Source organism: Eleginops maclovinus, chromosome 11 (genome assembly GCF_036324505.1).
Source record: "Eleginops maclovinus isolate JMC-PN-2008 ecotype Puerto Natales chromosome 11, JC_Emac_rtc_rv5, whole genome shotgun sequence".
Classification (NCBI taxonomy): domain Eukaryota; kingdom Metazoa; phylum Chordata; class Actinopteri; order Perciformes; family Eleginopidae; genus Eleginops; species Eleginops maclovinus.
In genome coordinates, this window is record NC_086359.1 from 11,181,876 (window position 1) to 11,245,087 (window position 63,212).

General features: G+C 41.3%; 3 protein-coding genes across 4 annotated transcripts in view; 1 reads left to right on the forward strand and 2 right to left on the reverse strand.

Moving 5' to 3' along the window:
- The window catches only part of drd1b (dopamine receptor D1b), a 5,605-nt gene extending 3,437 nt beyond the window's left edge, over positions 1–2,168 (reverse strand). Inside the window, exon 1 of the mRNA XM_063894463.1 lies at positions 1–2,168. This exon is cut by the window's left edge and continues 3,437 nt beyond it. Coding sequence (XP_063750533.1) covers positions 661–2,052 — 1,392 coding nt within the window. The 5' untranslated portion in view covers positions 2,053–2,168 and the 3' untranslated portion in view covers positions 1–660.
- A 24,363-nt stretch (positions 2,169–26,531) lies between these two features.
- Positions 26,532–50,015, forward strand: rad50 (RAD50 homolog, double strand break repair protein). 2 transcript variants are annotated; one of them, XM_063895650.1, is made up of 31 exons: positions 26,532–26,679; positions 27,353–27,490; positions 27,597–27,680; positions 29,862–30,013; positions 30,138–30,323; positions 30,456–30,660; positions 31,182–31,310; positions 32,259–32,424; positions 32,704–32,762; positions 33,029–33,163; positions 33,322–33,528; positions 33,861–34,043; positions 34,203–34,360; positions 34,473–34,648; positions 34,920–35,157; positions 38,180–38,369; positions 38,474–38,600; positions 39,020–39,213; positions 39,776–39,886; positions 39,980–40,072; positions 40,282–40,395; positions 40,498–40,625; positions 40,786–40,887; positions 41,178–41,300; positions 45,953–46,038; positions 46,867–47,009; positions 47,142–47,275; positions 47,686–48,829; positions 48,933–48,977; positions 49,164–49,277; positions 49,406–50,015. In XM_063895650.1, the coding sequence occupies exons 2-28, from the start codon at positions 27,362–27,364 to the stop codon at positions 47,870–47,872; spliced, it is 3,939 nt and encodes a 1,312-aa protein (XP_063751720.1). In that variant the 5' UTR covers positions 26,532–26,679; positions 27,353–27,361; the 3' UTR covers positions 47,873–48,829; positions 48,933–48,977; positions 49,164–49,277; positions 49,406–50,015. The 2 variants fall into 2 exon arrangements, with proteins under 2 accessions (XP_063751720.1, XP_063751721.1); XM_063895651.1 differs by lacking the exons at positions 45,953–46,038; positions 46,867–47,009; positions 47,142–47,275; ... (2 more) ...; positions 49,164–49,277; positions 49,406–50,015 and adding an exon at positions 43,611–45,918.
- An 8,193-nt stretch (positions 50,016–58,208) lies between these two features.
- Positions 58,209–60,509, reverse strand: pou4f3 (POU class 4 homeobox 3). The gene is made up of 2 exons (XM_063894773.1): positions 60,390–60,509; positions 58,209–60,026 (listed from the first exon to the last, which is right to left on the reverse strand). The coding sequence occupies exons 1-2, from the start codon at positions 60,507–60,509 to the stop codon at positions 59,085–59,087; spliced, it is 1,062 nt and encodes a 353-aa protein (XP_063750843.1). The 3' UTR covers positions 58,209–59,084.
- Positions 60,510–63,212: the final 2,703 nt, after the last annotated feature.

Below are 63,212 nucleotides of genomic sequence, written 5' to 3' on the forward strand. Positions count from 1 at the left end.
ATTGTTACTTTGGTTTCTGAAGCAGTTTTAACTCAAATAAATTACCACGGCAATACAGCTGTTTTGATTTTGCAATTAAAATGTCATTGGATTATAAATGTACTGAAGAGAAATAACTGTCATAAACAACTAATCATACTGAACCAAAAGCAATTCCCAATTTCTCTTTTTCATGAACAAATACAAAGCACCTACCTACAAGACATTTTGCTAACAGTTACTACATCTTTCTCCACTGTATATACTGTGTTTAAGTCCTTCCAAGGTTGTGTCAGTACTGTACAGAATACACATGCAGATGTATACATCTTTGCAAATGTAAAAAAAAAATGTATACATGTGCACTTAGCTAGTGTTCTGCTTTAATATTCACATTATCAACATTTATCATCAAATGTGTCAATTTCATCAATAAATGCTGAGAGTATTTTGCAGATAGTTATATCTAGGATAAAGTGCCTTTACTTTAAAACATTCTGTAAGTTTTTCCATGTAGGTTTTTGTTGACAGTCTTAAGGTCCTGTATATCCCATTCACTGTTTCTCTGCCATGCATGTTCTAAAAGACATCTGTCTCTTTTGCTGTCCTCCTGGGTTAGCTTTTCTTCCCTTTGTGCGTACATACATCCCGCAGTGTACTTTGATCCATCTTAGCCTTTCCTCAACATGAAACGGTTTTATGCTGTCCATTCTGTGTTATGGGATTGATCTTTTCCAATGTGACCTCAGTATCGCTGTCTAAATTCCCAGAGATGGCTGGGGAGAGTTTCTCCAGAGCATTGTTTACCATGCCCACCTCAATCTCCCCTCCACATCCATCCTTCTTCTGTAACTCCTCATCCTGACAAAGGATGCTGTGGGGGATCACATAATTAGCTGAATGGTTGCCCTCCTTAGGGATGTGACTCTTGGGCTGATACTGACAGTTGGGGTTTGTGTTAGGGGCACCCATGTTGTTGTTAATACTGACAATTTCGATGGCATTGCTCCCCGGGCAGAGCCGGTGGCAGCCCAAGAGGATGGAGAAGGCCTTGCGGAAGTCGGCGTTGAAGGCATAGATGATGGGGTTTAGCGAGGAGTTCGCCCAGCCAAACCACACAAACACATCAAAGGTGGTGGAGCTGATGCAGAGGAAGTCCGTGGCACTGTCCGGCACGTCGGGCTCACAGAATGGCACCATGCAGTTAAGGATGAAAAAGGGCAGCCAGCAGCAAACAAACACTCCCATGATGACTGAGAGCGTCTTTAAGACTTTGGTTTCTCGTTTGAACGACATTTTGAACGAGCTTTCACTCTCTATGCTTGAACTATTCCCCATGCTGCTGTGGCGATTTTTGGCACTCTCTGCTGCCCGCTCCAGTGCAGATATTCTCCGAATTTGTTTCTGAGCGATGCGGTAGATCCGGGTGTAAGTGACTATCATAATAGCCACAGGGATGTAGAAGCTGATAAGGGAGGAGGAGATGGCGTAGGTCCTGTTAAGGCTGGAGTCGCAATTGTCAGGGGGCAGATCATCAGGGTATGTTCCATTTAGCTCTGCATAGCTGGTGGTCTGAGCTTTGTGCCAGTTAAGCTGAACAGGAATGAAGGAAATGAGGACTGACAGGGTCCACGCCACACTGATCATCAGACATGCCACTTTAGGGGTCATCTTGCGTTCATAGCGGAATGGGCTTGAGATGGCCCAGTAACGGTCTACACTGATCACACACAGGTTCAAGATGGAGGCAGTGGAGCACATGATGTCAAACGCGACCCAAACATTGCAGAATGCGCCAAACGGCCAAAACCCCACAATCTCAGTCGCCGCCTTCCATGGCATTACCAGGATAGCTACCAGAAGGTCCGAGATGGCCAGCGAGATGACAAAGAAGTTTGTGACCTTTGACCTCAGGTGTCGGAACTTGGTGACGGCAGCGCACACAAGCGTGTTGCCTAGCAGCGTGGTTAGGATGAGGAGGAAGAGGAAGCATCCCGTCAGCACACGCTTGGACGAGTGTCTCTCTGGTAGCAGCTGCTTTCCATCTTGAACCGTTGAGAAATTCAGATCCATTGTTTATGTTACACGCCTAATAGTGAGATAGGGGGTGGGTGAGGGGGGTGTCAATAGTCACCCCATCACATCCCCAGCCTGCAGCAGCTGTGCCTCTCTGGGGAGGAATTTTAGACGGACGGCGTAACTGGTGGAGAGGTCAGTTGTCTCGGCACCAGCTCTCCCACAGACTGGGTCATCCATAGGCTCCTTGTTTCAAACACCATCCTTGCAAGAGAACTGCTATAAATATTTCAAAAAGATCTCTTTGAAAATTTGTCTCCCAAAAATACCTGGTTGATAAATTCCTGCAGCAGCAGCACAGGCAGCAGACATTCTAGTTTTAAGGAGGAGAGAAATTATTCCAGCTGTTGTTTGCAGTTATTTTTCCAAATCAGCACTGTGGTCATGAAATAGTATAAAGCAGCAGTAAAAAAAAAAAAGAAAAAAAGGGAAAAGTGAAGTCCTTGTTCGTTTTTCTCCAGTCTGTGGATACCTCAACTGTCAAGTGAAAGTTTCACAGCATATGGTTGCTGAGCTGTTGAGTAAACAGAGGCTTGGCCAATCATTAGCCTTATATACCAACTCATCAATAACTTCTATTGATGGTTTTTGCGCTTCGTTTATCTGATTTGTTCAATGATTCTCTTGGCCTGTCCGTGTGATTATATTGGTGCCTGTATCGACGCTGATTCACCCCAGCTACTAGGTGTTTTGTTTTATTTATTTATATCTTTGAATGCAGCTCCCTGTGAGTAAATGGATGGCACAGTCCCCAGACCACATGTTCACCTGAGTGGGTGAGTCATACAATAGGCTGAAATCAATCTATTCAAAAGTCTTAACTGTCCAATTTCATATCAAAGAGATAGAAATTAAAGCATAAATCATTTGCAGGAAAGCATCTCAGCTGTTTCCATGCTGACACGTCGCTCTAATCCAGTCTTTCCCTTTTGGTTTAGTTCGCGTGCCCATTTGTTTGGGCACAGCACAACGAATGCTCAGCTTTCAAAAACATTCAAGAGTTATATTGGTCACTAACCTAAAGTGTCTCTGGTAGTGCATTCCCTGGGTTGACGCCTTAAAAACAGTATTTATATCCTTTTTTGAATTTATATTTAGGAAGCGTGCGCTCCTCTCTGTGGATGTGGGCAGTTCAGCTTCTGAAGCACCGTCTTGGGTCAGCAATAAAAATAAACTAATCCAAAATCATCTTGAAGAAAAAAAATTGGTTCCCGCTAAATCCACCGTTTTTCACCATACGTCCAACTTGTATCTTGATACCAAGTGAAGGAGAAGTAGCTCACCGTCTCAGCGCACTCCTCCATGGGGAAGTCAGTCACGCTCCCCTGTTGCGATGGTCCTCAGGTGTTTTTTTGTTTTGTTTTTTTAAGTTTTTAAGTATTTTCAGAGCCATCCACTGCTGTGCAACATTCAGTTACCCCTGTGATGTGTTTGCGGTCTGACTGGCCGGCGGAGAGTGATGGGAATGACTCCGATCTCTCCCAAGACACGTTTTATCGCGCGCTCCTCTCTCTCCGCTCAGCTGCTGCTGTGCGCCACGGTCGGTGCCACAACTGCTCCATCCATCCAGGCAGGCTGTGGATTGTTAAGCCACCGAAAATCACACCGTACAGCACTCCTTTTGTTTGATGGAGAGTTTAGCCATATGGTTTGTGATAACGAAAACCTGCACAACCTACCGTAATTTCTACAGCTTTATTGAATATAGCCTATACATATGGAAATATGTGTTTTCTTTTCTTAAATAATGCAAATGTCTTTCTGAAATCTGATTGGTGTCAAATGTTGGTGGCTGTCTGAATCACTAACAGAAGCAACATCAGAAACGCAGAGTTTTATTTGCAAAGTAACAACAATGATCGTATTCCCCAAAGCTTTCTACATTTTATTTTACACCTGAACACTGAAAAAAACTGTAGCAATATCAATGCTTTGAATTCCCCAATAAAGAGGAGCCAAACATGAAGGTGACTTGCTGTCCTGTGATGAACTTGTAGCCAGCAGGCATGCACACAGAGGCACAATGAGGCCATCTACTGGATGCAAGATTGTGGGAGATTATGAGTGGGAGCCGAGGGAGTGTGCATTAATGTCACCTCAATAAACATGACTGAACAACTCTGAATTAGATCTGAGTCCCAGGAGCCACTGCAGCACAGCAGGACGACTCATGTATATAGCGAGACAGTGTTGAAAGGTGTGTGCGTGTGTGTGCGTGTGTGTGCGTGTGTGTGCGTGTGTGTGTGTGTGTGTGTGTGTGTGTGTGTGTGTGTGTGTGTGAGAGATAGCAAATGCTAGCACGCATTTAGCTGCCTGGGAGGCCTGGCCGGTTTGAATATTAACTATTAAACAAGATGAAATTCTCAATGGACTGTGTGTGTCTATGTTCGTGACTGTGCATGTGTGTCTCTCTTTATACATGTGCATCTCTGACTGAGCATGTCTGTACTTGCGGATGTGTACACATGTATTTGTTTTTGTACATAATTGTGAGTGTGAGTGTGTGTGTGTGTGTGTGTGTGTGTGTGTGTGTGTGTGTGTGTGTGTGTGTGTGTGTGTGTGTGTGTGTGTGTGTGTGTGTGTGTGTGTGTGTGTGTGAGTAATGCATGTAGACATGCCAAGTGTAAGAGGCCTGGCAGACACAACGCCCACATTTCCCATTTCCCTGTAGCACAGAGTAAGGGTGTGCGTGCAGTAGACAAAGTTGAAACCAAGACCACATCACACACAAAAAAAACACACACAGACTTGCTCACTCACTCACTAACTCACGCACACACAACCAGCCATGCAGTGTAATTTATGTCTGCTCCAGAAAGCAAACAAAATAGAATGGAATGGGATAGAATAGAAAAGTCTTTTTGGGATTACTTTTTGCCACGTTCATATATGGGTCAGATGTTTCATTTGTTCTTCAATCTTTCTAAACATGACTTTATAGTCACTTTGACATTTGGTTTCTCTTCTTTTCTATGCGGGAGCCTACATTAAAAAAAAACGAAAAATCAAAACAATATAGCGTTCTCCTTAGTCAATTGACTTTGTGCATCAAAATTCAAATCAGCATATGTCTCTAAGCATAAATGAGGTTTACTTGATGCATTTGAAATGAGCAGCAATAGTCCTCTGACACATGCTTGTTTAATTTGAATTAATTCAGCAAGTTTCCTAATGAACTTGAGTAACAAAACTTTGTGTAACTTTTCATGACGCCCAGAGAGTGTGGCAGCTCGCCTCCTGAGAGGAAGCTAAGAGACTCTACTTGCAATTCTGCTGACCCCTCAGTTATTCCATCTGGCAATGAATCAGCAGAGAGAACTTGGAAGCTCTTCAGGTTTCTCGCCATGCCTGGATGTTACCCGCTGATCTCTGTGGGATAAATGGTGCCATGCTTAAATGTCCAAGAATTAAGCCTAAACACTGCGTAATCTTAAATATTACCACAAGCAGGGATAAGAGCCAATATGGAAATGCCAAAGATGTTAGACTTTTGGAAAGCTGTGATCTACCGATAAGCAAATACATTTATATTCATGCTTTCATAGAGGATAACTGCTGTCATAAGGTGTGTGTCAGCCAAGATGCATTATTCAGCAGTGCATAGTTTAATGTACATAGAAATTTGTATTCATAAAGCGTATTCTTTCAAACAAGTTAGTTTCCTGTAACACCATATCTAAAGGACATTTGTGAGTGTGTCTGCCAAATGTTTGGTGGCTTCCTTCATTTGAAATTCACATCTGGTGCAGATCATTTAGAGTAGCTTATGTTTGAACCAATTAAAATTATAGCCTTTTTATGACATTTACCAGAGGCAGCTTTCATTACTCATTAGCTAGATCCTTTTTAGTTTCATTTACAATAAGTGGGGCAATTACGTAAAAACAACAGTGAATACTAAGCTTCCAGGCGTTGATACTGATCTGCCTATACATTCTATACAAGATCAGCCTAAGTGTGTGAAAAGGCTGTGGCCCTTAAAGATTTTATAATCTTAAAATGGTCTCAATGCAGGTGCGTTAAATTGTATTATTTGAGTCTTGAAAAGGAATGCTTTAATTGTTATTCCTGCTTCTTGAATGATATTTATTTAGCTTTGGCTCTTTAACAAATGTACATTTCCCCTCTGTGGGACGAATAAAGGCATTCTGATTGTGATTCTGATTACTATTTATTAACGTTTTGGCCCCTTTGAACATCTACAGTATGTTAAATAGACAACACTCTGCCCACTCTGTCTGCACCGGTGACTCTCAATAATTGGCAGCAACAGAATCTAATCTGCTACATTGAATTTCACATTTAAAATGAAAAATAATTAGCATTGTTGATTTCTATAACCAAAGACAAGAAAGTAATTCAACCAAAAATACAGTCAGAAGCATTCCGGCACAGACAAAGTAGTTTTAAAAAAACAAAACCTGTTTACACCTCCGTCATGATTGCTGTCAGCATAGATTGTCTTTAAGAGCTACAGTGGGTTTTCTATGTGGTAGACAAAATCTAATTTACATTGAACAGTGTTAATACAACATCAGTGGAAATGTATTAGACTTTTACCAAGGTGATAGCTGCAAGATGAGACAGTTTCTCAAGCCTAGCTGTCAACAGCATTAGGTCATTCTCTGTGAAATGGCCAAATGAAAATAGCATCGGGAAACAAAAACTGTCAGATATTACAGAGTCATGCTTTTCTAATATTTTACTGACATGTTGCAGAGCGTGTGTGTGTGTGTCTCTGTGTGTGTGTGTGTGTGTGTGTGTGTGTGTGTGTGTGTGTGTGTGTGTGTGTGCACATGAGAGGGAGAGAGAGACAATCAGGAGGGAAATGGAATCCATTGGATACTTATTCACAGCACACGCATTAACACACACACACACACACACACACTAATGCAATTCTCTCTCTTTCCTTTTCCAAATCCTCTTTATAAGTGTCAATCATCAGGTCTCAGGTTGTTGTTGTTTTGGGACACACAACATGAAGGGAAAACTGTGAGCTAATCCTTCAACTGGTTTACCATCTGACACACACACACACACACACACACACACACACACACACACACACACACACACACACACACACACACACACACACACACACACACACACACACACACACACACACACACACACACACACACACACACACACACACACACACACACACACACACACACACACACACACACACACAAGATAAAGATAAATTACATTCAACACAATTGTCCTCATTATGGTAATCCTAGGCAAGGCAATCAAAACCTATATGTGTATGCACCATGACTTGTATTTCCGTTCTTTGCAGTGTGTGGAAGATTTTTATGTGATTGCTACTTCTGAAATGACCTCTAAGGGATCCCATCGAGAACATTCTTGATTGCTTGAATTCTCTCTGAAAGGAAAAAGGCTATTTGTTTCCAATACGTAAGATACTGAGGAGAAGATAGTGCAAAAGTATTGATGACAGGCAGAATAAAAAGGACTTTCCTTCATTATTCGTTGTATTAGGATTGCATAGTCATCTCAAATCCTCAGGAGTTGACAATACTACTTAATTAAATAAACTCAGACTTTACATTTAGGTGTTTGATTTTCTTTAAAAGCAAAGCAATTTATTACGTGGTTCCCTTCCTATGTGAGTTTAATCTCTGCAGTTACCAGTTATGCACGTACTCACAGACTCCCGGCAAGCACTCATGGTCTTATCTCCCTCCCTTTTCTCTTCCTTTTGTTTCCGAGGATAATACATTCAGAGCAGTTGATCATATTTGGACCATCTGTCGGGAATCTAATTTGATAAAGTAGGTTTATAAAGAAATGAAGGCACCAGTCACGCAAAAGGTCAATCTCTGAATATAATGCAAGCTCACACGCGCACACAAAACCACCCCCCCACAGTTTTACAGGAAAAATCTGTTCAAAAATAAAGAGCATCATCACAATGTAATAGGGAATTTTATTAGTAAATATTCCAATTTTGAAGACTGTGTGATGAGCATGTTAACTTATCTCAGTCTTTTAACACACCAAGAGATTTCAAACATATAGTTGTAGCATTGCAGGAGGATTGTTCATTGCAGTGAGATTTGGTGGCATTTTTCTTTAACATTACTTTTTCCCGGTTTATAGTAAAAGAGACGTCAGCATTAACAGAACTAGGGATTTTTATTCCGTGCTTGTGCATAACACTCAGAAACAACCTGATCGAATTGCAGTAAAATAAGATTATAACCCTGTTTTCTGACTCCGGTTCAACCTCGTCACATTTGATTGTGTTTCTTTTTTTTGGGATAGGACAGTGGAGAGTGACAGGAAAGTGGGAGAGAGAGTCGGGGTGGGATCCGGAAAGGACTCGAACCCGGGTCGCCGGCGTACGGTGCAGGTGCCCCAGCCAGTTGCGCCACTAGTATTTTTGAAAAATTGTTCATTTCCCCAACCCATTTAGGCTAATTGTTTTTCTAGAAGATACCCTCCCTTGATGGCACTACTTTGTTCCGATATTACAGTAGATGTTCGTGTCCCCGGCCTAAAGACATTGAATCTGATTATGGAAACCTAACAGATTTCCTGTACTTCCACATGATTCTCTACACATTTGTTTTTAATTGATCAAATTGTAACCCGGTTGGAACATATTTTGAACCAAAATGTGCCAGTAACTTTATTTTAGTAACATGTTTTGTATTTGACAGTAATGACACTTAGTCAGTCTCAGTGAAATCCTAAGACTTATGCTGGTGGATTTAACCAGAGAATCAGACATCTAAGGACAAGCTTCTTTTAAATCTTAATCTTGCTGTGGCTCGGTTGGGCACCACAGCGTGTTTTGAAATAGTTTTACATTTTCTTTCCCTCTTCATAAATGTTAATTGCCAAAGGGGATTCATTAACTTCTGTGTGCCACATATACAGTATCTGCCTCTCTTGCCCTTGGTCTCATATCCAACTCAACACACCACACGGTACGATTGCTTCCCACTAGACATACCACAAAGTACTGCACCCTTTTTTTATCAAGAGAGCTTTTCAGCTCAGCTTTAGAGCACAGCTTTACATCCAAGGCACTACAGCTTACATCCTGCTGCGAATAAACACAAAAAGTTGAACCTCACTTAAATCCAAGGTAGGGATGTTTTGGCGGTGGGTGTGTGTGTGTGTGTGTGTGTGTGTGTGTGTGTGTGTGTGTGTGTGTGTGTGTGTGTGTGTGTGCGTGTGTGTGTTACTGTTAAAAGCAACAGTCATGAGGGAGCGAAGCATGAAACAAGGCAAAACACAGATCTCACAGTGTGGCGTTTGACTGTAAAAAACTCAAACATATAAAACTATGCCTCTCAGTGATTGATTAGCAGCGAAACGTGACTTGTGCTATTTGGAGCTAGAAGTGAACCAGAGACAGAATAATTACGAGTCCAAGCTGGTAGCTGGAGGTGCAAATGAGCTTTGCAATTATCTGTGAGGCACTCCTTTGCAGGACCAAAGCATACATCTGCATAATTTCATTACACATGCAGACAGACACACTCGGACAGATACAGATTCAGGGAGACTGCGGTGCACCTTAATACGTTTTACAGCTTTCCATTCATGTGGATTATACATGTTAAAATAGTGCAGCAGCAAAGCTTTGATCTAATATTTGGCTTCAATATGGTGGAACAAGCTCCCCATTGATATCAGTAATGCGGAAAGTCTACACTCATTCCGCAGTAGACTAAAAACCCTTCTGCTTCAACGGCACATTGGCTATTCAATTAGAACACACACAACAAAAAATTGCGATTTGGCTTAAAATGGTTGGGCTTATTTTAAGCTAAATTGTAAGAATCTGGCTGTTCTGAATTTCTATACTCGTCGCTGCATTAGTTGTAAGTTGATTTGAATTAAAAACCTCATCCAAATGTGTATGCAATGTAATGTGAAAGGTAATGACTGCCCACCACTACTCTTTAACCAGAACTATAATTGTACAGAGTTAAATAACATAATTTATATTTTATTAAGAATAGTTAAATGTAATCATGTATCAGTTTTATTTTTAGCAGCTGTTGAAACATGACATTATTTAAATGAGATGTCATGTGCATTCATCCATAGCAGTCTCAATGGAAGTATTGTTTCTTTTCGGGTCTTAACAGACCGAAGGGAAAGGAGTGAACCTGGCTCAGCTCTGAAGAAAGCTCTGTATCAAAACATCACTCAGAAAAACATCAATACAGTTGTTTTCATCCACTGCTGTAAAAACCAGGCTTTCATCACTGCTGTTGTCACTCTGATACTGGCCGTGACGGCATGACCTGATGTATTTTCTTTAATAAAGCTTCTGAGGGAAATGTCAACACCTGCACACTCAGTATGATTGACAAGTATAGCAAGTAAATATATTGGTAAATCATTTTCGGATGGATTGACATCACATCTTGATGAATCATGTTAGATGTTGTCTCGCTTATCTAATAATCATTGTAATTACTTGGAAAAATTCACTTTAAATAGAAATACTAGCTTAAAGTCGGAAACATGAGAAAAAAAAGACAGTGTTTTTCAGAAAGTTAATGAATATTCATGTTTAAAAGTAGTGCGAGGACACATGTTAATGCACTTTTAACTTGAATAGGTTATATTATACTGTGAAATGTTTTTGACCTTAGGGTCAGTTAATACTTTTTAGTTTTATAAGTTTTGCTTTTCCGAGAACCAGCACCTTATCGTGGTGGAGAGGTTTGTGTGCCCCGATGAACCTGGGGGCTGTGTTGTCTGGAACCTTGTGTTCCTGGTAGGGTCTCCCATGGCAAATTGGTCTCAGGTAAGGGGCCAGACTAAGATTGGTTCAAAAAGACTCCATGAATAACACAATTGGAAGCGAGGATACCCGGCCCGGAGGAAGCCCGGGGTCCCCTTCTGGAGCCAGGCCCAGAAGGAGGACTCGTCCGTGAGCGTCTGGTGGCCGGGCTTGCCATGGAGCCCGGCCGGGCACAGCCCGAAAAAGCAACGTGGACAACACCTCCGCTTCTCCGTCCCGCGGGCCCACCACCTACGGGAAACAACGATGGGGTCGGGTGCGCTGCCAGAAGGGTGGCAGTGAAAGCAGAGGGTCTCGACGGACCAGACTCAGGCGACAGAAGCTGGCTTTGGGGACGTGGAATGTCACCTCTCTGGGGGGGAAGGAGCCGGAGATTGGGCGGGAGGTGGAGCGTTACCAGTTGGATCTGGTGGGGCTCACCTCTACGCACAGCGTCGGCTCTGGAACCTTACTTCTGGATAAGGGTTGGACTCTATTCTTCTCCGGAGTTGCCCAAGGTGTGAGGCGCCGAGCGGGTGTGGGGATACTCACAAGCCCCCGGTTGAGTGCCGCTTTGTTGGAGTTTACCCCAGTGGATGAGAGGGTGGCCTCCCTACGCCTGCGGGTCATGGGGGAGAAAACTCTGACTGTTGTGTGTGCTTATGAATATTCATGTTTAAAAGTAGTGCGAGGACACATGTTAATGCACTTTTAACTTGAATAGGTTATATTATACTGTGAAATGTTTTTGACCTTAGGGTCAGTTAATACTTTTTAGTTTTATAAGTTTTGCTTTTCCGAGAACCAGCACCTTATCGTGGTGGAGAGGTTTGTGTGCCCCGATGAACCTGGGGGCTGTGTTGTCTGGAACCTTGTGTTCCTGGTAGGGTCTCCCATGGCAAATTGGTCTCAGGTAAGGGGCCAGACTAAGATTGGTTCAAAAAGACTCCATGAATAACACAATTGGAAGCGAGGATACCCGGCCCGGAGGAAGCCCGGGGTCCCCTTCTGGAGCCAGGCCCAGAAGGAGGACTCGTCCGCGAGCGTCTGGTGGCCGGGCTTGCCATGGAGCCCGGCCGGGCACAGCCCGAAAAAGCAACGTGGACAACACCTCCGCTTCTCCGTCCCGCGGGCCCACCACCTACGGGAAACAACGATGGGGTCGGGTGCGCTGCCAGAAGGGTGGCAGTGAAAGCAGAGGGTCTCGACGGACCAGACTCAGGCGACAGAAGCTGGCTTTGGGGACGTGGAATGTCACCTCTCTGGGGGGGAAGGAGCCGGAGATTGGGCGGGAGGTGGAGCGTTACCAGTTGGATCTGGTGGGGCTCACCTCTACGCACAGCGTCGGCTCTGGAACCTTACTTCTGGATAAGGGTTGGACTCTATTCTTCTCCGGAGTTGCCCAAGGTGTGAGGCGCCGAGCGGGTGTGGGGATACTCACAAGCCCCCGGTTGAGTGCCGCTTTGTTGGAGTTTACCCCAGTGGATGAGAGGGTGGCCTCCCTACGCCTGCGGGTCATGGGGGGGAAAACTCTGACTGTTGTGTGTGCTTATGCACCAAACAGCAGTTCAGAGTATTCCGCCTACTTGGAGACCCTGAAAGAAGTCCTGTATGGGGCTCCTGAAGGGGACTCCTTAGTCTTGCTGGGAGACTTCAATGCACACGTGGGCAATGATGGAGACACTTGGAGGGGCGTGATTGGGAGGAACGGCCCCCCTGATCTGAACCGGAGTGGTGGTTTGCTACTGGACTTCTGTGCTAGTCATGGATTGGCCATAACAAACACCATGTTCGAACATAAGGATGCTCATAAGTGTACGTGGTACCAGAGCACCCTAGGCAGAAGGTCCATGATCGATTTTGTTATCGTATCATCGGACCTGAGGCCGCATGTTTTGGACACTCGGGTGAAGCGAGGGGCGGAGTTGTCAACTGATCACCATCTGGTGGTGAGTTGGGTCGAGTGGCGGGGGAAGCCTCTGGACAGACCTGGTAAGCCCAAACGTGTAGTGCGGGTGAACTGGGAACGTCTGGAGGAGTCCCATGTCCAGGAGGCCTTCAACTCACACCTCCGGCGGAGCTTTTCAGGCATCCCTGTGGAGGCTGGGGACATTGAACCAGAGTGGGCAGTGTTCAAAGCCTCTATTGCCGAAGCTGCGGCAGGGAGCTGTGGTCTCAAGGTCTTAGGTGCCTCAAGGGGCGGTAACCCTCAAACCTCGTGGTGGACACCGGTGGTCAGGGAAGCCGTCCGACTGAAGAAGGAGGCCTTCCGGGATATGTTATCCCTGGGTACTCCTGACGCAGTTGCAAGGTATCGACAGGCCCGAAGGGCAGCAGCCTCAGCCGTGGCCGAGGCAAAGCAGCGGGTGTGGGAGAAGTTCGGAGAAGCCATGGAGAAGGACTTTCGGTCGGCACCAAAGTTGTTCTGGAAAACCGTCCGACACCTCAGGAGGGGGAAGCAGGGAACCATCCAAGCTGTGTACAGTAAGGATGGGGCGCTGTTGACCTCAACTGATAGGGTGTTAGGGCGGTGGAAGGAACACTTTGAGGAACTCCTGAATCCGACAACTCCGAACTCTATGTTAGAGGCGGAGCTGGAGTATGAAGGGGGATCAACTCCAATCTCACGGGAGGAAGTCACTGAGGTAGTTAAACAGCTCCACAGTGGCAAAGCCCCGGGGTGGATGAGATCCGCCCAGAAATGCTGAAGGCTCTGGGTGTTGAGGGACTGTCATGGTTGACACGTCTCATCAACATTGCGTGGAAGTCGGAAACATTACTGAAGGAGTGGCAGACCGGGGTGGTGGTTCCTCTCTTTAAAAAGGGGGATCAGAGGGTGTGTGCCAATTACAGAGGCATCACATTACTCAGCCTCCTCGGGAAAGTTTACTCTAAGGTGCTGGAAAGGAGGGTTCGGCCGATTGTCGAACCTCAGATTGAAGAGGAACAATGCGGTTTTCGTCCTGGTCGTGGAACGACGGACCAGCTTTTCACTCTCGCAAGGATCCTGGAGGGGGCCTGGGAGTACGCTCATCCGGTCTACATGTGCTTTGTGGATTTGGAGAAGGCGTATGACCGGGTTCCCAGGGAGATACTGTGGGACGTGCTGCGGGAGTATGGAGTGAGGGGGTCTCTACTCAGAGCCATCCAATCTCTGTACTCTCAAAGCGAGAGCTGTGTCCGGGTCCTCGGCAGCACGTCGGACCGATTTCCGGTGAGGGTTGGCCTCCGCCAGGGTTGCGCTTTGTCACCAATCCTGTTTGTGATATTCATGGACAGGATTTCGAGGCGTAGTCATGGGGGAGGGGGTTTGCAGTTCAGTGGGCTAAGGATTGCATCACTTGTTTTTGCAGATGATGTGGTCATAATGGCTTCATCGGTCTGTAACCTTCAGCACTCACTGGATCGGTTCGCAGCCGAGTGGGAAGCGGCTGGGATGCGGATCAGCACCTCCAAATCTGAGGCCATGGTTCTCAGCAGGAAACCGATGGACTGTCCACTACAGGTAGGGAATGAAGCCTTACCCCAAGTGAAGGAGTTCAAGTATCTTGGGGTCTTGTTCTCGAGTGAGGGAACAATGGAGCGTGAGATGGGCCGGAGAATCGGAGCAGCGGGAGCGGTACTGCAGTCGCTTTACCGCACCGTTGTGACGAAAAGAGAGCTGAGCCAGAAGGCAAAGCTCTCTGTCTACCGGGCCATCTTCGTTCCTACCCTCACCTATGGTCATGAAGGATGGGTCATGACCGAAAGAACGAGATCGCGGATACAAGCGGCCGAAATGGGATTTCTCCGCAGGGTGGCTGGCATCTCCCTTAGGGATAAGGTGAGAAGGTCAGTCATCCGGGAGGGACTCGGAGTAGAACCGCTGCTCCTTCGCGTTGAAAGGAGCCAGTTGAGGTGGTTCGGGCACCTAGTGAGGTTGCAACCTGGGCGCCTCCCTAGGGAGGTGTTCCAGGCACGTCCAGCTGGGAAGAGACCGAGGGGTAGATCTAGGACCAGGTGGAGGGATTATATCTCTTCGCTGGCCTGGGAGCGCCTTTGAATCCCCCAGTCAGAGCTGGTTGATGTGGCCAGGGAAAGGAAAGTTTAGGGCTCTCTGCTGGAGCTGTTACCTCTGCGACCCTGACGGAAAAGCGGGAGAAGATGGATGGATGGATGGATGGATGGAAGTTTTGCTTAAATTTGTACTTATTTATTATCAGTCAAAATATACACCAACCCACATTGAATAAGTATTGTTTCATAACCCTGATAATATTTAATGCTAATTGCTCATTTCAAAATGTATACAATTTTGGCTGTATGCTCAAGAAAAAAATACATTTAAAAAATCTTAAATACAACTAATGTGTACATGCTCTTAATCTGGTGTGAACTACGGTTTATGCAGCATCAGCCTCCCTGATAAATAAACAATAAAAATAAGTGTATGCATCGTGAACAGACCAATTTGTCAAGACATACTTCTAGAGGTAAAACTCCTTTCCTCCATCATTAAAAGGTATCTTAAATGGGATACAAAGTTATGTTCTCTCCAGATTTCTTTGATTTAACGTATCCCTTTGCTTGTTCCCAAATCATTCTGGAAATGGTCATGACATATTTATAAACTGACCTATTGACCACTATTCCCCAGAGGTTCAATCATGATCCTCCTTTTCCTTTAATGGCTCTACACACCTCCTCCTTAAAAATCAATCTCACCAGCTGTACGAGTGCTGCACCTTGTGTAGTTGTCTGTCTACACTGTCAGCCTCAAATCCTGATGGTTTTTAGATAAGAACCACCTATTTCACCCATCATTCATTGATGTTAGTTATGTGTTGTAGTAAATTCAACGCATCATTTTTTTTTAGAGACCCATACAAAGATTGCCCATTTTATAGCTTTCAGATCTATCTTCAGGTTTTATTTGATTCCACCAGAATTCGATTATACCCAAACTATATGAGCAACGCATGGCTTTCAGTGGCCTTCTTACACCATAAGGGCGTAAAGCTGTGTACAGAATAAATCAAGCATTTTTGTGTTAGGCTGTCATTCAAAATATACAATGTTAGGTGTAACACCGAGTTCACTTTTTGCTGAATCTGAAATCAATCCAAAGATTTTAACCCAAAGTGACTGATGCTTCCTCTATAACTTCAGTTTTATGTTTTTCTTTTGTCCCAGAGTACATTAATGCTTGAGTGATGTTTTTGATGATGTTTACAAAGGTTCTCAAAATAAATGTTAAGATTTAGAGTGTTTTTGTTTTCTCTGTGAATTCTTCTCAATTCTTCACAGTCAGAGAGATTTGCCTTTACCTATCCTTTGGCTCTATTATACTTTTATAACAATTGACCAAGACGCTGTCTATTGTCCTGTGGCTTAGAGTTTTAATGATTTTTCTTGAGTTTGACAAGCTAAGAGTCTCAGTGAAAGGCAGCTCTGCTAAAAAATGTAATTGCTAAGGATTACTCTCTCACACACTTTACCGCCTGACTAATCCCCCCCTTGCCCATTAAACATGTTTTCTTTTTTACTTTCATTCAGACCTTCCATTTTCCTTCTTTATTTGTCCTTTTTTATGTTTTTTCTTATAATTATTTTTATGTTTAGGTGGGATCCCTCTTGGGTATATTCGTCCAACTTCTCTGTTTTTCTATGTTTTCCTAATAATAATATTAGTTAAACTAAAGCACTTGGTCTATGCTAATTGGTTTTATAAAACAATAATTTCTAGAGAGACTTAACACATGTTCAGAGATATAGTGAAACAACAGATGGGTGCCTTCGATCTGCAGTCACCTTTTGTGTTCATAATAATTGCTTCCTTTCTGCGTGCTGTCTTGGATGAACTCACTTGGCAACTTTATCTCTGCAGATTTCACGCACCAGCTCATTTTCCATCATGCAAGTTCCATCAAAGTGGGGCATCGAGCTTGCAACTGAGATGAGATGGCAGAAACAAATAATACAGAGCGGGATTCCAACAATCGGCCCTGAAGCATATTCTCAACACATCCATATTTCTCTTCGAATAAACCCATGACTGCGAGAGTTGAAATTCAGAAGAATATGAAAAGAAATCTGGACAGTGTAATCTCAGCTGTCATTCGGTTTCATGTTCAAAAGGACAAAAACTGTCAGCCACATCCACAACTGTCAGAGTTAGCTAGTATGTAGGCAATAGTTTACATTAAGACTCAAAGAACCTTCTAAGGTTAAAAGGTTTAAATATACACAGCTACAGTGTAGTTCAACCTCAGTGATTAAAGTTATTTCATCACTGATCTTTTGCTTCTTGTATATATTGAATGGTTTAGTGCAGTGAAACAGTACAAGGTATATCAACAGAGTTTATGTTTTGGTCAAAGATTTTTAAAACCTCAATCAGGACACTACTGTAGCAATAGAGCGTTGGATATGATGGATCACACACACACACACACACACACACACACACACACACACACACACACACACACACACACACACACACACACACACACACACACACACACACACACACACACACACACACACACACACACACACACACACACACACACACACACACACACACACACACACACACACACACACACACACACACACACACACACACACACACACACACACACACACACACACACACACACACACACACACACACACACACACACACACACACACACACACACACACACACAGCATACCCAGTGGATTAAATGAAGTCACTGACAGTCTTTTGTTTATTTCTCACATTTTTGGCGGGCTTGTTTTTCTCTTCTCCCCATCCACCCTCTTCCTTTTGTCTTTTCTCTTCCTCTTCTCCTTTCATGTCTTCTTAGTTTTCTCTAGTCAATCACACCCAGCTTTCTCTCGTCTCGGTTAATAGTAATAGATAATAGTGATAATAATAATACAAACCATTAATCAAATATGAACTAGTACAAACCTAATTTGATAATAAAACAAAATATATAAACAGTTTACATTTCATGGCTCCTACACATTGAATACATGAAATCCAGCAGATGCCTGAAGAACTGTAAAAGAAAGAAGAAAGTAAAACTGTCTTCAGAGCAGACTCATTGAAAGCAGATTACATTTCTTTGTCATCTTCCTTTTCCTGTCTCCCTCCCTACAACCTTTGCCGTGGTGTGGTTGCTCACTGTTGTGCCGTCGATGCGGTGTATCTCATGACACCACTACACCTCAGAAGAGGGAGGTTAATTTATCTCCCATTACCAGGTCCGGCACATGCTCCCCCCCTTTTCACTTGCTGTGTGTGCTGCTGTCAGCTTGGCCTCTATCTCTGTCTGCAGTGTTCTCTCTGTGAGAGTATTTAGTGTCATTAAAGCTGAGAGGGCAGTGTGTGTGCGCCTGTGTGTAAAATGTGTCTGTCGCCCTCCTCGTTTTTCGAATTCAACAAGTAATGTGTATTATAATTATACTGACCTTTATCTTTGGAGCAGCTTGCCACACATATATTCACTATCAGGTGCTATGTGCTTCCAAAAAGCCTTGCAATAAGCCTTTCTCATGGAGCGTATCTGATCTCAGGTGTGACTTAAATCATTGAAGAAAAAGGTGCGTTCCTTTTTCACAGGAGACATGGCGACAAAACACAGGTCTAAATATTGAAATGAATGCTGGGTGAATTCTATTTCAATTTTTTGCAGTTTTGAGTGTATTGAGCATGCTGACTCACAGTTACGCTGTCTAGCTGACACACTTAAGTAACACCTGTGCTTTTGTGAAAAAGGCATTTTGTGCATGCTGGGCACTTCAGTAAAACTGGGCCATTTAAAATGCCTTTTTTACACCTGCGCTCAGACAGAATGCATATACACTTCACACTTTGTGTTTGGTGACCTTGTGCAGCTATTTAATAACGTTTAATTTCCTTCTACCTAGCAGCTACTTCTTACAGCCACCTCCATCTATTTTGTGTTAGAGATGAAGTGGGGGAAGTTATCCCCACTGCACAGTGATGCTTTTGGTCTCTCTGTTTCTGTTTTGGTTGTGACTTTTGTCTTTCCCTTTCAAAGCTGTATGTTTGTTTTGCATTTTGTTTTTGGATGGCAGGTCCATCTGTACATATGTACCATTCTCCTGAATGCATATTTTGGAGAACGCCAGGAGGGAATTTCTTCAAACATGGCAAAAACATCTCCCTGGACTGGACGTGAATTGATTAAATTATTTGAGATAAAGGCCAGATTATTCCTATTCTCCTGAACACGATATTTCAGCAATGCTGTGATTTTCTTTGCATTGGACACAAACATCCTCCTGGAGTCAAAGAAGAATCGACTAGATTAGAGATCACTATGATCTCCCATGGTTCCTTGTTCTTGTGTAGGATAAATATCACAGGAAATCAATAATTCATTTGCTAATTATGACACAGACATGTTTAATAGGAACAATGATAAGGTGATGACATTATGCAAGGACATGTTTGGAAACTAGAATGTGACTGGTTGGCTGGGGAGTACAAATGAATAGTACTAGTTTGGTACTACAATCTGGTTTACAGGTAGCTGATTGACTAATAATGTACTCTCAATCTAAACAAAAATAACACACCGATCTGTAAAGGGTGATACTCATTAAAGAGGCTTCATCAGCTTAAACTTTATCAGCTGCAGTAATGAGGCATCTTGGATGTGTGGTGAAGTGTCTTCAACTCAACAGCTAATGCCCAGTCCCTCAAATCTAACAATATATCACATAAAGATATGTGGTCTCAGCTGAAAAGTTGGGCAAGGTTTCAAGGTTTCAAGGTTTCAAGGTTTTTATTTGTCATATGCACAGCAGATACAGCGTATATGTTGGCAATGAAAATCTTATGTCGCGTGCTCCTCCAACAACTCAACATACATGGTGCAAAAGATAAATAAAATAGTGAAAAAGAGAGAAGAATATTTACAATATCAACAATACAGATTTGAGGATGTGAAATATATACATATGTGGAATACATTGAGAGTATTTAAATACTTTACACTGTTGAATTGAGGATGTATGGACAGATGCATATATTATGTATAACAGATGTATATGGCAGATATGTATAATATATAGATATGTGTACTATAAACAGATATGTATAATATATAGATATGTGTACTATAAACAGATATGTATGGCAGATGTGTATAATATATATATATATGTATGTGTGTACTATAAACAGATTCACACAGCTCAGGAGTTCAGTAGTCTTATAGCCTGTGGTATAAAACTGTCTCTGAGTCTGGTGGTCTTGGTCCGGATGCTGCGGTACCGTCTGCCAGACGGCAGCAGACAGAACAGATTGTTGCTGGGGTGATGGGGGTCCTTTAATATCCTACCGGCCTTCTTCCTACACCGCTGGGTGTAGAGGTCCTCCATGGATGGCAACTCCGTCCTGGTGATGTGCTGAGCAGTTTTCACCACCCTCTGTAGAGCCTTACGGTTGAGGGCGGTGCAACTGCCATACCAGGCGGTGATGCAGCCAGTCAGGATACTCTCGATGGTGCACCTGTAGAAGTTGCAGAGTATCCTGGAGTCCATGTTGAACTTCCGCAGCCTGCGGAGGAAGAAGAGCCGCTGTCGAGCCGTCTTGGATATGACCCTGGTGTGATGTGTCCATGTCAGGTCCTCACTGATGTTAACCCCGAGGAACCTGAAGCTGCTGACTCTCTCCACAGGAGTCCCGTCGATGGTGATGGGTGTGTGTGCTTCTCTCTGCCTCTTCCTGTAGTCCACAATCAGCTCCTTTGTTTTGCTGACGTTGAGATGGAGGTTGTTGTCCTGGCACCAAGATGTCAGGGCTCTGACCTCCTCTCTGTACGCCGTCTCGTCGCCGTCTGTGATCAGGCCGATGACGGTCGTGTCGTCAGCAAACTTGATGATGGTGTTGGAGCTGTGTGTGGCCACGCAGTCGTGCGTGAACAGGGAGTAGAGGAGAGGGCTGAGCACACAACCCTGAGGGGCTCCGGTGTTGAGGGTCAAGGTGGAGGATGTGATGTTCCCCATCCGCACTGCCTGGGATCTGCCCGTCAGGAAGCTCATAAAGGCAACTGAGTCTTTATGGTTTGTGTAAGTGTTTTTTTAAAGAAATGTAAATTATTATTTGCAAACTGAATGTTTGATTTGCACAGGTTCACATTACTCTCAATCACAAAGGCCTACATGTTTGTATTCTACGTATTAAGCTAGCCAGCTAGGTAAGCTTAGCATAAAGACCAGATGCCTGGGGAAATATTTTCCCTGGCTTGAGATATAACATGTTAATTAGTGAGCAGATTTTCATACCTTTGGATAGAGCCTGACTGTTTCCTACTGCTTCCAATTTGTTATGCTAAGGTAAGCCAACAGTCTGCAGGGTCAAGGTTTATATTTAGTATGCACACATGTGACATGGAGCATCTTATCTAACTTTTGGCAGTCAAGCAAATAAGCTTAATTCCCAAAATGTCAAACCATTTTTAGAAAGTAAAGTACTGTCACACCTGACACAAACCCACACAACAGAAATTGGCTTGTGTAGCCAAAAGCTAATGTTTCTTTCTAAATGAATTTGGAATAACATTTGAGAGGTAATGCATGGAAAGTAAACAAGAGTGACAGGAAAGCAAATAGCTTTGGCACCAGGGTCATATTCAAACCTGCTACATGACCACAGAATGGCTCAGAGAAATACCATTATAACAGAAATGTCTTAAGCACAGCTGCAGATTGTATGATAAATAATGGGTCCATGTGATGCAGGTGTGCCATTATGGAAACACTGACAATAGACAAGCAAATATTGGTAATTGTCCCCCTGAATCAAAAATACCCCTAATTAATTATATTGCTTGCAGCTGGCTTTTATTTTAATGCATGTCGCTTTTAGATTGCATTGTTATTATCTGTTATGTAGCAAACAGCCATTTACACACAGAGAAGAATACAAATAGATTGGCAGTTGGATAATACAGAGAGGACACTTCAGTGACCTCATTATCGCCATTGACATGCAGGATTTGTTCATTATTTCCATTGACCTCTTTAACCATTTCACTTGCTTATACATCCACCAAACTCTCTTTTTCTTCACCTTCCCCTGATAATTGCATGGTTCAAAATCAATAGAGTCCACTTGTTCCTAATTAGATAGTCACCAGGAGTGGAATCACACCCAAGGGCATGGAAGCAAGAGTGCAAGCTTTGCTCTCTGATAAGCCGTTGCCAAAACCACACTCGAAGGCAAGGTGAACGTCTTGCAGCTACCGAGATATACTTAAAGAGAGGTAATCTTAAGGATGGGGACAGAAGCACACACTTTTAGATGATCCTTCCTCAAAGGATGATCCTTCCCGCACATAAAAAAGTAACAGGAAATAACTGAGAGCATGGCTTTTTTCTCACCTCTGTAAACCTAGTTGAAAGTTACAAATGTTAGCCAGTGTGATCTACTGTCTTCTTTCATGAAATACACTCAGCAAGTGATTCTGGATTTTTCCTGTCATTATCTTACCTAATATTAAATACTGTCATCAGTCATGTCCTTGATTGCCTTTATGACCCAAACTGTTAGAATAAATGTGTGGCCCCGCGTGACGACAAAGAGCAGAGTCTTTACTGAAAAGAAAACTGAAAGTGGCTAAAAATACTGCCTGCTATAAACCAAGGGAGTATTTCTGGTCATGTTAGCTGATGGGAGTAAAGTGGGGTCAAAGTAAGTCTACAGAGGATCTAAGATGTATCCTCTGTAGTTGCAACAAACAAATATGTCATCCCTTTAGTATGAGATTATAAATATTATTAATAAAAGAACAATAAAGGTTGATTATTTAATCATATTTAAGTTATATTCACAGAATAAAGAGCAAGTTGTTCTTTTTCTATTTTCTGCTCCAAAATGAATGCTATAGAATTTCTTTTTGGAGGAGACAGCCACCTCCACTTCAAAGTCAAAACACATTTTGACAAACCCTGACTGTGTGAGAGATGCTGTGCAAGATTAGATAGGCTACGCACAAGGATTTTAAAATCAAACGGGGGGTAAAAAAGAAATTTCAGTCTTACAAAGCCCTGAGCATAAGTCAAATAGATGAAAATAGATGAGTAAAATCACAGAGCCACATCAAAAAACGGGTTTCTCATGAAAGAACTACAATGCAGTGTAGATCCTAAACACTAGTTTCACAGGCTTTGCACCGGCAAGGTTACAATGAAACGCATTGCTGCTTTTTTGTTTTGTTTTTGTGTAGTTAAAGTATTTCTGCCTTATTGTTCAATGATATGGATGTAAAAAGAAACAGTTGAGAAAGCAGAGCTGAGGGTTACAAGAGATGACAAGTCACTGTTCTTTGGATGCTGAGGAGATAAAGGAAATGTTGCTTTTCAGAACTCAATCTGTCTCTATTTTTGGCTTTGAACCATTTTAAGGCCACTATCCAATATGGACACTCCTTAGAGCACTCAGTGGGGAGAAACTAAGTTCAGGATTTTGCTGGATAAGAAAAGATTGTTTTAAAAAAAGAGTTGCTTGAGAAAAGAATAATCACTTTAAAAGGATTATTGTTGGTATACCTTGCAGTGACTTGTATTATTTTAATCCATAAAACAGCATTTAGAACGAGATTGCTTCATGTCAATCAGCTTGTCTTGCTCTTTGATTCAACTCTCTCTCTCTCTCTCTCTACCCTCTCGTTTTTCAATCCAGTTTCCATTTTCCATCAAAACAGTCCTTCGGGATTTAATAAAAGATTGGCGTTGCAAGTTTTATGAAAGGCGTTTATGAAAGGTAAGTCTGTCAGTCCTGTCTCTGTGTTTACCAACTGTGATTGCTGTCAGTCCAAGACATATCATTTATTTTTAAGAAGAAAAATATAGCTTTTTCTAACACCCAGCTGTTTTTCTTGTTATTCGATTTAAATAGCTTCCCATCTTACTTTCCCCCTTGCTCTTTTGAACCTCTTATCTTTTTTCTCTTCCATCCTTGCTCGCTCTCCAACCATATTTCAATGATAAGAAGGAGAGAAGCAGCTGGTTCCTGATTCATCCGTGAGATTGTCAAAAATGCTGTGTAAACCAATTTCATTAGCCATTTAGGCAGGGACGGTGACCGTAGGCATGTGGAATTAGGTTTTCACACTCAAACACATAAACATAATAACACACACATACAAATATAACTCCAATGGTCCAACACGACACAAGGTCATGGCATTTTCATGTAGGGACAGGATGAAAATAGAAAGAGGACCATGAGCTGGACAGACTGAGGCACAATGAGTCAGTGGGCTGATAACACAGAGGGCTGAAAGCAGAAGGCGCTTTCTCTGTGTGTGTGTGTGTGTGTGTGTGTGTGTGTGTGTGTGTGTGTGTGTGTGTGTGTGTGTGTGTGTGTGTGTGTGTGTGTGTGTCTTTTCAAGGAGGAGAGAACAGAAAGGAAGTCTGAGAGATGATGTTCTCAGGTTTTTAGGGGGTTAGCTGCATGTGGTGTTCACCAGTCCTGCAGATCCCTGTGGACGTCCACTAACTGTTCTTCATATACCCCAAACACAGGCTCAAAATAACTCTGTATCCCAATTAGATTTAACCTCTCAGTTTCTAAGCAGCCTTCTCACACAGCATATGTTTTTATAAATCAGTGTTGCTTGAGTACTGGATTGTATTCAAAGACCTCAGAGAAAATGTTTGTTTAAAAAGGGGATTTTCCCTTTTCTTTGTTTACTTTTTCAAGGAAATGTACAACAGTTTGTAAATTTACGTTTTACCTTTTGTTGTTATTTATAATAAAAATGATTTGAATGTCTGATCAAGTGAATAAAATGGGCATCTAACTCGATTCAAATAACTGAGATAATGCAATGGCCAACAGCGTTACACAAACTGCCACAGCAATACTCAAAGCCATATGATTATACGTTTCTGGCTCACAAAATGAGGAGAGGACTTGACAGAGGAGAGAGACTATCATGTGACCTGTGAGACTTGGCAGCAATGGCTTTTCCACAAGGGAAACACTGTCCTCTTGTGGTACCTTTTCTGAGATGCAATATTATCAGGAATATACACAAATATGTCTACTTGAAAGAAAATTAATACAGAGAAGGACTGGTCATGATCAGTTTTGAATTATGCTAATTTATCTTTTATGTAGCACATGACAAAATAAGAGGCACCACCACTATCAATTGCATGCAGTTAAATAACAAAAGTCCTAGGGCAAGAAAAGTTTAAACTGTTTTGTAAACCTGACTTTCATATTGCCAACAAATCCTGCTGACCAAAACCAACTATAAATGTGTACTTAGCAAGTAGTGTATCTGTGCTAAAGCCTTCAATTCTTTCAAACTATTTAAAACATAAATAGACAACAGTGTTGCACTAGGTGACATGTTTTATTATGATTATAATATGGGGACTGTATTTCATCTAAAATTAATCTCAGATAGCCTGTCCAGTTGACACATTTTACACTTACTAGAGCACCATGTTTGTATTAATCTACTGAACATGCAAGTTAAAACCAAAGCTACATCTGAAATGTGCGATGAAAGTGTTTCAAAGTTTTTTTTAGACACACTCCATACCTCAGGCAGGGATCAAACCTGCAATATGAAGTGCTTCAACAACAGGAGAGTGAGAAATAAGCATTTTCACCATCATCAACCTGCAGAGAAACAAAGACAAAGACTTAAGCATCAAACAATACAAAACGGTTTGCATTACAGTTCTATTTGTTTGGATTGTATGCACAACCTTAACTCGGAAAACCCCAAAAAACTAACTTTTTCATGTTAGGATAATTTAATTGTGAAAAGCCTGAGTCAAGTCTGATTTTGACGCACAGGGAGTGGGGCTGTGTTGGTGCTATGAACCTCGACACACAGTATGAGGACACAAATGCACGACCCAGAGGCAAAACGTTGGTGAAGAAAATAATCTTTACTTTAAAGAAAAAAATCAGTCTTTCAGAGGGTACAAAAAAAGGTCAAAAGAAAAACACTCACATGGAGGAGGAAAAAACTGAATTACTAGTCCAAAAGATCAACTAACTTCAATAACAACATGGCTTGGAACGCTTGGCTTCACGCATGACAAACGTGACGAATTGGCAACTGACAAGGGGAGACAGGACAATTTATACAAGAGGTAAGTGGGCACAGGTGGAAACAATCAGGGGTTGGGCAGACGCTGACGATGATGGGAGGAGACAAGGCGGGAGGTAAAGGGTCCTGAAATGAGAGACAAGGTGAGTACAAAATAAAACAGGAAGTGGAAGAACATGAAATACTAAACTAACACAAGAACATGACAACGACAAACATGACCCGCACACTTGACGGGACACAACAGTTGGTTAACTTTTCATTCAGGACGTCGAGTAAAACCCTCTATCAACTGTTTCCTAACTTGTGAAGTGACTATTTGTTCAGTTTAAATGTCTCAAGGGCCAAGAGATGTTTAACCTGTCAGCAACCGGCAGTGCACAGACAAAAACATATCAGATCATCTAAGATTTAACCTCTGTAGATTCAATACAAACAAATGTTTCATCCTTTTAGTATCAGATTATAAATATTACTAATATAATTAATTAGAATGGAGAGGTTTGCTGTTTTATCTGATGGGTCTGATTAAATATAGAGAAAGTAAATCATTTGTTTCGTTCTTCCGCTTGGAACACTAGGCGAAACGCTCCGTAACTGAAATGACGTCACCCGTGCGCGTCCCCGCGAACACGGCTTCAATCTGCAGCAAGCCTTCAATCCACCGCACAACACCGGAAGTCGTCAGAACTCGTCGCTGTTCACGTTCTCACAGCGCGAAAACTTTCATGTCTGCAACAGAACAGCACTCGGGTAAGTAAATTCACAACATACGAACAACTGTAGAAGACTGCAACTGGTAAACATCATTCTTGCTGTACTGCCCGCAGGGGCACTCTTTGGGAAAGTGAGTCGGTAATTGTCCGCAACAGCAACTTGTCATGTAGCCGAACTTGCGTTGTAAGCTAGTTTGGTGACATTTGTTAGCTAACGTTACACATTCAACACATAAACACTATGATACCGCCTGATAACATTAACCGATTAAAAATATATTATAGCAGCTTGTTAAACCTCGTATTTATAGCTCTGAATACATTCATTTGGCAATACATAGCTTTTCTAGATATGTACTATTTTATTTACGGTGTTGGTCATACTCTACTGTTTGTTAAGGGACCATATTCTCCCTAACCGACTTTTTATAACACTTCTTCACATTTAGAAATATGTTAACCTTCTATTTATGTATGTTTTAAATATATTATGGTCAACGTTGTTAAGTGTAAACTGAAACTAACAAGAAAACCAAATGCCCAGTCAGCAGATCAACAGATACCTATGTTAACTGTGCTTACGTTTTTCATCACATTTAGGTGGTATCCTGAATTAGAAGCTAGTATTCCTGTTGTGTTGCATTTAGAGCAAATTAAGTTGATCTCACATTCAAGCGATTTTGCTTGCTTGCCTTTTCTTTCTCTTTCAGAAAGCAAACATGTCAAAGATAGACAAGATGAGCATCTTAGGGGTGAGGAGTTTTGGGATAGAGGATAAGGACAAACAAGTCATTTCTTTCTTCACTCCACTGACTGTGCTTGTTGGACCCAATGGAGCAGGGAAAACGGTAGGAGAAGATGTTTTGGCGAGAGCAAAGGTTGACTGTGAAGCATGACCTCTAGAGATTGAACATGTTTTTATTCTTCTACAACTTGACCCTTTTCTTTTTCCAGACTATTATTGAGTGCCTTAAGTATGCAACAGCAGGAGACCTTCCACCTGGATCTAAAGGAGCTGCATTTGTTCATGATCCAAAGGTCAGTCGTTGCATTAAACTGCTGTAATCTCAAACAGCCCAAAAGGCTAAGTTCTCACTAATTTCTCAAACTGTTGTGTGGTCTCATTTGTTAAAGTAATGACGAACAGGATATTTAAAATAACAAATGTCACTCAATTATTTGAGTCAAACAAGCTACCCTTTCATTGAATATCCAGATATTTGATCTGATTATTCTGACTGACTATTTCAATGAAAGTCCGCACACCAATGGATCAGATGGCAGTTCCATTTATGAACAAGAAAGAACTTTACAACCAAGTGTGTTTCTCTTGGTGTGTGATAGTCTCAATCACACAAGACATGATGTAATCTGCTGCAATATACGGTTAGGTCCATAAATATTTGGACAGAGACCAAGTATTTCTAATTTTGGTTCTGTACATTACCTCAATGAATTTAAATGAGATAATTCAGATGCAGTCGAAGTGCCGAATTTCAGCTTTAATTCAGTGGGTTGAACAAAAACATTGCATAAAAATGTGAGGAACTAAAGCATTTTTTAAACACAATCCCTTCATTTCAGGGGCTCAAAAGTAATTGGACAAATTAAAATATACTGAAAATAAAATGTTCATTTCTAATACTTGGTTGAAAACCCTTTTGGGGCAATGACTGCCTGAAGTCTTGAACGCATGGGCATCACCAGACGCTGGGTTTCCTCCTTTTGAAGGCTCTGTCATGCCTTTTACTGCAGCGGTTTTCAGCTTCTGTTTGTGGGCTTCTGACGTTTAGTCTTTAACAAGTGAAATGCATGCTCAATTGGGTTGAGATCAGGTGACTGACTTGGCCTTTCAAGAATATACTCCGACAGTATGTCTCTGAACACCACAGAATTCATCCGGCTGCTTCTGTTCTGAGTCACATCATCAGTAAACACTAGTGACCCGGTGCCACTGGCAGCCATGCATGCCCAAGCCATCCAACTGCCTCCTCCGTGTTTTACAGAGGATGTGGTATGCTTTGGATCATGAGCTGTACCCCGCCTTCTCCATACTTTTTTCTTGTCATCCTTCTGGTAGAGGTTGATCTTGGTTTCATCTGTCCAAAGAATTTTCTTCCAGAACTGTGCTGGCTTTTTTAGATGTTTTTTTTAGCAAAGTCCAATCTAGCCTTTCTATTCTTGCGGCTTATGAGTGGCTTGCACCGTGCAGTGAACCCTCTGTATTTACTTTCATGAAGTCTTCTCTTTATGGTAGACTTGGACATTGATACGCCTACCTCCTGGAAAGTGTTGTTCCCTTGGTTGGCTGTTGTGAAGAGGTTTCTCTTCACCCTGGAAGTGATTCTGCGATCATCCCCCACTGTTGGCTTCTGTGGACGTGCAGGTGTTTTTGCGTTGCTGAGTTCACCAGTGCTTTCTGTCTTTCTCAGGATGTACCAAACTGTAGATTTTGCCACTCTTAATATTGTAGCAATTTCTCGGATGGGTTTTTTCTGTTTTCGCAGCTTAAGGATGGCTTGTTTTCACCTGCATGGAGAGCTCCTTTGACCACATGTTGTCTTCACAGCAAAATCTTCAAAATGCAAGCACTACACCTCAAATCAAGCCTTTTATCTGCTTAATTGATAATGACATAACGAAGGAATTGCCCACACCTGCCCATGAAATAGCCTTTGAGTCAATTGTCCAATTACTTTTGGTCCCTTTTTAAAAGAGGGTGGCTCATGTTAAGGAGCTGAAACTCCTCAACCCCTCATCCAATTTGAATATGGATACCCTCAAATGAAAGCTGAGAGTCTGCACTTTATGTCCATGTCCATTATATAACTATAATTGGAATATGTTTCGGTCAACAGGTAAAAAAACAAAACTTGTGTCAGTGTCCAAATATATATGGACCTAACTGTATGTGTTATTTTATTACCAGACTTTCAGAGCTTGGCTTTTATCCACAACATTTCTGCCTCAATTATTTTTTTATTAAAATATTGCTTTTGATTTTAAAGAAATGCAGTGCAAACTGTTTTTCAGATCTATTTAATTTGTTTTCAACATACAGAAATATAACAATATTCATAACAATATAAAATTAAAAACATGTATTACAATGTTATTTGACAAACAATCCACATTTTGGGGGGGGATTGGCTTCAGATTCAGAGTAGTCACTTCAATGGAAATCTATCTATGTCACTGTTCATGCTGTTTGAATTCCAGGACGCCCATGAGACAGATGTGCGAGCACAGATCCGTCTGTTATTCTCAGACGTCAACGGAGAGAAAGTGAGTATCCATCGCTCCATGTCCTGCACTCAGAAGGCAAAGAACTACACCTTTAAAAGCTTGGAGCAAGTCATTACCCGAATAAAGTAAGACACAGTTGTGTGTTTCTTTACTTTGTCTCCTATTGAATAAAATGAATCTATTTCTTAATTGATTTTAATGCAATATGACCTCTTACTTTACCTGTGACCTCCATCGCTATTCTTTCAGAGATGGTGAGAAGGTGAGCTTGTCATCAAAGTGTGGCGAACTGGATCGGGAGATGATTTCTTCACTGGGAGTGTCAAAGCCTGTGCTGAATAATGTCATCTTTTGTCACCAAGAAGAGTCCAACTGGCCTCTTTCCGAGGGCAAAGCACTCAAAGACAAGTTTGACTCCATCTTCGCTGCAACCAAGTAAAGACCTCATTCTTGTGTTTTTATGTGTTGTTTTTTTTACATAAAGAATCCAATTTTCTAAAATGAATTCCCAGGACTAAATATGAACCTGCACATGCCATTCAGATATTGCTTCTTGTTTTTTCAAAGGTACATCAAAGCTCTGGATACAATGCGTCTGTTGCGTCTAAAACAAACTCAGACAGTGAAGGAGTGTCAGGTGGAGCTGCGCTACCTGAAGCAGAACAAGGAGAAAGCCCAGCAGATAAGAGACACCATGGCTTCCAAAGAGGCACAGCTGATGGCCTCTAAAGACAACATCCAGAAAGTAGATGGCCAGATTGATCCCCTGGAGGTTTGTTTATGATGATGTATTTTTCTGTTGAAACAGCCAATAAATGATGGTGTAGGTCAGAGATTTTTCACACAGTTCTCCCATGCAAAATTATTTTCGTAAGCTTTCTAATGAACTTAAAGTTTTCCCAGATCTTTGACTATTGAGAGATTCCAAATTACTCAGGAAGTCTATGTAAAGTTCTGTCAGCAATGTTTCTAAATATGAAATATGATGAGGGATCCATTTTTAAATCAATAAATCACTTGCATTCATATAATGAGTTTACTGCAAAAACTTTACAACATAGTCAACTCTTAAGAGTGGGATGGATGGCCATATCTGACAAGAAAGCTAGCTTATTTGCACACAGCCTTTGTTTCAGGGAGATTCTACAACAGAACACATTGATAAAATAGAAACGGATATGTGCAGAGTTGGAACTAACCGTCAGTTTACTCTATTATTTGAGAAACTAAAATTTCGTAATTGTTAGTAGTGCTCCTGATGTTGTCGATTAACTTTTTAAAAATAACTTTCAGAATCTACTGACAGATATTGAAATGAAACTGGGGAAAGTGATGAAGCTGGACAATGAGATCCAGGCTTTAGACAGCAGGAAGAAACAGATGGAGGAGGACAACAAGGAGCTGGAGGAAACCATGGAACAGGTAACATAGAAAACACGAAATACACACACACACACGCACACACACACACACACCAAACACGTTATCGATTTTAATTACGTTAAAATGGTTGTTTGATGGAAAGCTTTAATAGTAATGAATAACCAAAATGACTTATTAGGAATGCCAGAAAACACTGGTTGCAGCTCTAAAATCCCTGTGCCCCCTCCACATATAACATTTATTGTGAAGGACACACATTCAGTCAATTATTTTGGGGAAACCTGACAAGATGCTTAAATGATAATTAGGGATGGATTCAAGCATGCATGAACAAAGATGAGATAAAAAGGAGGAACACACATTGTCTTCCTATTCGTCCCTGATCTTGAGCTTGATCATACTCCGGACTCCACTTTGTATGTATCATTACCCTTTATGGAAAACTAACAGAGAGACTGCAGATGGTGAATGAGTTTGTTGTCATGCTGTAATCACTGGCCTTTATTTATATGAATGTTTATACCACTTTTGTGTGTTTCTGCCTTACGGGAGCCAGGAACCTCTTCCTCCCATCTGCTTGTTGCTCCTCGGCTGTGTATGAGTCTGGGTTTAAAGACTTTTGTGTTGTGTTGCTACGTGCTTTTTTGTGATAGACAGTTGAATTGTCAGTGTGATAACCTGACTTTGTTCGAAGTATGAGCTGCTTGTCAAAATGATGACCTCACCTTAGCTAAGGAGCTGGAACCAGTCTTGTTTGAACACTATGCTATGTAGTAATGAAACGAATTAACTGTTTTTGCTGTATGCAGACATTGTAACATCTCGATTTGGTATATGCCGTGCCTTTTATCCAGACCATAGAGCCACAGTGCAAATATTTTTTTATCACAGGGGGATTTCTTCCTCTAAACCCTGACAGTTTGCTACGCTGTTCTCGTTGAGCATCAGAGCCGCTCTAAGCCAGTGAAGTGTGTGTGTGTGCTGCAGGTTTTCCAGGGTTCAGACGAGCAGCTGCAGGAGAATTACCAGAACCACCAGAGGACGGTGAAGGACAAGGAGCGCAGGCTGACAGATTGCCAGAAGGAGCTGGAGAGAGCTGTTCGAGAGTGTCAGAGACTCAACAGGGCGAAGGCTGACCTCCTGGTAGAACAAGGTACACACACTCATAAATAGCATTTTCCTGAAGTTTCAAGCACCCCTTACGGCCATATGTATTATTGAATAGCTAGTTCTTGATCTCTTTTTGGTGCAGCATTATTTGTTACTAAAGTGAACTGGCAGATTTAATTTTAGAAAGTTACCCAAAAACTTCAAATATGCTGTTCTTTTAAGAGGAAAAAAAGAAATCAGTGATAGATACAAGAAAGGATCGTTGGACAGGTGGATAAAGAAATATCTCCTGAAGAATAAACATGCTTTTGCCTTTGCACAGGTCGTCTACAACTAGAGTCGGATCGCCAAAATAAAAACATCAAGAACCGAGACACTCAGGTAAGAAAGAAACACCTACCTCTGAGTGCTTTTACCTGGGCACTCCAGCTCTCGTTCCCATGGAGGTGTACTGCACCCAGTTTAACATACCTTGGTCAAAAGTTACTGCCACATCAATGTTGCTTTATGTAAGGTGAACTTCATTACAATCAGCCAACTCCGAAGGCTTAATTATTGGTTTCTGTACCATTTGCACTACCCTGAATCGGTATCATTTTGATACATGTCTGATAAACATGTGTTTGTTCACCTTACCTCTTTCTTAGGTTCGCTCTTTGTCTTCCTCTCTGGAGATGGAGGGATACGACAGGCCTCCCTTCACCAGTCTTCAACTTGAAAGCTTTAATCGTCACGTCACACTGAGACTGGATCAGGAGAAAGAGACGGTCAATCAGGTTATGGTAAGAAATGTTCCGTTAGATTTCCTAAAACAAAATAAAGTCACTGCATTGCTTCTCTTCTGTACATATTTTCAATACCAGAGACACGATTAATGTCAACAAGTGTGCATGTCATTCTAGTCCTGCTTGATACCTCTCCTTTTATTCTGTTCACTCAGGCGGACCTGCAGGAAAAGGAGCAGCAGAAGCAGCAGTCCATTGATGACATGAGAGATAAGAAGACCGGTCTGGAGAGAACAGTGGAGTTGAAGAGAGACAGCCAGGCAAAAAAGCAAAACGAACTGAGGAACGTTCGGACAGAGTTGCAGAGGCTTGAGGGTTCGTCCAGCCGGCTGCAAGAACTGGAGAATGAACTGGCTAAAGTGGTGGGTACACACACACACACACACACACACACACACACACACACACACACACACACACACACACACACACACACACACACACACACACACACACACACACACACACACACACACACGCACTGTTTATGCTGAGGTTCTCTTGTGTCATTTTTTGTTATGTGGTGTCTATTTTCTAGTAACATTAGACAAGTATTAAAATGTTTTATTGTTATTCGTGCTATTATTACAGTAGTTTTCTCAAAATAAACACTAGAGTTCCCTTTTACCCTAAAGTGTCACTTGAGGATCACCGTTCTGATCACTTTGTGTGTACGTATTCTTTCCCTCTTCAGGAGCGAGAGCTGGAGAGCGTGGTTCAGAGCTCCAACGTGGAGGAGCTGAAGGCCGAGGTCGTGGAGCTCCAGAGAGAGAAGGCTGAACTCGACCGCGTACAGAGACAACTCGACCAAGAGATGGGGATGCTCAACACACACACCACCGCTCGCACGCAGATGGATATGCTGACAAAGGACAAGGTAATGTGGAACCTGACCTAATGGAAAGGCAACAGGAGTTGAACATTCTCCTCTCTCAGACTTGAGTCTTTTCCTCGCAGTTTCTCTCCTTCCTTACCTGCCACTGTATATGCTCTCTCTTTCTGATCTCCTCTCATCCTGTCTCTTTTGTTCCTCCAGACAGAGAAGGAGGAGCAGGTCCGTAAGATCAAGTCTCGTCACAGTGAGGAACTGGTGTCATTGCTGGGCCACTTTCCCAACAAGAGAGAGCTGGAGGACTGGATCTATTCCAAGTCGAAAGAAATCAACAGTACCCGGGACCGACTTGCCAAATTCAAGTTAACACGATTCTTTTACATTTAAAGCCCATACATTACCATAGAAAATTTGAGTCAACCGATTAGTCTGTGGCACTGACTAGGTATGTGTCGTGGTTTTAATTATTCTCAGTAAGGACCTGGCATCAAGTGAGCAGAATAAAAGCCACGTCGCTGCTGAGGTACGGAAGAAGGAGCAGCAGTTGGCCAGTGACGAAGAGAAGTTCTTCAACGTGTGTGGCAGTCAAGATCTGGAGCAGGACCTGGGCAAACTGCGGGAAGATCTGGATAAGATCTCCAAACAAAGAGGTTAATGCTGGAAAATTGAAATGGATAAAAATAAAAGTCAGATTCTACATAATTTGTTTCTGATTTGATGGGTTCAGTGTTACCTTTTATATGCTCATTATCTCATCAGTGATACATGCAATCAAAAGCCTTCCCCATGCACCATACAGTGAGGAAAGAAAGGTCCCACAATGGATTGGGAAATGTTGTCCCCATACACAGTACACAGCTTTTTACTCAATGTGAATATATCAAACATTTCTTCCTTCTTTCTACCCCTGTGTTTTTATAGCCATGCTAGCCGGAGCCACAGCAGTGTACACGCAGTTCATCAGCCAGCTGACAGAGGAGAGAGAGCCCTGCTGCCCTGTGTGTCAGAGGACGTTCCCTTCAGACTCTGATCTGCAGGAAGTCATCAGCGACATGCAGTCCAAGCTGCGCCTGGTGCCAGACAAGCTGAAGAACACAGAGACGGATCTGAAGAGGAAGGAGAGGAAGAGAGAGGAGATGATGGCTCTCAGACCTGTCAGGTATGCAGAGAGCCGAAGACAGAGTTTGTGTTATAGCAAAGTGTGCTGGACTTTCGGATTGTGGCATTGTTGCCTTTTCAGAACATTTAAGCCATTATTTTAGCAATTATCAAGTCGCTCCCTGCTTTATGACTGCAGGCTTTTTGTCCTTTAATTGAGTGTGACTGTCGATAAGTCTGCTACTTCTCAATGCTAATTGATTTCAGTTGCCTATAAAATATCCGAAAATACACAATTCCAATGTGGCCTAATGAAATGGATAGTTTTGTCTACACTCAAAGTTATTCCATTGTCAATGACATAAGATGACATAGATAAGATAAGTACTTTATTGATCCCAATGTGGGAAACTTTGGCATTGCAGCGGCATAAAACCACAAGGCATTTTATTCAGTCAAATTAAAAGACTAGAAATAAACAATTCAAAATGTAAACGTCTCAATAGAAATAAAAATAGCATTAACTGTATAAGGAATGGAACATTCAATTGAATATAAATATAAAATGTACAGTGTGAGTTTAAAGTCCAGTTATCCAAGAGACACTATAGAGAAGAGAGTTATCTGCCAGCAGTAAAAAAGAAACGGTAATCCTCATAACTCAATGGATTGAATAACTGCAGCCTTGAATGAATTAAGGCTCAGACGTGTCAGGTGTTTTCAGGATTGCTTTCATTCTGTTGTGTCCATAAACACGTTTTAACTCGTCTTCATAGTGAAAATGGTTCCTCATTTGAGAGTATTGCAACAGAACACCACATGAATTACTCATGATCAAAAAGTAAACAGAAATCTGTGATGTTTTCATCCCCCAATAGAAAACAAGAACAGGCCTGCTTGTCACTCTAAAAATAGATATTCAGTATGGCATGTGGAGAAAGGAGGAGGAATTCTCACCAGCCCACTGAGGAGTTGTACAACAAGATGTTATTTTACACCAAATTTGAGTTATAAAAATGGATAAATGAATGACGGACAAATATAGAACATGTATTAAATACACAGCAAAAATTGTCCTGTGATTTTTAAAGAGAGTTGAGCACATGTTCCCCACTAGGTGGAGCCAGATTCTCATACGATTGACATTTATCTCCGGTTCTCTCCACTGTCCTACCATGACCTGAGCCAAACCCTCAAGCATGAGCTCCAGGCAGCCACTCCCTTTCTTTCAGAATATAATAAGAATTTCTACATCTTACCTTTCAACAAATGCCAATGCTATTGAACAAATTGAAATGTTTCCTTCAGAACACAAAGCAAGTACAAAGATAAGATGCACCTTTATTAATCCCCGTGGGGGAAATTCAGGGGTTTAAGCAGCAACAGAATAAGAATGAAAAACAGGACAGTGTGGTTCACACAGGATAATAAAACTAAAATGATGTACAGTTAAAACAAACGGAATTAAGGACTTCAATGAACTAATAAACACTTTTTATCCGGATTGTTAAATAGATTTACTTTGATTGATACGGGTAAAAGTCATTGTGCAAAAGTGCAGGCTTGATGTGCAGTCCGGGTCAGTGAGTCACACGGTTAACCCCTTGTTGTGCAGCCTGACGGCTACAGGCACAAAGGAGTTTCCCAGGTGCTTAGTGCTGTGCCGAGGTGGGATGAGTCTGTGGCTGAACGTACTCCTCATCTTCACTAGCTCTGCATGGAGGGGGTGGGAGGGGTTATCCAGGATACTGTCCAGTTTCTTCCTCGTCCTCCCCTCAGCCACCTCCTCCAGATTGTCCAGTTTAACTCCAACTACAGAGCTAGCCTTCCTCACGAGCTCATTCAGCCTGTCAGCATCCCTTTTGTTGGTGTTTCCCCCCCAGCGCACCACGGCAAAGAAGAGCACACTGGTCCCCCACAGATTAGTAGAACGTCTGCAGCAGCCTCATGCACACGTTGAAGGACCTGAGCCTCCTCATAAAGAACTGCTTGCTCTGTCCCTTCCTGAAGAGAGCGTCAGTGTTGTCACTCCAGTCCAGTTTATTGTTCAAGTGCACTCCCAGGTTCACCACCTCCTCCCCCCCTGATGGTGATGGGGGTTAGAAACCTCTTCGTGCTCCGCCTGAAATCCACCACCAGCTCCTTAGTCTCGCTGATGTTGAGCTGGAGGTGATTGTTGTCACACCATCCTACTAAGTTCTCCACCAGGGCCCTGTTCTCCTCCTCGTTGTCATATGTGATGCAGCTGACGATGGAGGAGTCATCAGAGAACTTCTGTAGGTGGCATGAGCCAGAATTGAAGCAGAAGTCAGAGGTGTAGAGGGTGAACAGGAAAGGTGACAGCACATTTCCTTGGGGGGCTCCATTGTTGCTCCAGTGTTGCTCACCAGCACATCAGACACGCTGTCCTGCAGTGTGACATACTGAGGTCTGCTGGTGAGGTAGTCAGCAATCCAGGCCACCAAGCTGTGATCCACCGGCATCAGTGACAGCTTCTCAGCGAGCAGGTGTGGCTGGATTGTGTTGAAGGCGTTGGAGAAGTCGAAGAAAGCATGCATGTGATCTCAATTGATAGACTATAAACTATAAATACAAAACAAGTATTATCCCAAGATCCACTGGGGTTTTTAAGAGTATTCTTCTTCTGGTTGATATTTTTAAATTCTCTTTGATAATAAATGGTTTCTGTAAAGCAAGTAAGATTACGGATCATCATGTAGTAATTTAGCCTATCTAATGACCTTTATTAAAGAAGAAGGGCCGTGAAATACGTTTTATGAAACATAGTTTTCTTACTTAAATGAAAACACATCTGTTTCGATTGTATCTTGGCAAATAAATGATTGCCCAAAAAAGAGTTAGCTTAGGCCATGTCCAGCTCTGACAATGATAGGACTTGCTTGAAGTACATATTTGGCACTTTTCCTAGTTGGGTTTGATTCTCTATGTTTTTTGCAAAAACTTTTCCCTGAATAACAGCAGGGTGTGAAGGGATAATGTTGGATAATATGATTATAAAATGTAACATGCACCTTTTTATTCTCTGCTCAAAGTATATTTCTATTCTCTTGCATGCCTCCCAGGCAGTCCATTGTGCAGTTTCAGGAAAAGGATTTGCCAGAGTTGAGAAACCGCCTGCAGACTGTGAATAGAGACATCGAGCGGCTGAAGGGAGACGTGGAGGAGCAGGAGACTCTGCTTGGTATCCTCATGTCAGAGGAGGAAACCGCCAAGGCCTGCCTGCAGGACATTTCTCTGATGGACAGATACCTGGTAGCCTCCCTCTGCCTCTCTCTTTCAGAACACTCTCTAACAGCAACCATCCCCTTCCCCCTCTTGTCCTTTTTCACCTTATTTCAACACATGTTTCTGTCCAGATGGACCTTAAAGAGTTGGAGAGGAAAATCGCTCAGCAGTCAACCAAACTCCAGGGAGTAGACCTGACCAGAACCATCCAGCAAGTCAGTCAGGAGAAGCAAGAAACTCAGCACAAGCTAGACACAAGTAAGATGGCACAAACACCCACTTGGAGCCATGTGTTCTGGTTCATTTGTTCTACCCTGGTCTTATGTAGAGGAGTTGCTTTAATTGTGGTGTTTGGGGGCCAAATGTATCAGACAGCTTGCATTCATACACAAATAAAATCAGTCAATTTGAAGGCATACTGTATACTTAGACACACAAAATATTTATAATAATCATGTTTTAAATTTGTTCTCAAAGAAAAACGCACCGTATTTCTTCACTTATTTTAAGGCTACATTTCTGTACTCTTCATCCCAAAGTCAGAACAGGAATTAGGTTCAATATCTGAGAAAATAAACTCTCACTTGGAGCCATCTTTAAAGAGATAATGAATGAAAGTCATCAGTGAAAATGATGTATTCAGATGTTTTTTTAATGTCTTTTATGTAACACGGCAGCATCCAGCAAGATGGAGCTGAAACGTAAGCTGATCCAGGACCAGCAGGATCAGATTCAGATGCTGAAGAGTTCCGTGAACGAGACGAGGGCAGAGAAACTCCAGCTGAGCAGCGACATGCAGAAACAGCAGCAGCTGGAGGAGCAGTGTGTCGAGTGCACCACGGAAATACAGACCCTAACCCGGGACATCAGGGTACATTTTACTGTTTCATTCATTAAAGCTGCTTCTGGAAGACATTATGCAGAGTCACTAGGGAATTACTGGAGCTCATACAGACATTTAGAAAAATATTGTTGGTAGGTTTCTAGTAGGACTGGTTAATGTTGTCTATAACTTCTTTGATATCATATCAAAAATAAAACAGATCATTTACTTAAATAACACTGCCACTGAGGCACCAGTTAGCGAATCTTACCCAGGGCAATGATCCAAGTCCAGACAACATCTCTATTTGTGCATTTATTTCCATGATCCAAAGTACAATGAATAGATGTTTCTATTGATTCCTTTCCTTTAGCCTTTCAAAAATAAAGCAATATATAGCTCCAATGATATGGATCCTTTAGTTTCTCAATAAAAGTGAACTTAAGTGCTAAATAATCACAACGTTTACAAGTGAAATTGAATTGAAATAACGTAATTCAAATCTAAACAGAAAGTATATACTATTATCATTTTAATATAGTTATGACAAGATACTGTACAGCTGTAGTCAATCGTAACAAAAGAGAATCTCTATATGTGCCATTAACAGGAAGCCAAGGAGCAGCTGTCCCCTCTGTCCGCCTCTCTGGAGAAGCTGCAGCAGGAGAAGCTGGAGCTGGTGGAGCGCAGGAGGCAGAGGCAGGAAGAGGGTCATGAGAAGGTGGATACCCCCTTCACTTTTTTCTCTCTGTCACTGCTCCCCTTTTTCCCTACTGAAAGTCAAGCATAATTGAACACATTTCCCTTCACACAGATCAATGGCATTAAAGAAAAAGCAAAGTCAATCAGCAACTTGGAGAAAGACATCAAGAAATATGTGGAAGACGGCAAAGAGGAATACAAAGTGGTAAGTTGTGTACTTGATACATCAGTTTTTCTGATTCGTCCATGGGTTATTTAGTGATGGACATTAGATACAAACGTGGTCATCATGAATAGATATCATGTGTCCCTTTGCATTGCTTTTCCTCTGAATAGCGTTTGTTAGTTATAATAGCGTGGTTCAAATTGTTCACGAGTAGAGGACTGACCCCACTTTAATGACATTGCCTGCAGCAAAAAGACTTTGAGCTTCAAGAAACCAACACTCAGCTCCACGAGGCTGAGAAGCATAAAGAGAAGATCACCAAGGAGATGGGGAACATCCGTCAGGACATAGACACTCAAAAGGTACAACCTCCTGAGTCACAGTGGGACTGTTGTGAGTGTTATCCACCGTACAGGTCAATGCTGAGTTTCAGAGAAAGCAAAGATACATTTTTATATTCATAGGTCCAGGAGCGCTGGCTGCAGGACAACCTGACCTTGAGAAAGCGTGTGGAGGAGTTAAAGGAGGTTGTGGCCAAACGTGAGGTTCTTTTGAAAGACATAGGCAACATGCAAGTCCTGCAGCTCCGCCAGTAAGCGCACGACACGGTTATTTATCATCTGTAAGATCAACACATTTTTTTCTAAACGAAGCAAACCGCACAGTCTGTTATAGTCTTCCCAAATGTCTTTTGCCTCTGCAGTATCACACTTATTAGAAGTTCACCTTTCTCCCTCTCTGTCTTTGTCCAGAGAGCGCCGTGATGCCGATCGCAAGTTGGAAGAGTTGAAGAAGAACCGCAGTATGGCAGTGGGTCGTCAGAAAGGCTTCGAGGAGGAGATACTTCATCACAGGTGAGATATGCACGTCTATCATTTACACACAACACAGCTTAACCTCATTTAGATATGCTTTTTATTATCATTATTATTATTATCATTATAATTATTATACCAGTCTTGTATCTCAGGCTGACCTATCCTCGTTACCATTTGTGTTCACACTCAATCTTTGAGAGCTGCCATTTCATGATGTAAATGATCTGATCCCTGATTTCTCCCCATTCTGAACCCACTACTCATGAATTACTGCTTTAAAAGTTATGTGATGAAATGAACTCCCCCTTTGAACTGTTTGCTTGCAGAAAAGAGCTGCGAGAAGATCAATATAACAAAGCTGATGAGCGCTACAAAAACAAGATCATCAAAATGAGGACAACAGAGCTGGTCATTAAAGATCTGAATCTCTACTACAAGGCCCTGGACCTGTAAGTGTTCACCGAACATGACACACGTAGTACATTCCTAACACAGATTTCTCCCAGAATGCTCAAGGCCAACTGGATATAGCAGTTTTAGTAAATCGTAAATGCCTTTGAATATAAAATATACATTGCATTCTAGAAGATGTAATTGTGATATCTTCCCCACAAATATGAGATGACTGCCCCTGTGAAATCTGTTCTTTTAAAAGGTTTACTCATCAGGGGGAAATGACGTGCATGTATACAATGACTTCAAGCTAAACTGATCAGATAGAAAGATTTTCAGTGTGAAACCACAGAACCAACAGCTTTTTTTAAAAAAAAAAGTAGATTCCTATGATTTCAGATATAAGTATAAGTATGATAACCCTGCAAAAAAAAATGTATTTCAAACACAGCAATAACAAAGACACTCAGCATTTGATTATGTAAATGAACGGGGTTTGCTGTCGACATCAGCACTTCCTTTTGTCGTTCCATCTCTCGTAGTTTTCCTGTTATGAGACATAGATCAATCCCCTCCTTGTCTGGTCTTTTTGAAGTTCGCCCACCACAACGCTGTTATTCAGAATGACATGTACCAAGAAATAATAGCAAAGGCCTTCCTGTGTGGAGTTGGCATATTAACCTTGTTTTGTACACATGGTATCATCGTTTAAGCTTGCGCCCTCAAAGCTCAGATTGAAGGCCGCCATTTAAAGTTAATTCTAGCAGCTTCAGTGCAGAACGTATAGCTTTAAATAAGTAATGCTTTACCAACAAATTAATATTTCTATACCAATTGCTTATCCCACGTTGCCTTGAATTCTCGAAGAAAACCTTTGTTTCTCTTCTCCGCGGTGAACAGAGACTCTAAACACAGGGTGAATTAAAGTAAACTGGTGCCATGTTTAACAACGGCAACACCACATCAAACCATCCCTTTGAAAAACTCTCCCACATTTTGAAGAGTATAATCTAAGCCTCTTTTATTAAAATGTATTGTCGTTGGTGAGGCGCTTCAATGCCAATTCCCCTCCCTCAAACATCTTCTTCCAAACGACAAACCTATGAAAGCAGTGATGACATTTGTGGCGAAGGGATGGATGTGACATCATGCCTTTCCTTTGCAGGGGTGGACAAAGTCTGTGCAGTTAGACTCGTCAGGAGGCATTACTTATTTTTTAATCTTTTCTCATCCTTATTAACAAAACTATGGTTTTGTGTGTGTGTGTGTGTGTGTGTGTGTGTGTGTGTGTGTGTGTGTGTGTGTGTGTGTGTGTGTGTGTGTGTGTGTGTGTGTGTGTGTGTGTGTGTGTGTGTGTGTGTGTGTGTGTGTGTGTGTGTGTGTGTGTGTGTGTGTGTGTGTGTGTGTGTGTGTGTGTGTGTGTGTGTGTGTGTGTGTGTGTGTGTCATTCAGAGCTGAAACAATATAGCAATCAAGAAATGTACGCTGATAATCGACTAATAGTTTATAAGGTTGTAGCTTTTCTTCTGCTTCACATTAAACTGATCTTCTTTGGGCTTCGTACTGATGTTCAGATAAAGCACTTGTTTGTGTTTAGACATGGACATGTTTCAAGGTTAAATTCCCCTAATTCTTTTTTAAAACAATTTGGGTTGGAAGGGGAAAAAAATAGGTTTAATTGTTTTATTATTGTTATTATTATTATTATTATTATTAATTAATTAATTAATTGGAAGCAAGATGTTTGTGGTTGGACATGGAGAGGTTTGAATTCCCCTATTTAAAAAAAAACTATTTGGGTTTCATAAAAGAATAAAAAAACTAGATTAAAATATATTATTATTATTATTATTATTATTATTAATATTATTATTATTATTATTAATATTATTATTATTATTATTATTATTATTATTAATAATATTAATTTTAAAAATATTTGGATTTATAGCATTTGGGCTTTTGACCTTATTTTGGGATCACAACAGTGGATTTGAGTTACTGTATTTTATTGATTTATAAGTATGTTGGTTGGGGACTTTAAAGAATAGTCATTACAGTTTGAAAAACAGTAAATCACATTTGCATAACAACATGGTATTTGCTTACTCGTGTTACTTTGTAAACATATATATCACTTTGTATGTTTGTATTATTTTCTGTACGTTTTAATTTATTTTAACTCACTTGGGGAAGTTAGAACTATAAACTGAGTCTATAACTTCTCTCTAGTCACTAAAAATGAGTTCAGCGAGGCGCCCTATGCTTCTTTTTTTATGACTTTCCTTCCCAGAAAGCATTATTTTATATCAATCTGAAATATAATGTTTGTCAATGACACTGCAAAGCTATTTCTTTTGTTCTAGCATATATACGAGTCTGGCAGAAACACTAACTGAGGATGAAAGGCCAGTGTGAGCCTCAGTGAGGAAGCCTGCGCTCTCAGGCTCAGATACCATCTGAGGAGAGCGCGGAGCATCATTTACCAGTATGTGTGGGTTAAGACATCAGTGTGTGTGTCACAGTTTCTATCTGATTACTCAGAAAAATATTTCATGGTGAGATGCTTTGATTTGGGTGAGGAAAATGGAAATATGAAACTCACTTTGCAACTAATTGTTGTGTCAGCATAAGAGGTTGAGACCATGAAGCGATGATGTTACAGGTCCCTAAATCTCTGCTGTGAAATCTCTTTCTGTCAGAACTGAAAATGTGACTGTCTGTTTATTTATCAACATTGCCTTTTTAAAAACCTGTATCTATTTGTACCTGCTGTCTCAAGTAGTTTATGAACAGCAGCAGCAGGTGGACAACATTCAATTGTAGAATATTATGTAATGTTATATATAATTATAGCTGTCCCCCACATTTTCAACTAAATACTTTCCCTGCTGTTTATGCTTCTCTAGCCCACAGCTGTCTTGTATGTCATTTAAAACTTAAATATATGCTTTATTAGAGTAATTTCAGCGGGAACATTTTAGTTTGATTCATCAAGGGCACAGCCTTCTATGGTTTCAATATGAAACAGCATCCATGAAGCTACAAATACTATAACATGAATCTGAGCTCCTGATTACTAAGCTGCAAGTCCTTTACGTTCACATTATAAAGTAACTACAAGAAATGTGGGTGCATGTATGTGTTTGGCAGTGTCCTGTATACAGACATCGTGTTGTTTTGAACTACGTCCCTACATTAGCTCAGAAAGGAAACGTGGTTTAAAGAAAAACAGCATATGTTTTACTGAACAGACTCAGAAAGAAGCACACTTGATTCGATGAACTCAGAATTCTGATGCGTTGTATTAACTTCTGATACACTTTGGGAATGTGTTTACAGAAAGCAGCAGAGTTTTTATGCCCCACATGTCTTACATTGGAAGTGTGTTTGGACGGGTTCTTTTAACAGTAAGAATAGGCAAATGATTACATTTGATTTGATCCTTATTCAATATTCTGAAACAATATACCATGAACAGTGCGTTAAGCCTTATTCACAAGTGAAATGTTGTGGTGTTATGAACTGGTGCCGTCAACGTTTACATGTTTACCCCGCTAATTATTCAAATGTCCAAGTGTGTCCCAGCTTCCTCGAGTCATTACAGTGCGGATGTTTACAATGAGTTGCGTGGCAGTTCACTTGAGGTGTGATGAAAATGGAGGAAAGGCGTTTTGCTAAAGCAGACGGCTAGCCATTTTCCCGAAGTTGGACAGGAGTGGGGGATAGGGGATAAGCTCACAATTGTCGGAAAAGAAAGGGCTTAGAATAAGATAGCGGCAGAGCTGCCCTGATGGGGGAGTCACAGCAGCTCTTGAGGCGGCAGCTTTGTCGATGCTTTAGCTAAGTGTCGGAAATCTTTGAAATTCTTTTTCTGTAATTCAGAAATCATGTTAAAAAAAAACCTTGGATTTGTATTACCAGTGTGTCATGTCACAAGCTGTGTGTTTTATCTCTCCCCAATATACAAGAAAGTACTAGTATAATAAACTTTGATCATGATTAATCTCTGCTTATTATTATTATTGAGACTTGAAGAGACCCTTTTTTTGTCTCTTGCAAGTAAAATACACTTGCAAAAAGAAGTCATGCCCAATGACTTCCTTCTGCTGCTTACACGTCTAAAAACAAGATACACCAGGCCACATGGATTGATAACGACTGCACTACTTCCTCTCTCTTTTCTTCCTTGCTTCACGGTTTTTCAATTTATCCACCATATATGGGCTTCAGAAATAGCAGTGATATAATGTCATCACTTGCTTTCAGACCACATAGGAGTTTCAGGTGAAATTGCTAGATTATTTCTTGGTATGCCGGAAAGCAGCATCCCGTTGGCTGCCGTCAAATCTTTTACATCTACTTGTACAACAGTATTTCTCATGTATCAATATTAGTTGAATTTAGTCTTTGGAAAAATGCTGTCGCTATCATTTGGTTTACCAAACGATCGTCAAATAGTGAGCAGTCACTGGTGTTTACTGTTGGAATGGAGTCCTTTTATTATCTGCGTTGTGTGCAAAGCAGGGGTTGTCATTGTGCAGCATTTTTAGACTGTTAAAATATATTATACTGTTTGGTATTTATAAATCTCAATCACAAACCAGATTCTGTCTTGAGTTTTTGTCAAGAACACCGTCTAGTGGGGAGGGTAAAATATCTTGTCTGCTTCTGGGTTTTAGCTTTGTTTTCTTCTTGTTTGCTTCAGAACCATCATGAAATTCCACAGCATGAAGATGGATGAGATCAACAAGATCATCAGAGACCTTTGGCGCAGCACCTACAGGGGCCAAGGTGCATTTCACTTACAGTGTTCTCTTTTTATGTAGTATGTGTAGGTTAATCATTCTGTTTATCCTCTTTCTTTAAGGCTACATCCACATTTACTTCTTGCCATTTCAAAACAAAAATGATCTCCGTTTAGAGTATTATAGCGATGATACAGAAATAATCAGTCTTGACTAACAGCTTAAACAGCAACAGCACTTTATGTATTCAACACTTGCTATTGTGAATGTTTCCTTTACATTACATGTCATTTGTTAGACACTGTTATCCAAAGCGACTTGCATACACTCAACACTGTACTCGTGTTGTAGTCAAGACCAGTTTAACTGAGACCAAGTCAGGACCAAGACCAAGACCAAGGCAGGGCGAGACAGAATCAAGACCGGAACCAGACTAGTGTGAATCCAGCACTACATAATACACTTACAATAGAATGTGGAAGATACCATAGTCAGTTTGATCTGAAAGATCCACATCATTGTAAAAAGACCCACAGTACAATCAGAATCAGAAAGACTTCATTTATCCCAAACTGGGAAATCTTTTTGTTGCAGCAACCAAATACAAATAATTAGAACTAAAAAATAAGAATGAATAAAAATGAGAAATATACAAAGGTTCAAATAAAGCAATGAAATGGAATATTAAATCAGTATAATGTAAATGTTAAGTGTGAAGGTGTGCATGTTAAGTCCAGTCCTTGACCAGTGTTGACATCGATTCCGAGACAACACCAAGACCTCAAAAAAGTGGTCTCAAGACCAGTCTTGAGTACTACAACACTACTGTGAACTATCCTCAGTGTTTTCTCACCTCCTCTTGCACCCTCTCCAGACATCGAGTACGTGGAGATCCGCTCTGATGTGGACGGAAACACGTCTGCTGAAGTGCGGCGGAGGGTTTACAACTACAGAGTCGTCATGGTGAAAGGAGAAACCGCTCTGGATATGAGGGGACGCTGCAGTGCCGGTCAGAAGGTATCAAAATAAATGTTCTCTATCAGCACACGCATTACATTAAGACCAATGCAAACCTAATATGTCATGCCGTCTTTTGTTTCCAATACATTATTCAATGCTTTTCCACCCTAAATGTGGCTGTTTGTCTAGGTGTTGGCATCCCTGATCATCCGTCTAGCTCTGGCAGAGACCTTCTGTCTGAACTGCGGGATCCTGGCCCTGGACGAGCCCACCACCAACTTGGACCGAGACAACATTGAGTCACTGGCACACGCCCTCGTCGAGTCAGTACACACACACAGTGTTTTAACTTTAAGTTTAAGAGGACACTCTTTGCATGAATCAAAAGTCTTAAAGTGAGGATCCACCTAAATGTAATCACTCCCAAGGCTTCAAAAAGAAGTCTTTAGCTCATTAAGGACCTAACAAGGAGAGGAAACACTCACAGTGATGGCGCAACATGCCAGCTCTAACTATCTAATCCTACAGCTGGGATATAGCAGCTAGAAGGCTCAGTAAATAATCAGTAGACTAACATATTAAATAACAAATATCAAAATCATTCATCAAGTTGCTGATAACACTTTTTTCTTTCTAAGCTCCGCATGAACACCATTTCAAAGTTAGCTTTGGTGTGTACTGCTACTGTGTGAACTATATGAATTGACGTACTCTCCTTGCTCGCTCTCCTCAGGATCATTAAGAGTCGCTCTCGCCAGCGTAACTTCCAGCTGCTGATCATCACCCACGACGAGGACTTTGTGGAGCTGCTGGGGCGCTCCAGCTACATTGAGCACTTCTACCGAATACGCAAGAACCAGTATCAGAACTCTGAGATCACAAAGTGCAGCATCACCTCCCTCTCAACCTATCTCCACTGAGCAGACAAAAGACTCTCTTCTTCCTTGGAAATGCACAGTAAACCTTGAGCTTCTTGTTTTCATCGCAGTTGGGCAAAGTCAGAGTTGATTTAGTTGAAAAAGGGAATGAGTGATCTGCGTAATACTTAACCCACCCAAACCAAAGACTGACATATCCATAATACAATATACCGTGTTGATGATGTTCCTTTCCAAAGGCACGGTTTCATAGCATAAACTTTACTAAATACTATATTTACTGCATTCTAGTAAGAAAGTACCAGATAACGTTCTGACAAAAAGATCAAAGTTAGGATTCTAATCTAAAGCATGAACAGCTTCCGTGTATGGGATCATCATTTTTAGACGGTCTTGCCATTGTATCTGTAGTCTTTGAAAGGTTTTCTGTAGCCATCGGCTGTCCATGTCTCTGTTCTGCTTAAAATATTTTGAAAGTTCACAGTTATATTTCCACGTTTTCCTCTTTGTGCTCATTTCGTTCTGTCATTAAATCTGGCAATGGTTTGAATGACTCTTTTTAATGGTTGTTTAATTGAAAGGTATAGATTTGCTTCAGCGAGTCGGAACTCCTTTTTGGTGAAGTTTGTCACAAACCACAGCTTTATCTAAAAATCTTATCTCACACAAACTGCAGACTCATTGCAATGTTTTTTTTGTAATGAGTGGAAGAACTTTGCGAAGGCGGGCCAAAGCAAGTATAAATCTTTTGTTCTCAGCCAAGTCCTCAGAACAAGCGTCAGCTGACATTTGAGTGATCAAGTCAAAGAATACTTGAAATAACTTCTCCCAGAGGTCGACAGCCAACTAGCTATCATGAAGATGATGATGTTTCTGCTGCTGTCCGCCGCGGCACTGATGCTCAGCCCAGCTGTTGCCAAGGCAATTAATCGTGATTCTCGAGAAAACCTACAGAAAATCATCGACATTGCTAGACAATACAATGGATCTGCCACATTGGTAAGAGCTCTTTTTATAACCATTCATTTGCGTGTGACTTTTTGCAACAAATGACTTGTGCCTAAAGTAGTAAATTAACTTGTATTTTAATTATGTTCTGAAGCACTACTTTGTGGAGGATTTGAGCGCTCTGGCTGTAGGATGTAAGGTGAGAAGAGTTTTGTTGCTTATAGTTGAAGTGCTGTGATGGTTGGCAAAACAAATGCAACTGGTCATTAGCTCCACACGGTAGCTTACAGCGACAGATTGCAATGACCATTTTGCATATTTTAATATAACTGTGTGCCTTGTTTATTTTTAAGTCCTAATGTATTCTTGCTTATGTTCCTTACAGGATAAGTTCTTCTGCAAAGCGTATGCGATCCTGAACACGACTGAACACTTCCGTGGAACGCTGGAGGAGGTGAACCTCGTGAGAAACTTACTGCAGTACATCCTCGGCACTCGTGTAAGAATTCCCCCTAACCCCCACTTTGTATCTTTTTAGATGGATAAAACAAATGCAGACGAAATTTAGAGGGACAGATGTTGCAGAGAGATAGAACACTTGACCTACTTTTGTTTCTTGTCTTTCAGGCAAACTGTACAAATGTACAGAAGGTGAACGGTGACCAGGAAACAATTCCCAAACTCGTGACTCGACTCCTTCATTGTGCCACAAAGGTTTTCAGGCACGGTAACGGCACATCTCCCTAACCTGAGACCCAGGCGCCAGTGGAGTGTTTCAACCTTATTTCAGTAGTTAAATATTTAAGATTTAATATGGCTATTAAATAAAAGTGGCATTTTTAAGGAAAAATAACAAATTATTCTGGGAATGATGAATGCAACATGTTTGTTTCTCGTATAACTGCTCAAACAAAATGTATTTTTATGTTAGCAATTGTTTAGAAGCAATAATTACAACCAATCATTTTTGATTTATCTTTATTGAAATGTATATTTGCATCTGTTGGCACAGCATGACAAACAGTGTGGACTCAAACAGCTTTCAAAGATAAAACAAAAACATGGGGTCATTTTTAAATCTCTATCAAACACACCTGCATATTTATTATTCATTGTATTTAATCTAAGTTAATAAGTTAATTCTCTTTAATATATTTGAATGATATATTTATTGTAGTATCATACAGTGTTTTCAATAGTTGACAGAAAAAATAAATTGTGTTGCTCATGATTGGAATGTGTCTGGCAATGCTTTGTGCTGTTCGGCAGGGTCATCTATTCACAGAGAGAAGCTTTTTATCAGGTTTATATTTATCTACAGCATTTTTATGATGCTATACTTTCTACAAGCCATATTATTACCCTTTATTTTCTTACTTAAAATATAGTTTAACCTGCATGTGAAGTACCACATTCAGTTCTGTCTATACTGCAAACGTATTTATTCAAAACATGTTCACTGAAGTAATGAATCCATTATATCTGTTACACAACTATTGGCCTCATATTGATCTTATGTTTTACAAGGTGATTCTCAAATATAACAACACATATGTTGATTAACAGGGATAAGCCAAGGTGTTTATAATCCGTTTACAAAAAGCATTGCATAAATCAAAAAGAAGTAGGAAATATTGCAGAGCGCTGGCTTTTCAACTTTTGATCATTAGGCTGTTTGTGTTTCCTTCAAGTTGTATCACTTTTCTACCTGATGTCGTATTCAGGAATTCTTTATAGCATGAACAATAGGTATCCGGGGAGTGAGGATCCAGGCAAAAATAAATTGAGTTTGCCATGAAAGCATGGGTACACAAACCAGCAGAGTGTGAGGAGGGGGGTTCAGGGGGCCCCCTGCTGGGTTAATCCCGCAATTAGTGGCAACAATTGAAGTCTGTGTTTACTTGTATTTACGGGATAAACCACCATGAAGAGGAGATTGCACATTCCAATTTAGTTGCTTCAATGTACGTATTTCGCTTTAGGTGACCAAACAAAAATGAGATTTGGAAACCGTGTTTGGATGTAGACTTTTTAGAAGTTGTGAACATTAAATAACTGTGAGGATTTCTCTCTGCCATGTAATTGAAAAGAGAAAAGTGGAAAATAACATGGTAGCTGTTGGGGTGTGGTCTGAATGCTTTTAAATAAGCCAATATATTAACTCATTAATTTTTAAGTAATTCAAAATAAATGATGGCTACCGGATATGTAAAGGACTTATTTATTGTACTCGTATACAACACTCGTGTTTAAGTTCAAACACATCGTATTCTTCCTGGGTACAGTGTGTAAGGAGATGCTTGGGTTTTCATTTGAATCCCATTTGAAATACACACACTAACATCTATGTATCCACATGGACTTTGTCAAATTCTCCTTGTGGTAAATGGCAAAACAAGTCTTGCAAAAACATGATTTTTATTTCCTTCATAGTGGATTATGCCTATAAACAATAAACCCAAAACATAAACCAAGAAAGCAGTCAAATAAAACTGAAATTATTCATCAGTTGATCCTTTTCAATAGGACCGGGGGGAACAACACAATCCAAGTATTCTGTTATTTATGCGAGTGCAGAAATAGCAAGGCAGGAACGTTTAGAAGTTCAACTGATTGCTCAAATATTAATGATTCTGTAAATCATTCAGCCCCCAAAGATCTTCTTTAGGACCCTGTTTCCGTGGAGTGCACTCCAATGGGTGCGCCCCAGAAGTGTGTACGCTCTATGCCCGGCTGTGGTGAGCTGGTGCTGAGCAGCTCTCTGAGAGGAACATTTTCACCACTCTTTTCCCCCTTGCCTTGGACAATGTAGCCGTCACTCGATGACTTGATGCAATGTGAGAGCTGTGGGGAGGTTTGCTCTTGGTACTGCCGGGGTCTCTGTGTGGCGCTCGGCTGTGTGTTTGTGCGCTACTGAACCGTGGCTCCCTCATTACTTAATAAAGAGAATCACTCTCTTTTTCAACAGTGCTTTTTATAGAACTGTTGCAATATTTTCAATACTTTGTATAACTTGCAAGCTTTAGGACTTCAAAGGACGAATAAAGGATAAAAAGATGAGTTTAGAATATGGCATAAGATTCATCTATATATACCTCCCACACTGCATTGTCTTTCATCTGTAGAATGATAAACAATGGTCGAATAACGTATTAATAATAAAACTGCAAGTCCAAACAAAGTCTAATTTAACAACAGTATACTCTTTGGTCATTTTAAAATGTTCTTAAATATCTTACATTTTAGATAATGCAATATTTTAAGTACAGTACCTATCGCCTAATTGCAACCCCCCCTGTTGCATGCTTGTTATTCATAAAACATCAGTCATTCACTTTTGTTTAATATGAATTGAAGTTAAACCTGCTCAATCACTCTTGTTTGTGTTGCTTTTTTGAATCAGAAGATCACATGTGCTCCCATGTTTTCATATAACTCAACGGAAGCTGTTTTGCAAGTGGTATCTTGTGGCCTCATTATAAGATAAAATAAGATTTGTTTTAGATTAATTCAGACCTGTTATCATGGCTATTAATCCAAACCCCATGAGGGAATGTTTGAAAGTATGCAGATGAGCTTGAATCCCCCCAAGGCAATATAACCTGACCTGCTATTCAACCATATCTCACCATCTTTGTTCTTCTAACCCGATGAGATGGGATCCAGCAGGTATGATGCTGTCACTGCTTCAAACAGTTCCCAACAAGAGTTCAAAGGGCCACCATCATGTACATTAATCTCTTAAGGTGTGTAAAAGGCCTCGGCTGATCAGGATCATTTGTTTTTCGAGTGGCTTGATAAATATCCTTACTCTCTTTCTCTTGATCTGTCCACAGCCTGCCTCTGCTGCTTCTGTATTGTGTTCCTGGTCGATTAGCCTCGGGGCTGTCTTCAGGGCTTGGGTGCAGTGGGAGCAAAGGGAGGTGGGGGTGGGGGGGCGGTGGGTGACTGCGTCTGCTAAGGGACCTCCTTCAGGGGCCTCACTGTGGCCTGGCTTGGTTTTCATGTCTGTCTTCAAAAGCGCAGCACCATAGATGGAGGGAGGGAGGGAGAGAGAGGGGAACACAGTGGATCTGCCATTGTTATTACCCATGAGTCCTCAGTCTGAATTTGGGTGTGAGGTGGCGGAGCATGTCAACGCAGAGCTGCTTCTCACATCCTTGTTTACATGTTTAATACCCTCAAGGTAATCAGAAACACACATTGTGCTACCAAAATATATTTCCATTTAAAAACTGTTTTTTTTAAAGCCTTCTTTCCAATCCCTTTTCTTCATAATTGCTGATGAGAAGATTTCTGCAGTGATGTGGGTCTGGAGTATTCAGCCATTTTGGTAGACAAAATACAGAATGTCTCCATGGCCCACTGATGCTGACCTAATATTGTATTAATTGAATCATATTTACTCATCTTCCACCATTTTAAAGCTGTTTCCATATCATTCCTGCATACATTTCACAAAGGGTGAGAGCAATCAACCTGAAGTGGGTCTCAGCAGGTTGATAAACTAAAAAGAGGTGATTCAATCCCACTTGTGTACATGATAGCAATAAAACTGCAATAACTGATATTTATATTCTCTCTTTCTCTCATCCTCGCACCCATTGAAAACAACTTCAAAGGGGGGGGGGGGGGGAGCTAATTAACAAGCTGTGGAAATGGACATGACTCTGGGTTGGATGTGCAGGGCACAGGGGGGCTGTGGGTCCTCTGCGGGCTCCTGCTGTCACACAAGTTTAGATTCAGACTGCTCGGGCCGACAGGAACGCACTCACCTTGACATGATCACCTTAGAAATGAAGAGAACCAAATCCAGACAGTCACGATGACAGACATGTCGACCATGAGGGATTAAGTTTCTCTGTTTGATTTCTTTTCTCAATTCTGTCTATTCACATGCAATTTCTCTCTGACTTCCTTTTCTTTTACCCATATTCCATCCTTTCTTCAATTCATGGTTTCTTTATGCCTCAAGTAGTATCCCTTTATTGAGTTCCTATTTTATTGTTTGTATTCCCTTCTGTCTCTCGTGTCCTTCCTTTTTCATGATCTCTTTCTTCCTGGCTGTGATCCGTCTCCTTCTCACTTCGACTTCAACTCGTACCTCCCTCGAACTATTCTTTCTCTTTTTTTCCCGCTGCTCTCATCTTCGCTTCTTTCCCTTTCTCTCCGTCTCTCTTCACTACAGCAACATTTTCTTGGAGAGGATTATTGTGTTCAGCAGACTGTATGGTGATTATATGTTCATATACTCTACTACTTTGAATTTGTGTGCAGACCTGCACAAGACCAGCTAAGTGCTTTGTAGGAAAAAAATCACGCCACAGTGAGTTATTTCTGGCTGGGTTAATCTTATTTCTCTGGGCACTTTGATAATGGAGAAGACTTGAATAATGAATGGGGTGTATAATACTGTTCTTCAGGCCCGCTGAATGAATTAAGCCATTGTGAGTTTCTATGAGTGTCCCTAATATAGCGCCCTGTTCCCAATACCCATTCAATGCTCTTATTTTGTGTTTTTGGAAGTGGAACAAAAATATACACTTAATACTATTAATATATGCTGAAATATTGAGCACAAGAGCACTAAAAGAAGGATCTCCCTCTTAGTGCTGTCGGATTTTTATGTATGCATATGTTGTTGTTGTTATTCAGGATATGTAACTTGGCACACATGTTGACCTCACACACTCGTCACTTTCACCGAAGTTCACTGCTCTCTCTCCACAGCTGACGCTTAGTGCAACTTCAGATCTGATGACCTGGTTCAAAAAGGGAGCGTTGATAATTATTTTAATGAAAATGTTGCTCAAAAATAATAAATGAGGTGGAATTATTGAAATATCAGTAAATAAAAAGGCCATGTTTTGCTTCAAATTCAGAACAAAGCTACGACATTAATCATATTTTTGAAGCTACTTTCTCATCAATTTAATTTAATTAGAGCTCTGGCATTATTTTATTTACTTATTTTTCTTCCCATTTCATTTTGATAATCTATTTATTTAATTGATTGGGGGCGTGAAAAAAGTTTTAAAAAATTCCGCTCACAGAAAATGTCTAGAATATCTTTACATTAATGAACCTGAGAAAAGCAGGAATATCTTGGAATTTAAAATAAATGAGGCTGATATTAAATACTTCAAAAGTACAAACGTTCCTATATGTTTGGTAGTTTAATCTGCATTGTATTTGATGTGCTTATTATAGGTATTAAATATCTGCAAAGTCATAAGTAAAAAAAGGAGTGCCCACTAACATGTACAGTAGAATATAAAGTAGCACAACATTTAAATAGGCTACCTCACTGTACTCAAGTGAATGCAATTGGTCATTTCCCCCGCTCATTAACAGCCTCAATAAGCATTTTATTTTATCTGAACAGAAACCCCCACTGAGCATTCACACGCCGAAGGGTAGCGAAGGGAACAGGAGCTACAGATGGACAGCATCTCCTGCTATACCTTTTTAAAAGACATCCATCACCCTGTCCTCAAGTTTCCAGAAAGTAACACAAGCTGTGTGTGTGTGTGTGTGTGTGTGTGTGTGTGTGTGTGTGTGTGTGTGTGTGTGTGTGTGTGTGTGTGTGTGTGTGTGTGTGTGTGTGTGTGTGTGTGTGTGTGTGTGTGTGTGTGTGTGTGTGTGTGTGTGTGTGTGTGTGTGTGTGTGTGTGTGTGTGTGTGTGTGTGTGTCCTTGTGTCCATGCTGGTGCTGCACACAGGTATGCAGTATGCCGTAGGTCGGCCCAGAGCTGGTTTGGCGTGTGATGATAATAGGAGGTGACTAATAGAGAGCGCAGAGGTAGCTGTCTCCCTTTGCTCTGGTCACATTCCCATTTGTTGCTACTGGCAGTGGATGAATTATTGAGTTTGGGGTGTCTTGCCTCTCCCCCCCCCTTCACATTCCCTCACTCTGCTCCCAAGGATGACAGCCACCCTGTCTGTGTGTGTATGTCCGTTTGTGTGTGCGTGTCTAAGTGATTGTATATGTATGTGTGTGCATTCGTGAGCATTTAAACAGAACTTTCATCCTCATTCTGTCAAAAAAGATCTTTCCTGCATGAAAACATATCAAACAAACTCTCTCTCATGCATCTCCCTCTCTTTCTTGTTTTGTGATATTTTGTTTGTTTGATATCCTTTTTTAATTTCACTGTGGTGAAAAGTAACCGAGTACATTTACTCAAGTATTATACTTAAGTGCTATTTTGACATAATTGTACTTTTCTTGAGTATTTCCAAAATATGCTATTTCAACTTCTACTCCACTTCATGTTGGAAGCAAATATTGTAATTTTACTTAACTAGATTTATTTGACACACATGGTTATTAGCGACTCTATACATATAAATTAAAGTTATTTGCTTATGTAATATGATGCAGTTCTGCAACAGTAATATACAGTCCATCAATACAACCCAGTATTTGAAAAAGTATCTTATATGTGCTCCGCATAGAAATTCTACAACATCCAAATGCCCTGATATGTATATCTCAGTGATGCAAACTGGAAAATATAATATTATGTAAACATGTTATATTGTAAAAGGAGCCAATGTGCAAATTAATATGTTTACTTTTGATTTGGTCAGTACATTTAGCTGATATTAAAACTGTAATTCTACTTAAGTAACATTTTGTATTCAAGGCTTTTACTTTGAGTATTTGAAATCCATGGTATTTCTACTTTTACTTAAGGACCTGAGCACTTCTCACCCCCTCTGCTCAAACACTCTTCCTTTAATCCTCTTGTTCTTTTGACTATGACTTAACTTGCTTACGGTTTCATTCCAAATGGCTTTTCGTATTGAGCATTTTTCACAATTTAGACCCAGCACATCTCCATTATTGCACGAGAAAATGCAATATACCTTTCAGCTGCTGCTGAATAATTCAGGTGCCCTCAGTCGCCACATGCCGCTGACGAGCCTTCAGCTCAATTTACCAGAGAGCGAGCAGCCTACGTTATGATATCAATCCGGGTATTACAAAGATCAATTATTTACACGGCGACGCTCCTGTTTTAACCTTTACATTAACATCAGAAACACACAAGAATGTGGGGCTTCTCGGGGACTAATTATTATCATTCTTAGATGGTTTGAGGATTTTTTTTGAATGCCCAAAAATCGTCTGAAACATGCTAAATGTTTTTTTGTTTTTTTAAACAGGCCGGTTGAGGAAAAGGCATGACAACAATTAACATTTGTTTGTGCATTCCGCTTTAAAAATTGTGTTTAACACCATAAATTACAGACAGTGAATAATCAACTCCTAACATCAAAGGGAATATTAATATTAGCCACAAACGTTTCCGCGCAATAACGAGGGAATGATCCTCCGGCTGTGAAAATCCGCCGACAGTCTCCCTGGGAAAATCACACAACCACAGGCCATGTTGGCTGAGAGAGGATTCCGGTTGAAGCTTTTAATTATGATGATGGTGAATATTATGAGGATAAATTATTTTTGAATGTTTTGTTAATCGGAGAAAATCATTGTTTTTGTCGCAAATAAATCAGGTGTCAAATTTAATTCAAGCAAATTGAATTAAATCGGCCGAATAGATTTAGTAAATACGCTGTTAAATATGTAAAAGTGGTTATATATAAATAAAAGGTCGCATTTGGCCTACTTTAATCGGAGAAATAACATTAACATGAATAAGCTAGCGTTATTGGCCTGTGTTTAAAACAAGATCATTGTGGCTCTTATCCTATGTCAAGTAAAACTGAGAAAAAAATGATTATAATAAAAGTGGAAAATACTTACATACGTCAAACGCGTAAAGAAAAAAGGCTACTTTGGTGTTTCCTCGGCCAACCTGTTGTGTATCCACTTTGTGTCTCCCTAGAGTTCCCAGTCAGACTTCTACTAACAACTCCTCCACATTACTTCGCTTTATAAGAATATATAATTAATATTGCATCGTCATTACTTAATAATTTCGAGCCCGACGCACGACATAACCCGGTGACATGAGGACATCCATAATTAACAGAGCACTAATCAGAGGAGGCCATTAGCAGCGCGAAGAGACGCACATTTCCAGCTCCGCGGTGTGAAAAGTACTGTGAAAATAGAGACGCTTTATTTTTCTGTGTTGCTTATATCATGTACGACAATACATATTTAATCCCAGCAGAGGTTAAGGGAGTCATAAATTAAACAGCCGTGCGAGTTCCCATTAAAACCAACCGAGATTGTATCGGATGTTAAAATCAAGTTTGTTAGTTGATTATTTTTTTTAAAGTAGTTTCTAACGTCCTAACAAATCAAATTTCGTGTCCCAAAAAAACCCCCACAAAAATAAAGTCGCTGCCCTTTTTTTTTTTTCTTTTTTTTTTTTTTTTTTTACAAAATAACCAATAATTTATTAAGTTTAAACTTCACACATTTTTTTTTCAAGTGAAATCAAGAGTGAGGAAAAAGTAAATACTTAAAAGATGATACTGTATATATATTTGCTACATAAATAACATATAGCTCACCTGTAATATTCAAAAACATGTTCACATCAAAATACTAAAATATAGCAGCAGCCAAAGCCACACGGAGGTGCCTCGTATATGACAGTGTCATTTCAATGTCTAAATAATACAAGATAAACAGTGTGTGAAATAACATTACTGTAACTATTGATATTTGTGGGCAAATGACAATCCAACAGTTCACAAAGAGAGTAGATTCGTGGTGTTAAAAAGGTGCATTTTTGAAAACCTTGATAATTGAACTCATCTATATCGTAGATAAAATAAAAATAGTTGAGAACACAGTTATATATGATATGATGACACATAGATATGATGGTGTTCTATTGCACTTGTGAGCCCGTGATGTTGAGGATAAACTCAACTAACATTACAACAAAAAAAATCCATGATTCTTTCAAGAAATAAAAGATATCGTTCTCTTTTTTCCCTTTAACACTGCTGATAGTTTAACAACCCATACATGTAAAATGACTATATTCCATTCCATGGTTTACAAAAGTTAATAATCCCTGAATGTGACAAATTGTCAGGGTGGATTTGCTGAAAGTTCATATTCAGTGTGTGCAAGATACATGTTCAACAACATCAACATCACCCTCCTCACAGATCTTAGTCCCATATTAATAACAAAATCGAACAAAAGTGCAACGACGAAGAGTGGGTGACACCAAAAGAAAAATGGAAGTCTTTTTTTTTGTGGAAATAATCCCAGATGAGACGTGAGGAGCTGTTGATAAATCCCTGTTAGTTAGGCTATTATTAATCACTCGATCAAAAATGTAGTAGGCTATTTTATTCATGATGTGTGAAACTCAGTGCACCGCAGAGTATTTCATTCGTTTCTGTTTCTGCCGCTGGTTGCAAAACCACACTCGAACCACATTCTTTTTCAGGTCCAGTTTCTCAGCAATAGCCGCAATTTTTTCCGAGGAGGGCCGAGGCTGGATGGCAAAGTAAGCCTCCAAAGAGCGCTTCTCCGGCGCTGCGATAGAGGTGCGCTTTCTTTTCCTCTCGTTCCCGTTGAAAAGGTCCGGCTTGTTGCTTTTCTCCCGGTAAGCAGCCTCTGCTTCCTCCAGCCAGGCCTGGAGGACCGGCTTGAGTGCGATCATGTTGTTGTGTGACAAAGTGAGGGACTCGAACCTGCAGATGGTGCTCTGGCTCAAAGACCCAACTCCGGGGATCTTAAGGTTGGCCAGCGCCGACCCTACGTCTGCCTGGGTCACACCGAGTTTGATCCTCCTCTGCTTGAACCGCTCGGCGAAAGCTTCCAGCTCCCTGGGATCCGACTCCACGTCGTTGATACACGCCATCCCGCCGTGCACTGACAGGGAGTGAGGGTGGGCCATGTTGGCCATCGCCTGGTGCAGCTGCCCCATGGTCTGCAGGTGGTGGTGAGGGTGCTGGTGGTGGTGCGCCGACGCGGTCATCCCGGGAGGGTCCGGAGCACCCATCCCGGTCACGGCCAGGCTGGTGGAGAGGTGGTCCAGGAGGTCCCCGGCCTCCAGGGTCTGTCCGAGGTGGTGGTGATGGTGGTGGTGGTGGGAGGCGATGGTGGAGGGGACGTGGGAGATGGGCACGGTGGTGGAGGAAGAAGAGGAGGCTGAGGTGCAGGGGACACTGCTCATGGTATGGTAAGTCACGTCTGGTTTGAACGGGTGACTCTTGCCGTGAGAGACAATGCTGTCAGCAGCCGCCAGAGCCTCTGCCCGTGCCAGCAGGCTCTCATCAAAGCCTCCAAATATATTGCCCTGCAGCTGCAAGCAAGAGTGCGCATACTGGAGTCAGTGGGGAATTGTGTCAGGCAGCTCTCAGAATCTAAAAAACATTTTCCAAAGGCAAGCAGCAGCGCCGAGGAGAGGGGAGAACTCTCCTCAAAGCACAGGTCATAAAAATTAATATGAAAGCAAGAGCATTGCTTGAAAAGACATCTGGGTGAGAGGGGGGAGGAGGGGGTCTGAAAGAGAGGGGGGGGGGGGCACAGACAGAGGGGTTGGAGAGAGAGATAGCGGATAGAACAAAGTCCTGTCAAATCAACTTTACAGAAATTTCCACTGTGGTATTTTTCCCTCCTCTCACCCATTACACTCCACAGCTATTCTCCCCCGACTTGAACGTACCTGCGGGGCGGGCATACAGACTCTGCGCATGCCCTCCGAGCCTGAGTGCAGGCCGGGATACTTGGCCTCGTGCAGGGCCGGGTGCATGGAGAAATGCTGCTTTCCGTTCATGGTCATCATCCTCCTCCCTGCAAGCACCTCTTAAGCAGTGTGGCCCCTGACATGGAAGCCGGGTGATCGGACAGCTGCAGAGCTCCTCTTGCTCTCCTTCACTAGACTGAACTGTTAACATCGACAGCGCCTCCCGGCATCCCTCGCTCCCCCCTTACCCCCCTTCTTCTTCTTTCAGCCTCCCTCCTCCTCCTCCTCCTCCTCCTCCTCCTTCCCTCCCACCTGCCAACATTCTGCAATTTACAAGTTGCAGAATGTTGGCCTCTGTGCGCAAGCGTCAAGTACAAACACTCATAAATAAAATTAATAGAAAACCTTGGCTATTGATGAGATCGTTATTGTGAATTCATATATGTTAGCAACTTGTATTAAAATTCAAGTTTAAACCATGGATTTAGCCACTTTAGTGAGTTCAGTACCATGGACAGCACCGCTGAGGTTATTGCGGGTTGCTCCAGCGCTGTCCCTGCTGTCAGTGGTGTAAAGTAACTAAGTAGATTTACTCAAGTACTGTACCTCAGTACAATGTTGACACAGTTGTACTTTACTTGAGTATTTCAATGTTTCACTACTTTGTACTTCTACCCCACTACAGTTCAGAAGTAAATAGTGTACTTTTATTGCATTACATACCTTGAGTTACTTTGCAGATTTAGATTAATATTGTGATATAAAACCAACACTTAAATTGGACTTTAGTTACACCTGGTTTCAATTAACAAGCACCCTGCAGCATACAAGTAATTCAAATGAGCTTTAACATATTAATTCATCAATAATTATAAAACATATTATATACATTATTAGAAAATGGACCAATCTGCATAATGATTACTTTTACTTTAGGTATATTTTGATGCTAGTACTTTTACTTGAGTAACATTTTGAATGCAGGACTTTTATTTGTAACAAGTGTTACAAGACTCTGATACTTTTGCTTTTACTACAAGATCTGAGATACTTCCCCAACCTCTGCTCACTGTGTATAGATTCAATAATATGTAAAAAGGATTTATAAAGGTTTGTTTTTGAACTACATGCTTCAAGTTGTTTCTAAGACCTGCAGGGTGCTGACCAGTTGACCTGGGGGCCTTGACCTGCTCTCATCATGCTCAACCTCGGGGCTTCTTCAGCCTTCTCATGTGGCTTCAAACCCAGGAAGCCGGAGTGCACGGGCCGAAAGAGGAGCCAGGCGGGCAGAGGCGGACCGATGACACAGTGGGTCCATCCGATCCTGCCTGCCGGCTCTCTGGTTCCCCAGACTCTGAATAATTTAGCTGTATGGTGGCAGGCATCCATTACCACGCTGGCATGTTCTTGCTCATTACACAGATTAAAACAACCGAGGGGTTTTTCTCACCATGCAAACCTGTTGCATGCTGAGGAGCAGAACCTTTAGAGCCACATGTAGGCCCTGGGAAGAGAAAAGATATACCTTTTTTTTGGATTTTTGCATTGTGTGGCTGCAGATACCTTGAAGATTTTCAACAAGAAGAGTGAACATATTCATTGATAAAATGTATGAATATTGTGAAATATGTAAAAGAATAGTGGCAAACCTAAGAAAGTCACATATATAAAACAACATATAGGAGAATGTCCCATGCATCAAAATGGAATTCAAAAGACGCCTGGAATCCCTTTTCTCACCCTCGCATCACCCTCACCCTTTCTTTCCCCTTAATAGCTGTTATAAAGCCGGGACCATTCATAATTTAGGATCCAGTGTTTACAGTGCTGTCATCTCGGTGCCTTTTCACATTCTGAAGGTTGCATCTGTCATGTTTTATGAAGAGTGTTGTGATGCTTTGGCCAAATGTGACAGTGGCTCATTTCTTTTCACCCCCCATCTATCCTGCATACATGCCACCAGATGCCCTAACTATTGTGCCAGCATGCATTTTCTTTTCCCAATGTGGCGAGAAGTTTCAGTACAAACTGCAAGTGGACACCATTCAAAAAGCTCGTTTCTTATTTTGTTATAATTAAAAATGTCTGCCCAAATGTTAATAATTTTTAACATTTAAATTATGTCTTATCGTTGTATCAATATATGCATCAATATATAGCAACCCCTAACTTTATTTGCTCGATTACATGAAAGATACTGAGTAGGCTGCACAGTACTAAAGAGTTTCTAATAAATGTCTCATAACTGGACTTACTAAGGCATTATAGGCCTGACCTATAGGTGCTGTTTTTTAATCCAGGTATTTTATTAAAACAAAGTTTAAAATAAGGATTCTATAATAATATGTTATAAAAAAAATCTTAAAATCATCTCTTTATACATTTAATTTAAGCTCCATAACGCTGTCATATTGACTTCTTTAGTGAGACATTATACCGATGCCTGTTTCTTCACCCTGCATGTCAAGCAGGCCGCGGAGGGATCTGCCCGGAACAGAGCGTCACTCAGGCCCCAGTTTGAATCCCTCCCACCGGGGAGAGGCGAAAGCAACTGCAAGCTTAACAGACCCTGAGTGTTTCTTCTTTACTTCCTTAAGTGAAAAACACGCTTGTGCATTATTCAGGGATGTTTTAATATGTAGTGGCCTGCTGCTGTAATTAAATGTAAGCGTCATAGAGGTCGGAAGCTGTACTGTGACGTGTGGGATTTGTTTGGGGGCGTGTGTATCAGAGGGCGTCAGCAGCCAATGATCGGTTTATTCTTGAGGAAATTAAACGAAAGCTATTAAACCTACCTAACTG

What these genes read in the sequence shown, in the direction of transcription:
- rad50 (XM_063895650.1), top strand. Translation starts at nt 27,362, where the DNA reads ATGTCAAAGATAGACAAGATGAGCATCTTAGGGGTGAGGAGTTTTGGG. An exon ending in GACCGACTTGCCAAATTCAA is followed by an intron (nt 34,361 to 34,472) that starts GTTAACACGATT and finishes AATTATTCTCAG; the next exon opens with TAAGGACCTGGCATCAAGTG. An exon ending in TACTACAAGGCCCTGGACCT is followed by an intron (nt 41,301 to 45,952) that starts GTAAGTGTTCAC and finishes TGTTTGCTTCAG; the next exon opens with AACCATCATGAAATTCCACA.
- pou4f3 (XM_063894773.1), bottom strand. Translation starts at nt 60,509, where the DNA reads ATGATGACCATGAACGGAAAGCAGCATTTCTCCATGCACCCGGCCCTG. An exon ending in TCTGTATGCCCGCCCCGCAG is followed by an intron (nt 60,027 to 60,389) that starts GTACGTTCAAGT and finishes TCTTGCTTGCAG; the next exon opens with CTGCAGGGCAATATATTTGG.